We start from the raw sequence: 72,089 nt of genomic DNA on the forward strand, positions 1-72,089 counted from the left end.
GCTATACACTAGCCTTTGTAGAACATGGCTAAACAAGTACTGATAGAGAAATCTATAGGTCTAAATATTTTACCAGGAAGAAAATATAATCTTATAATTCAATTCAAGAATTTTTTTAAAAGTGAAACCAAAAAATCAAGAATAAAACAAGGGGAAAAACAAAAACAAAAACAAAACAGACAACAACAACAACAAAAATAAAAATAGAGAAGATCAACATAATCAAAAGCTCTTTATTTGAAAGAATTAGTAAGTAAATGGATACAGCAACTTTGATCAAAGAAATCAGAAAGTAATTGAAGGTGAGATGCAGAATGTATAAGGAAAAATAACTATAGACAGAACGAGAATAGACAGTAATAAAAGAGAATTATAGGCAACAATATCAATAGGGAGAGTATGGATCATTTAATAAATCATGTTAGGAAACTTGACTTACTATATGGAAAAAATAAAACTGGATCTCTCCTAATACTGTGTATTTGGACTCCATATTTTTCTAACTTCTTATAAAAGTAAAAGTGTGAAGATAATACAGTTTATATTTTTATAACCTGGGAATTAAAGAAGGACTTCTTAAACCCCAGAAGGTGATCCATAAGACAAAATCTCCAGAGATTTGGTTCTGTTAAAAAATAAGGATTTCTGTTCTAAGGAAGACACAGTGGACCATGTTAACAAATGTCAGACTTGGAGAAGATAATTGCAATGTCTAAAACTGACAAGAAACTAGTATCTGAAAAAACAATTTAGTGAATTAACAAGAAAAAACAGTAATGGAAAATGGAAAAATGGACAGTTTATAAACACACAATCATAGAAGATGTACTACACATGGCTGAAATGCTTATAAGAAGATGCTAAAACTTATTAGTATTTAGGGAAGTGAAAATGAAGTGCAGTGAGGTACTGCGTTACTTGTATCAGGTTAGCAATAACTAGAAAGTTGGATAACGTTAATCATAGATAGGAGTGTGGAACTGTAGGAACCCTTGTACACTGCTGGTGGCTGTACAAACCAGTAGAGCTATTTTTCAATGCAATCTGGCAAACATCAGCCAAGTTAAGTACATGTATCTTCTATGACCCAGCAGTGCTGTTTTTGATTAGATAACATCCTAGAGAAAATCTCACACAAATCCATTAGAGGAGGAAGATGGTCATTGCAGCATTGTTTAAAGTGGCAAGAAGTGATAGGTAACCTAGATGTCTCTCACTGGGGTAACGGGCAAGTTAAATGTGGTTGATACAGGTAGTATCTGAATGATGCACGGACTGGATATATGCTCAGAAATATGGAGAGGCCTTCTGCCTAAAATGCTCTTAACTATTATTCTCACTGCTGGCTATTACTCATGGTTAAGATTTCAGTGTAAGTATCATCTCTTCAGAGATGGCCTCCTGTGGTGGATTAAAAATGGCCACAAATTCTCTGCTTCTCCTCACATTGAGAAGGGAAGTCCAATCGCCTCCCTTTGAATCTGGACTGGCCTTAGTGGCATGCTCACTTAATGGATTGTGGTAAAAGTGGTGCTATGACAGTCCAGGTCCAGCCTTTAAGAGGACTGGCAGATTGTGCCTTGTCATCTTGGAGCCCTGAGCTACCATCTAAGAAGTCCAACTACTCTGGGACACCATGCTGTGAGGAAGCCTAAACCACATGGAGATATAGTGAAAGTGCCCCAGTCCCCCATCTCAGATGAACTCCCAGCCAGCAGCTCACAAGAACAGCTAGCCTTAGGAGTGACTACCTTCAAGTTCCAGCCTAGGCAAGTATGCGGAGGACTCCAGCCCAGCTGCTATCTGACTGTAAAAACCAAAAGACCCCAAGCAAGAAGAGCCTAGCCAAGCCCCACCAACCCCAAGAGCCATGAAATACAATAATAAATTCTTTTAAGACATTAACTTTGGGGTGGTTTGTTATGCAGCGACTTATTTCTGACTCATGCCTACAACATATTCCATGTCAGATACAGAGGGATCACCAGCTATGTGTATTTTTTATTTTTATTTTCATTTATTTATTTATTTAATATAATTTATTGTCAAATTGGCTAACATACAGTGTATACAGCGTGCTCTTGGTTTTGGGGGTAGATTCCCGTGATTCATGTCTTACGTACAACACCCAGCGCTCATCCCAACAAGTGCCCCCCTCAATGCCCATCACCCATTTTCCCCTCTCCCCCCACACCCACCCATCCATCAATCCTCAGTTTGTTCAATGTTTTCCACAGTTTGGTCACATCATTGCAGCTTTGTGTCGGGAAATCATCAGCCCTATTAACAATTTGTTACTGCCCACCTCATTCCCACTTTACCTCTTCCTGGCTTTCATTGTTCTTTTGTACCAGAAGCTGAGGAGAGGCTTCCATTGTTTTTAAGGATCCCATTCATTGTCTCTAATTACAACATTACACACAGTGGTGTTTAAAGCTGGGGGATGCAGCCACCTTAGCTGCTGACATTTGTTTAAATGAACAATTGTCAGGAATTGGTAATAATGGTTATGCTTCACAATTTGGTTAGACAAGTCCCTTATTTGAAGAGTACATTGGTGAATGGAATCCCTTGCATTAATTGGAAACCATGGAAATTTTGTTGTTTTTATCATTTGGTGACAAGCAATTTTCTCAAACTGCTGAGATAGAGGTTTTTTAGAAGACTCAGATTTTCTTTAATTTAGGCATGACACCCTGTGCCTCACTTTTGAATATTTCTTTCATGCACTATGCTTGTTTGTGCACATGCCTTTTATCTTTTACCAGATGACAGAACCTTGAGGGCAGAGTCTAGGATTCATTTCTTTTTCGTGATCCCCAGAGGATCAGCATAGTGGATACTCTACAAATATTTTTGGATTTGAAAGGCATGTCTTTAATTTTTCATCTCTTGGTGTCCTTCATAACTATGAACTGGGGTAAAGGAGTGGCGTTTTGTTTATTTTATTTTTTTTAATGCAAGTTTTGAAGACAGTCATGAAGGCATTTCTGGTATGGAAGAGAAGCTGATAAGATGGGAATGGGGAATTCCAGAAGTATCGCTCAGGACAATGCATTCTCTCCGAGTACAAAACAAACTCGGAGTAAACAAAATCCATATTGAAATTACCCATTTCTTTCAGAAAACTTTCTCTGAACCCCTCTAAGATGGGGTGAAGTTACAGTTTATAAATGTTACATAAAGTTTGCTAGAGTGGTGTGGGAAATGAATGGATTGGTTTTGAGGGGGATTTGTGGGACTATGAACTAAGTTAGGTCAGAAAGTAGTATGAAACAGTTCATTGACTTTTTGACATCCATGACAACTTTTATTTTATTTTATTTTTTAAATTTATTTATTTTGAGAGAGACAGAGATAGCATGAGTGGGGAAGAGGCAGAGAGAGAGGGAGAGAGAGAACCCCAAGCAGGCTCCGTGCTGCCTGTGAGAGCCCAATGCAGGGCTCAAACTCACAAAACTGTGAGATCATGACCTGAGCTGAAACCAAGAGTCAGAAGCTTAGTTGACTGAACCACCAGGTGCCCGCATAACAGCATTTAAAGAAAACTGCTTCTTGGTAGTGTACTAGATAGGTTGCCGGATAAAGACTTACAGGAAAGTTATTGCACCATGATTTTCCATTGCTCCTGAAAGACATTTCTCTTCTAGATAGATGAGGTATTTTATGGAACTACTGGTATAACCTTCAGGAAGTAACAGGACCTGCGCTGCTGTGGATAGCAGGAGGAGACTCTTCTCCCTTTTTTTTTGAGATAGAGAGAGCACGCAAACCCAGGCCCATGAGTGGGGGAGGGACTGAGGAGAGAGAGATCTTAAGCAGGCTCCAGGCTCAGCATGGAGCCCCAGGCAGGTCTCGATCCCCACAACCATGAGAAATGACCTGAGCCAAAATCAAGAGTCAGACACTTAACTGAGCCACACACGTGCCCCTCTTCTCCCTTTTTAACTGGCCCAGTCACATGGCATGAAGAGAATTAATCACAGAGGTAAGAGCTGAGTTTTACTCCTGTAACATAATATACATATTGTAATTAGGAAATCAGTATTTTTTGCTCTTAGATGGTTTCCTTATTTGTAGAAAGGATGAATGGCACAGGAATCCCATGAGCACCATCAAATAACATATAATGTAGGTGCCTTAATTTCTCTTTATAGGGTAATGACAGCTGTCTTGGCTATGCCACAGGTCTGGCATTGGCTATGCATAGGCCTGTCAGGCCTGACATTGTCTCTTGACTGGTTTGCCTCCTACCCTGACTGTAACTTCCTGAAGATTTTGGGCTTCTAGCCTCTGGTAAATAATAGGCATGTGATAATTATTTGATGAATGAATGAAAGATTTGCAGACCTGATATGGTAATGTATGAGAAAATTGCTTTGGGAAGTTAGATATTTTAATTAAGATACTTGTTAAACTTCTGTGAATTCTAAATTTTGTTCCAGATTGTTATAATTAAACTTTCCCACTTATAACACGATTGTGTATAACTTTCACATTCTGAAAATTTAAGGCCTGCATCAAGGCTACAACAACAAACGGGACACATTCTTGTCCTCAAGGTGACTAGGATTTGATGTTATGGGTTGGATTTTGTCCCCCTAAAATTCATATGTTGCAGTCCTAAGTATCTCTTATTTGGAAATGGTCTTTACAGAGGCAGTTAAGATAAAGTCTTTAGGGTAGGCCTAATCCATATGACTAGTGTGTTTATAGAAAGGAGAATTTGCAGCTAGACCCACAGAGGAAAGACCATGTGAAGACACAAGAAGATAGCCATTTTACCTCCAGGAGAGAGGCCTGGAACAGATCCTTCCCTTACAACCCTCAGAAGAACACTGGAGTTTGGACTTCTAGCCTCTGAACTGTGAGACAACACATTTCTGTTATTTAAGCCACTAGTTTCTGGTACTTGTTATAGGAGCCTTAGGAAATTAACATATCTGGTAAAGGTACTAGTCCTATAAAGAGAGAGTTTAAATTCTAGGAGTCAGGACTCCAGGAGTCCCAATTCAGGAAGTAGAGATGCTTGTGGATGGACACACTTAGCAACTAAAAGTAAAAATACCCTTTGTGATGAATTCATATAAGTGTAACACACATAATGTAAGGGAAACTAAGACTTTCTAAGATTTAGATGTTTGATTACCTTGGAGGAGAGAAGATTGGTTGGTAGGGAAGACTGTGTAATTACAGTTGGGTTATTTCATTTTCAGATTTCATATTTGCAAATTTGTCCACTTACTAAATTTATTTGTATCCACAAAATCAATACTCAAAGTGCTTCTTTGGTCATTTGCAAACATGCTCAGAGTGGGTAAGAAATTTGAGCTGCTCAACACACATATATGTTGCCAGCTCAAGTTGAACAAGGCAATGCTCTGCCTTGTTGTTTCAGCTCTGATATGGTAAGCAAGTGTCCTTTTCATGGTTTCTTTAGTGTCATGTTTTTGCATTTTTGTGCTTTTTTGGCGATTTAATTGTTCAAAATAAGTCCCAAGTATCTGAAATGTAGCTAGTGTTCCTAAGCTCAAGGAGGCTGAATATGCCTTATGGAGAAGAAATACGTGTGTTTTGTTCAGTTTTGTTCGGGCATGAGTTATAGTGCTATTGGCCATTGGTTCAATGTTATGAATCAACAATATATCTTAAATAAGAAGTCTTTAATAGGAACACCCATAAAACAAGGTTATGAGTTGGCTGATCAAAATGTTACCAGAGGCTTGCAGTAATATAATCCTATATTTCTTCTTGGAGCAGTGCTTCAGTGTTTGCTAATTTTGGTGCTTGATGTGACTTTATATAATGTAATTACCACAAATAAAGAGAACCAACTGTAGATGTTAAGTTATTTTCAAGTTGTGAACAGTATCACACTACTAAAAAACCCAGTTAAATAAATTGGGTCATATACGGACCAATAATGAGGGCATGTCAAAATCATACCATGATTAATCAATTGTGTGCAACTGAAAACACATAAGTAATATTTTAAAAGTAAACAAACATGAGATAATCTCATATAATTGTGAGTGCCACTAATTTTCTAAAAAGTGGACATTTGATCTGAGACTGGAATGATAAGAAGGAGTCCCCATGTGGAGACATGCATGGATAATGTCCCATGCACAGGAACAGTGAGTGCAAAGGCCCTCAGCAGATGGTGAAGTGGCATGTTGGAGGTGCAGAAGGAAGGCCAGGTGGTTGGAGTACAGTGACCAGTGGGAAAGGTGCAGATATAAGATGAGGCTGGAAAGATAAGGTCATGGTAAGGCTCTTACTAATAAATAAATGTCCAGGATATTCCTATATATATGTGACAAGTTTTGCTCTCGTGAGTGTGAATGTATTTTACGTGTATGAGAAAGTGCTTATTCTCATTTCTTTGCTTTTTTGGATTCATAGCTGTTTTTCTGTCCTTGTTTTGTTCAGATGACTTAAGACTACAGCCATGTTGAGACAGACATGTTGACTAAGCAAAGCTGTCTGGGAAAAATGTGATTATCAACTTCTGTAGAGCTGAATGAGTGGAAGGAACGTCCTCAACCAGCTGATGTACACCGGCACGTGTCAGAGTGTGCCGTGACATCATTCGGTCTGCATCACTGACTCTTCAATGTCTCTGCTGCCCTTATAACTTAATGTTCTAGGCAGCCCAGGTCCCAATTTATCAGTAAGGACGATAAATTGCTAATGACTGTTGGCCTCTCCCTATTCTTAAGTTATCTGCTAACACAAAGAGACAGATTCATTCAATTTGGAAAATGTTAATAAGATGCCAAAAATGTGTTCAGGGAGAATAAAAGGGAAAGCATTTTCAAATGGCTGTATAATTTTTTCCAAAATTGAATTCCAACTATCCCTGTTTGTGCAGGTGAATTAAAAGACTATCAAAACCTTAAATGTTTCTATTAACCTAATTAAACAGTGTCTAAATAGAGAAATGGTAAAGATGAAAGGCATTCATGCTCTATCAAATGAACCTCTGTGACAAAAGATAACGAACACTTGCTTTCCTTTCCCTCCTCCTCCCCAAAAAAGTCAGTTCTAATGCTGTTATTTGACTCTTTGGGGAGTACTGATTTTCTACGATTTTAGGAAACTGCTTTAAGTAGGTTTAGCTCATTTTTTTACTTTACAGGAATGGACTTTAGTGTTTTCAATACCTAGATTCCTGATGTTGCTGCTGGTTTTTTTCCAATTACCCTACTCTCCAGTTTGTGAACATGTAACTACTTACTGAGATCCTTCTATGAAGAGATAGGAAAATCTGGGTGATAGGACTGAAATCAGTTCAGTTTGAAAGCTGAGAGCATTTCACATTGTTGCAAAAAGGATGATGAACATAATTTCCAAACTGAAGTTTGGGGGTTATAAATATTTCAATAATCTGCTTTGTGCCCAAGTAGAAGTGAATAATTCCTATAAAGTCCCCCAGACATTGGATCCAATAAAAAGGATGTTGAAGATATTGTTTGATGGACTTTGTATGAGGACATAGAAGGTAAATATCTTTTAGAGTTTTATACAGGAAAATGTTTTCCTCTCTGAGGAACTTATTTATGTAAGATTTATTTATGTACTTATTTAATGCTTTTTTTGGGTTAGGAATGAGTCATTTGTAAGCCATCTTATTCTCCTTTGCCTTTGCTGCGAGTACCATATGTAATGCTCAACAGTGTTGTTTAGTGATACCTTATATATTTAATATATTATCTTATTCTACACAATGTTTTTTTTTGTATGTATGATTCTTATTATAACTCCTTGATGTAGTTTTGGAAGTAGATCAGATACAAGTAAAATACACACATACATACATATATACAATGTTAGTTCTATGTCCTTCAGAGAGAATTTTCTACTGGATTTTGTTTGTTTCTGATATATTTTACTATGGTAGTGATTTGTTATATTTGCTTTCTCTGAGTTCAGTTATTTGTAGCATGATTCCCTCTTAATGGTGGGAGAAACATTTACGACTGTATTTCCAAGTAGATCCTTTGATTTGGCATCAGTCATTAGGACTTAAAAAATACCCTCAATTCCTTTTGATTTAGTACTATAAATTACAGCAAAGAGTAGTAAGGACATTTTAGTAGGCATACCAGCCATCAGGTAAGGCTTTGACATGTTGAATCATGCAGTTGGGCCATAATAAAGTTTACTTCTCCTGACAGCCATGTAAATAATGATGCAATCAATGCCTTTCTGTTATAAATGGCATTAAGAACTGTTTTTCTGTACATTGATTTTTCAAATCAAGATGTCTCAGAGTATCAGATAGTTAATATAGTTCTGATTGCTCAAGTGTTTGGTGAGTCAAGTAGAAACCCCTCTCTATCAAACTACAGGAAGTGCATTTAGATTGGAGCTGAATGCATAGTGGCAGCTGCCTAACTCACTCACGAGTTAGGTGACTCATTGGCTAAACTGTGATTTTGTAATTTTGATGTTGATACCTGGTAATATAAGCTTACAACTCATGACAACCCAACCAGTGGTTGTTCGGCTGCCTCAGGGGTTTGGGTGAGCTTTAGTAGAGAATTACAATTACTTTCTTACTAAGAGATCAGATTTCTCTCTGGATGGCTCCTTGCCTCCCTCATTCTGATAAAATATATGCTAGTCTATACATCATGAGACAAAAAAAAGTTTTGGCACATCTTCTTAGCTGGAGGTTAAGTTATAGGTCTTTATGGTCCCTCTCTTTGGGTTTTTTACAGTTTACCTCCACAAACCAAAAGCATGTGTCTTTGACATTACTCTCAACCAGATATGCCTTGAAGTTTCAGTTTCTCTCTCTCTCTGTATGTATATGTGTATGTGAATATATACATATATATACATTTATAATTGGTTACATATGTATATGTGTATATGTAAGTGTGTATACCTTCCCATCATGCTTCTTCCCCCATGCCTTCTTCACATCTGTGCTCCTCCAGGTAGCTCTTTCTGGATCTTTCTCTCTAGATCTTTCTCTTTTCTCAGCAATGCAACTTATTCCTCCCTGGGCTTCTCTAAAATGTATCCCTCTATGTCCTCAGCCAAAAAAAAAAAAAAAAAAAGAAAAAGAAAGAAAAAAGAAAAAAGAGTCTTTTCTAATATCTACCTTCCTCACAAGGTGAGGAGGGATGAACGTAAACAACGAGTAATTGAATTCTTTATTTTGAATATTCTTCTTTTATTTTTTGAACATTCTGAAAGGTCGCTAGCTTCCCACCCTATATGTAAGATGAAACTTTTGAAACCATTCTTTCTTGACTCAACAAGAATTATCTGTTATTCATGAACTAATAACAGAGAAAAATGTAAAACCATGTGCTCATTCTTTTCCTCCTTTTCTCTGTCTGCCACCCCACTCTCTCCCCCAATCCCTGTCTTTCAGTAAATGTGTCTATTTTCACACTCTCTCTCCCTCTTCTTGACTCCCCTCTATTTCATCTTTCTGTCTTTTTAAGTGATGGAAATTGCAAGCCTTCCTTTCTTGACAGTTATGATTAAAGGACTGTGCACCTGCTCAGGTAGAATAAATGGGGGAAATGCTGAAGCAAGTATTTATGCTAACTAATATAGTCTTCTTTTTTGCCTTCAAAAACAAGCCTGAAATTCAGAAAAGCTGCCCTTCAAACAAGCACAGTAAAACCTTTTACATTCAAGTTCTCTCTGATGTCGACGAGGTCCTTGAGTTTCAACTTCATGAGGTTCATTGGGGGCACAGGTGCCATTTTCTCAGAGATGAATGGATGTTCAGTTTACAGGAAAAGGAGAAATTGTCTTTTCTTTGTAAGAAGGAAATAAGAAAAGCAGAGGAGAGGGCAAAGACAGGAATGTTTTAATAATAAATGGCTTAGAAACACCTTCTTTCTCCCCAAGATCTCATAAACTCCAGGGTTTCTAGGTTAGATTTAAATACACTTTAAAAAATAGAGTACCAGGGGCGCTTGGGTGGCTCAGTCAGTTAAGCATCTGACTTCGGCTTAGGTCATGATCTCACAGTTTGTGGGCTTGAGCCCTGCCTCAGGCTCTGTGCTGACAGCTCAGAGTCTGGAGCCTGCTTTGGATTCTGTGTCTTCCTCTCTCTGCCCCTCTTCTGCTCATGCTCTGTCTCTCAAAAATGAATAAACGTTAAAAGAATAAAAAAAGATAGAGTACCAAATGCTCATTAAGTTTGCATTCTCACTTTCAAAGCCTTTTCCAACTCCCCTTACACTTCTCATCTCTTTTTTTTACTCTCTGATGCAAAGAAGCAGTCGTGCTATGACAACTAGTCAATTAGTAGGTAAATCTTATTGAATAAACAGTCTTTTCTTTCAAGGACAAGTCCTTGAAAATAGGACAAAGATCCCATCTCCTCCCTCTGTTCTCCTCCCCTCTGCTTTTCTTCCCACTGCTTCCCTCCTTCTCCCTCATGGATAATCCAAAAAAAAAAAAAAAAGTTCATTATCACAGCTGATTAAGATGTCCTTTAGTTGCATAGTATTGTCATAATTTGGAATTTGCTGATTGCCTCCCTGGAGTAGGGTTTAATATGTTCCTTATTACTTGCATTTCCTGTAAACTGGTAGTTACGTCTAGAGTCTTGATCAGATTCAGCACGAGTTTTGGGAAACAAAACTACATCACAGGTAATGTTGTGTGCTTCCAATAGGAGGTATATCAGGATATCCAGTTGTCTCTGTTTTGAGGCTAGAAGTCATTGATGATCATTGCCTATTATCATGCAATAATTCTTTAGTAGTTTTCAAATGATGATATTTAATTCAATCATTTCTTCTTCATTTATTTGTTGGAGGTCTTCTATTTAAAAAAAAAAGTTTCCTTGTCCAATATTTGTTATTTCATTCTATATAGGATAGGCAGGATAAATGCTTGTTTCTTTCTCCTTCTTTGCAAATATTTATTTATTTATTTATTTATTTATTTATTTCCAATATATGAAATTTATTGTCAAATTGGTTTCTTTCTTTTTTTTTCAATATATGAAGTTTATTGTCAAATTGGTTTCCATACAACACCAGTGCTCATTCCAAAGGTGCCCTCCTCAATACCCATCACCCACCCTCCCCTCCCTCCCACCCCCCATCAACCCTCAGTTTGTTCTCAGTTTTTAAGAGTCTCTTATTCTTTGGCTCTCTTCCACTCTAACCTCTTTTTTTTTTTTTTCCTTCCCCTCCCCCCTGGGTTTCTGTTAAGTTTCTCAGGATCCACATAAGAGTGAAACCATATGGTATCTGTCTTTCTTTGTATGGCTTATTTCACTTAGCATAACACTCTCCAGTTCCATCCATGTTGCTACAAAGGGCCATATTTCATTCTTTCTCATTGCCACGTAGTACTCCATTGTGTATATAAACCACAATTTCTTTATCCATTCATCAGTTGATGGACATTTAAGCTCTTTCCATAATTTGGCTATTGTTGAGAGTGCTGCTATAAACATTGGGGTACAAGTGCCCCTATCTGTGCAAGTTTTTAAAGTAATGAGTTGTTTTCCCAGCAGCTCTGAAGGTGTCTGTCTTAGATAGGCTTCTGGAAAATCAAACCCAGATACAGGAGTTTGAAAGCACAGGAATTGCCAGCAAACAGAATAGAGAAGTAAGAAAGAGAGAGGAAGGCAACCCAAACAAGTGCAAGTGGGTGACTGCCTAGGGAAACTTGCAGGGGCTAGAGTAGAATGCTGCCCTGTTGTCCTTCTTGAGGGAGGTAGGTAGATGGATGTTTTATACTTTGGCTTTTCTGTCCTGATGCCAGCTCTGGAAGCTAGACAAAGCTTTCAGGTGAAGAAATGCATGTGCTGGCAGTTGGAAGTCAAGTCACTATGCCCTGACATAGTCAGGGTGAGAGGACGTAGACAAGGAGCTGACAGAGACTGCTACAGTTCACCCCTTCTTCCACTCAGAGCCCTATTCCTATCCCTGAAAAGCCAAAGCCCTCAAAATGAAGGTAGGACAGCCTACTTTCCTAGTGCTGTAGGGGGAAGCTGATGCTGGTGAGAGTGGAGCAGAAAAATGAATGGAGGTCCTTGATGGCACTGCTGAATCAACCAACCCTGAATTCTGCCTAACCTCTCAACTATGAGATATGTGAGACAATGAATTATTTTATGGTTTATTCAGTTTTGAGTTGAGCTTTCTATAAATTGTATTCAAAAGCATGCTATTATAGTAGTATTATTAACCCCCACTTAATGGATGAGGGAACTGAGTCAGAAGTTAAAGGAATTTGCCAAAGGTTAGTAGAGATAACAAATGACTAAGCTGGAGTCTGAGTATGTCTGCTTCTAGAAACTTAATTGCATAATTTCAGTGTTCTTTACAGCAAGATGTGAATCTCTAAGAGAAAGATAAAGCCTCTTTAAAGGAGTTTCCTCAGTTTTCCTTCTAATTTATATAAGGGCTTCAAGGACCCATGCACATATGAATAAAACCATTGGGGGATGGAGCCTGCCTTCTCAGTCAAGTTCTAGTCATGTGAAGGCAGCCATGAGTCACCTGCTAAGAATCCTGAAATTGCCTTTATTGATGGACCAGGAGTGTGCACAGCACCCTTCTTAGGCTTCTGGGTAAGACTTGCATGGAGAATGTAGCTTGGACCTAAGGCCCAAGTGTGGTTCTCTACTTTTACCTCCCAGAAGTCTGAACAGAGGGACTTGCTAGTGGCAGAGCTGACTTGGTAAAGTAGACCTTTGTCTAGCACATGGTCTCATAAACCCACTCACCAGGCACAGCCAGTGGGAGGGAAAGAGCTGACTTTCCTTCTGAGCAAAGTAATGCCAGCTCTCATTATGTGGGACAGAGCCCAACTTATGGTGTTCCTCACCACTCATTAGCCATTCATTTCTCAGGAGGAGGAATGGGAAAAAAGTGGAAGCTCTCACCCAACCCTTTTCAAAGAGATGGGCAGGGTTGGTGGGCTGAGGTAGGAATGTGGAGAGAAGGAAGTATTTTCTCTCAGGTCAGCCAATTTATTTTTTCTGTAAACACCAAATAGTACTATTTTAAGCTTTTGAGGTCACACATAGTCTATGTTGCATATTCTTATATGCAACCAGTGGGAGGGAAAGAGCTGACTTTCCTTCTGAGCAAAGTAATGCCAGCTCTCATTATGTGGGACAGAGCCCAACTTATGGTGTTCCTCACCACTCATTAGCCATTCATTTCTCAGGAGGAGGAATGGGAAAAAAGTGGAAGCTCTCACCCAACACTTTTCAAAGAGATGGGCAGGGTTGGTGGGCTGAGGTAGGAATGTGGAGAGAAGGAAGTATTTTCTCTCAGGTCAGCCAATTTATTTTTTCTGTAAACACCAAATAGTACTATTTTAAGCTTTTGAGGTCACACATAGTCTATGTTGCATATTCTTATTTATTTGTTTTTCTCCCAACCCTTTAAAACTGTAAGAAACTATTCTTAGTTGATTTGACAGTCCAAAAGAAGAACATGGACTAAATTTGGCTGGGGATGAGGGGGGTCTGCCCCCTTCATCCACTAATTGCCAAATCAGGTGCCAGTGCTTAATGCCCTCTGACATGGGTCAGGACAGGATTTGACTTAAAGCAGCTCCAAGGCTATAGTGTACCCTAGGCCAAAAATTCATTCCCTTTTCTATATCCTAAATCCACTTAGGTCCAGGCATGCAGCTCAATACAGCTCGCCAGAGATGATTAAGTAAACTTAAAAGCCAGCCTGCCTAAACTTAGCTCAAATAACACAGTGCCTGCAGTGTTCCAGTGCCTCAAATTTGAATATGCACTCTCATTTTTAAAGTCCTCAAAGACTCAAAACTAAAATTTTTGGCTTGCTAATTGCAGTTAAAAGATTAATGCCCAATTCCTGCTTTCCTGTTTGCTCTCTCTGCAGTAAGAAAGACCTCCTTCTGCAAAGCCTGGCTTACTCTGCAGTGCTGACACTCTGGGCACATGCTAGAATGTCCTATTCTCTTCAAAGTTGATGTAATCTTATGCAGTCAGTAGGATTAACAAGATTATTATGGCACCAGCCCCAAACTCATCATATTGAAGAAACACATATACACGAGCTCAAGTTTTTTTTTTTTTTTTCCTGCCAACAAGGACTTCTTCCCTTTCAAGCTGGCTCAGTTTCTGACTCATACGGGCCTCATGGAATTCTCCATTGTTTAAAGAAATCCTGCTACCTTCCCTCCCTAGGTTCAGGCTATTAATTCCACAATACACCCAGCCTGTAACTCAGTCCAGGACTCGACCTGCGAGTATCCTGCCAGGCTGTACATTACCCCATCGTCTTTTCTTCCGTACACCTACTCCCCTGCATATCTCAGGCATTTATCTCTCATGATGCAAGCTATGTCTATATTCAGGTCTTGACCTTCATTTACTAATTCCTGAAGTATTTCATACTGATTTTCCTGGTCTTCCCCTCTCAAGTCAGTGCACACGTCCTGTAAGTCTCCTGTGAGTGTTCCAATCACCTAAGGGTAGTTTGCCCATTGTTCATATCAATTTGCCACCTGAGGCTTAGAGAGGGTGGCCCTGAAGAGTTTCCCGAACCATGGTGTCCCCAGGTCATTATTCCCTTGCTCTCTGTGGTCTCCCCATTTTCCTCTGTGGGGTCACCCTTATTCCATCACCCTCTCTGATCTAGCAATAACCAAACCATCCCTGATTGCAGCTTTTTGAGAAGTTAGGTCTGAGTATAGCCTTTTTTACTTTCAAGTCTGTTTTGAGATCTCTGGCCTTTGTGGTCTCCAACTTTTCTCCTAAGGCAAGTCTTTTCTCCCTGCAGGTTAGTCAGTATGTCTTTTTATTTTATATGTATTTTTTCTTTTCCTTTCCCACAGCCAGTGTTCTGATTGAAGGACTAAAACTTGTTTCTTAAACTGATCTGATTCTCCCTTGAGTTACTGAGTAAATCTAATTTGTAGAGACAGCATGTTCCTGCTAAAGTCTTTCTAATTCCTTTCTAAGACTGGGTTTGAAATAAATTTCATGGACTTTTTTTTTCTGATTTTCATTCTAAGAAGATGACTTATTTCCTCTGTGATAAACCACTCCACCCCTCTTGTGCTAGCCTCTCAGTTCCTCTGTATTTGTTCATTCATAAAAATCTGCCACTTCTTGTATACTTTTTCTAGAACTGCAAGACCTGAAATAGGAGGACATAATTTGGGGCAGTTGGTGGTGCCTCTTATGATGCTTTGCACTAAGGGTTTAAAGATCAAGTTCACATGTTAATGTTCAGTGGCCCATGGGGAACTTAAGTACTCTTTACTGTTTACAGTAGTTCTGGCTAAGACACATTTAGAGGAAAGAAAACGTGCCCTCGTTGCAAAAATTATTCCATACACCTGTCACTAAAAAGTCTGTATGTTAAAGCTTCACCTTTTTTGGAGGTGAGGATTCCCTGGAATAAAGAGACTCCCTCCCAGGGATATACCTGCTCAGCTGAGGCCGCAGACCCAGAACCATGTCCAGCCGCTGTTCCAACAGGGATCAAAGGTTCGTGTGCACTCCAGCTGGCTGATGTGGCCCCAGCATGGGGCTTGGTAATTCAGATGCTGGGCCTTGTATTTGCTCACAAGGTTTTCTCTATACATTGGGTGCTAGGACTGTGAATCACAAACCTTCACAACCTTCACAAAACTTCTCTGAGTTTTGACCAGTTGAGATCAGACACATGGGACCAAATTAGGGACAAACTGCATCATCAGGTTTAGGCCCAGTGTGGCAGGCCCCTTCAAGTTCATAACTGATGGGACCACTGGGTGGCTCAGTCGGTTATGTATCTGACTTCAGCTCAGGTCATGATACGATGGTTCGCGGATTTGAGTCCCACATTGGGCTCTATGCTGCCATCTCAGAGCCTGGACCCTGCTTCAGATTCTGCGTCTCCCTCTGTCTCTGCCCCTCCCCCTCTCATGCTCTGTCTCTCAAAAATGAATAAACATTAAAAAAATTCATAATTAATGTGCCATTTCCTGCTTGACATGGTACAGATGCAAACCTTTTCAGCTAACCAGTGTGGAAGAGAAGAGCAGCCCCTGGTATCTGGAAGCCTGCCTGGCACTACTGATTAAGCCTTGGTGTTCTCTTGCTGAACATGATCAATATTACAGAACTTCAACATTAGGCGAGGCCACTCTGTGGTTGTGATGGAGCAAGACAAAAACAAGCCCATTTTATAACCATGATTGACTCCCCACAAAATATGATTGTGTTGCCTAAACCACAAAATAGGAACCATTTCCTCTTCTGGCTAATGTGAAAGACTGTTGTTCTTAACCAAGTATGATTTTAGCCTCGATCTAGTCTTCTCTCCTTCCAGAAAAGATTTATTAAGATACCCAAAGATAGAATTATCTTACCCCTGCTTTCTGCAGTAGCCAGTTCAGAGCAAAAGTCTGCTTTCTTCAATCCTCCCCCAAATCACCTAATATAAGCCAAAATCCTATAGCAAGTTCTTAATAACCCCCTTTTATTTTATTTATTTATTTATTTTGTTTTCAACGTTTATTTATTTTTGGGACAGAGAGAGACAGAGCATGAACGGGGGAGGGGCAGAGAGAGAGGGAGACACAGAATCTGAAACAGGCTCCAGGCTCCGAGCCATCAGCCCAGAGCCTGACGCGGGGCTCGAACTCACGGACCGCGAGATCGTGACCTGGCTGAAGTCGGACGCTTAACCGACTGCGCCACCCAGGCGCCCCTTTAATAACCCCCTTTTAATGAGATGTACCACAGTTCTCCAAAGTGTGGCTTCCTCTACTCCTGCAACCAGCAATAAACTCAACTTGTTTAACTACAAATGTTAAACAAATGTGTTCCTGGTGGTCTTTGGCTGGTGAACATTGACACCAGGAACGGTTTACCTCAGGGCAAAGACACTTTATTTTTTAGCTTTTAAGTTAAAAAGCAAAAGCCCCTTCCTCTGATGTGGTACAGTATGGATTTACTCACCAGCATGGACAGACACAGCAAGGGATTGGTACTAGATATGCACTGAGGACTAGAGGAAATGGGCTAGAGACTGGGGAGAGGAAGAGAAATTTGGATAGAAAAAATAGGGGCACCTGGGAGGCTCAGTCAGTTGAGCGTCTGACTCTTGGTTTTAGTTCAGGTCATGATGCCAGGGTCATGGGATTGAGCCCCACATTGGGCTCCATGCTGAGCTTGGGACCTGCTTGGGATTTTCTCTCTTTCTCCCTCTGCCCTTCTCCTCTGCCCTTCTCCTTTTCCCTTTTCCCCTTTTTGTGCTCTCACTCTCTGTAAGATAAAAATTAAAAAAAAGAAAAAGAAAAACAAAAAAAAAAAAACTAGGAACTGCATTCTGACCCTTCTCCCCCCAAACCTTCAGAGGTTAGCAGAAAGCAAGGGTCTGGGCTCAAAGCAAACGCAACCTCAACATTTGGGGATCCAGGAGTGAATGATCACTGGTGCCCTGCTGCCCATGGGGTCTTTACAAATGACAGCTCCATCTGTGCCATTGCACATGGGTGATGGCACAGAGAAGTAGAGATTTAGTGCATGTAGACAAGTGAGGACCCCTGGACCCTACCACATCACAAAGAGAGATCTCATAATTTCCTCTGTCTGTTGTGGGGCATGGAGATTAGCCAAGAGAGAGACATGCTGGCTCTCTCTCTCCAACCCTCCCCCCCTCTCTATCTTCCAGAACGGCAAGCTCCCAGTAGAGCTCTCTCTCCTCCCCTGGTTACCATACCCATGGGGTTCCCCTACTAGAACAAACCCCACTCCAGCTTTCTTCTCTAACACTGGACTTGTCACCTGGAGCCAGATGGAAGGCAGGAACTTCTGCCATTCCTTCAATGAAGCTGTACTACTGTGATGGCATGAATTCTCACTTCCATAGGCAAATGCACATGTGTGTGTATTAAATTTCTAGAACTGAATTTATTTAAAAAATTTTTAAAATTTATTATTTTGAGAGAGAGAAAGAGAGACAGAGTATGAATGGGGTAGGGGCAAAGAGAGGGAGACACAGAATCTAAAGCAGGCTCCAGACTCTGAGCTGTCAGCATGGAGCCCGATGCAGGGCTTGAACCCACAAACTGTGAGCCTAATTGGATGCTTAACTGACTGAGCCACCCAGGTGCCCCTGTAGAACTGAATTTAAATTCTAAGCACCCAATATCATAGTGTTTTTGCATTCTGATTTTCTCCATCTGCAGCAGCAGTGACCTTTGAAGTCACTTCATGCACATGCTTCTGTCACCATCTAATCCTTCCTTCCCATTCCCATTTCCCACCTCCTGGGTTGACTCAAATGCCCTGGGGAACTTTTTTTTTTTAAATTTTTTAAATGTTTACTTATTATTTTTGAGAGAGAGACAGAGTGCGAGCTGGGGAGGGGCAGAGAGAGAGGAAGACACAGAATCTGAAGCAGGTTCCAGGCTCTGAGCTGTCAGCACAGAGCCTGACGTGGGGCTGGAACTCATGAACTGTGAGATCATGACCTGAGCTGAAGTTGGACGCTTAACCGACTGAGCCACCCAGGCACCCCGAGGCTATATTTTTTGCAACCTGACTTTCTCTGGAGCAGTATATTATGAATATTTTCCTTAGTCATTAAATGTTTAAAAATTATTTAAAATTTTTATCCATGTATACATGTATATTTAAAATTTAAAGTGGTAACTTAAAGCTTATGAGGAAGAACGTTGGTCATCCCTGTATGTCCCCTTCCCCAAACTTTTAGCTGTTGCTTTTGGTAATTACCTTTAAAACAGTATGCTTACACTATTTCTTAATTTATCACTTTTAAACATGTCTAATGAGTTCCTGTTATAAAAGAAGAAGAAAAAGTGCCTGGGTGGCTCAGTCGGTTAAGTGTTCAACTCTTGATTTCTGCTCAGGTCATGATCTTATGGTTTGCGAGTTTGAGCCCTGTGTAGGGCTCTACACTGACAACACAGAGCCTGCTTGGGATCCTTGATCTCCCTCTCTCTCTGCTCCTCCACTGCTCGTGTGCTCTCTCTCTCTCAAAATAAATAAACATTTAACAAAGAAGAAAAATTTGGGGTGCCTGGGTGGCTCAGTAGGTTGAACTTCCAACTTTGGCTCAGGTCATGATCTCATGGTTCATGGGTTTGAGCCCCATGTTGGGCTCTGTGCTGACAGCTCAGAGCCCGGAGCCTGCTTCAGAGTCTGTGTCTCCCTCTCTCTCTGCCCTTCCCCTACTTGTGCTTTGTCTCTCAGAAATAAATAAACATTAAAAATTAAAAAGAAGAAGAATTAGAGCTCTTCTATCTCTCATGCTCCTACTTCATACATCCTATGAATATAATAGTAGTCTTTGATTAAAAACATTCAATGTTCTCCATATGATGAAAATGTATTGTCCACTGATGAACCAAGATGTATGCTATGATTACATTTCCTTTTTTGTATAATCCACCCCCCCACCTTTACTTAGCTTTCTATCACATTAACCAACAGAATTTTAAACCCTTTAAAACTTCTGTATCTGGTTAAACACATCAGGCATGGCAATCACTTGTAGACACCTCTCTCTTGGAGGCCCCCATCTAGACTAGCTGTTCTCTGTACGGGACTTTCCATCAGCTCCCCCACTGTGTTAGCTTATCTGTGTCTCAAATACCATGCCTCCTTTTTTCTTGGTTTTCTCCCTCATTTAGTGGAGTGTATCTTTCATTACACTTCCAGTTGCCTAACCAATATTCATTATCCTCTTCTTGCCACCTAATGGAATTACATTATTAGGTTCAGCAAGTAACAAAACCATATTTCCTAGACTCTTTTATGGATAGATGTGGTCAATGAAACATAAATAGTAGGATTTCTGAGTTAGCTTTTTCCCCCTCTGTGCTCTCTTCTTTCTTCTTCCTGGGATATGGATGTGATGCTGCTGCTCTGATAGCTATATAGTGTCCATGAGGATGAATGTACTAATAATAGCAATCATAAAGACAAAATATAGTATGTCCTTGATGATTTCTTGGAGTCACATGCTGGCTTGACTATCTCTAGACCTACTTTCACTAGAGAGACAAAGAAACCTTTATGTGTTTAATCTGACAGTAATTGGTTCTATACAATTGTAAGTATATAATTCATGACTGATAAAATTGCTTCCTGAGAAAGTGCATTGGGATATCTTTTTTTAAATGTTTATTTATTATTTTGTGAGAGAGAGAGAGAGAGGGAATAGGGGAGGGGCAGAGAGAGAGTGAGAGGAGAGAATCTCAAGTAGGCTCCATGCTCAGCTCAAAGCCTGACTTGGGGCTTGATTCCACGAACCTGAGTTCATGACCTGAGCCAAAACCAAGAGTTGGATGCTTAACCAACTGAGCCACCTAGGAGCCCCAAGATAACTTTTAAAAGACATTGTAGGTCTGAGGGGTGCCTGGGTGGTTCAGTCAGTTGAACAATTGACTCTTGATTTTGGCTCAGGTCACAATCCCATGGTTTGTGGGTTTGAGCCCTGTGTTGGCTCTGCTCTCCTCTGGTGGTGGGGATCCTGCTTGAGATTCTCTCTTCCCTGACTCTGCCCTCTCTTCTGTATCTCAAAATAAATAAATGAACTAAAAAAAAAGACATTGTAGGTCTGAAATGATCTTATTTCCCCATACAAACTGACTGATAGTTTAAATGGGTGTAGAGTCATAGAAATCACTCTATACGACTTCTGAAGGTGTTAGTTGATTGCCTGCAAAATTCAGTGTTTCTGTTTGGAGAATCTTTCTTTTATAACTAATTTCAGAAACTTCACAGTCATGTGTACTAAAGGGGATCTCTTTTCATTAATTGTGCTGGGCACTCAGTGGGCCCTTTTACACTGTAAATTTATGCTCTTTTGTTATTTTCTTGTATTATTTAATAGTGATTTGTTGTTTTCCCTATTTTCTCTTTCTTTAACTATGAATCAGATTTGGTCATGGGAAAAATTCTCTACTTTTCTAGTCTTCTCCCCCACCCCCATCCCAATTTCCCTTTTCTTTGTCTTTTGCTTCTACTTTCTGAGAGATTTTCTCAACTTCATCTTCCAACACATTCTTTCTAGTTTTCAAAATTTCAGGGGATTTTTTTTCTTTTTTTTTTTGGTCAGAGTTTTTCTTGTTCTTGTATATTCTCCTCTCTGCTCTTTACCCTCCCTTCCTTTATCCTTCCTTTTTCTACTTCTCTCCTTTTTCTCTTTCTTACACACACTGATCTTGTTTTGGGGATCCAATATCTTCTCTTACTGCTCTGATATTAATTATAGTTTATGTTGGTCTGTTATTCATATTTCACTTTTTGGTTATTGCCTCTCTTTCATTTGAGTTTCTTTCTTCTCTTTGTATGTTTGGTTCTTAGTGTTTCATATTAGGCTATCCCCAAATATCTGAGGATGCTTTGATGTTTTCATATTTAGGAGCAAGGTCCTAAAAAGTTAACTGAAAGCTGTGTTTATGTAAACTTTCCATTTGATAGTGTTCATATAGAATGATTGGCCATCTCTTCAGGAAACCCAAGTCCTCAGCACTTATGGATCATTTTTTTGGGTTGTATAGGGTATCAGAATAGGCCGTTCCCAAATATGACACTTTGGCATGAGGATTATCTTGGGCTGAAGGCAATTGGGAAGAAGCAGATAAAAGGAAGGCTCTCTACCCTCCCTCTATTTGCCCAAGATCTGGACATATATTTGCAAAGCTGTCTCTTTTTCCTATATCAGGAAGGGAAGAACTCTTAATCACTGGAGAGAACTCTAGACTCTTATTAACCCACAGACAGGCACCAAGAAAAATCTACCTAACAGATAATTAAATAATTCTTATCTTCCATTAGTTTCCCCCATTTATTTACCTTCCCATAGTCTGCCATCTCTAAAAGCCTAAACCTGTTTTCCTATGTCCCCTCACTTCTCCAAAATGTATTGTTGTTTGTTAAGATGCTTCATAAACCTCACGTTCTGACCACTGCTTTGAGTGATCATCACTGAGTTCTCCCACACATATGCATGATACACATATTAATAAATTCTGTTTTTGTTTTGTTGATATGTCTTCCTGTCACTTTGTTTCACAAACCCAGGCACTGAATCTAAGAGAGTAGAGGATTTTTTTCCTCCCCTACAGTCATTTTTCTGGGGCCATTTTATTTCTCTAGAGAAGAATCTACCAATGTCCTTCTGCCTGGCTACCCTCTGATTAGCTGGGAAGTTTTGAAGTTGAGTAGGGGGCTGGTGGTCTTCTGGTTCAGTAGGTAGAGTTCCAATTATCTATTTCACTGTACTTTTTAGTAGATGCCTCTGCTCTAGCTGCTGCACTGGGGCTTGGAGACACTCTAATTCAATTCCCCACTCCACCCCAGAATAAAGCTTAGTGACCTGCAATGGAAGACAGAAGGGGGGTAGGTATGTAGACTGGCTGGTGGGCAGGAGGGGGCCGAGGTTCAACGTTATGCTGATGACTTGCTTTTTTTCCTTTTATTCTTTTTTTAAAATATGTTTTTATTTTAAGTAATCTCTATATCCAACATGGGGCTCAAACTCATGACTCCAAGATCAAGAGCCAGATGCCCCACTGACTGAGCTCACCAGGTGCCCCCCTGCTGATGACTTTCAATGCCCTTCCCTTCCCCTCTGTCTTTTCAGCCTCCTGCCTTGTCCCCACCTTCTGTGGCTATTTGTCTTCAGTTTATGAGTCCTCTGAGGGTCTGCAGTGTGAGATGACTGGTTCTCACTTTCATCCCTCTCTGGTGCAATCCTCACTTGGGATGTACCTTCTCTATTAATTCCTTGATCCACATCTCAGCTTCTAAATTTTGTGGACCTCTCTTGTCTGCTCTTCCTTTATTTTCTTTGTTTCCTTTCCCATGTACTCATTTTAGTGTGCCTTTAGAATAGAATAAAGAGGATAAGTTTGTATTTATAGCTCTAAGTTAAACAGAAGACCCCTAATCTTATAAACAAACAAATAAACAAATAAACAAAAAACTGCACTCAAAATATGATTTGACTTTACTCAAAGTCACTCAGTTACTGGCAGAACTAGAACAGAACTCTAGAAATTTTGAATTAACTTCCGAGGTGAGATTTACTGATCTCAGTAAAGTGGGTTCAACTAGTCGTCTTTTATAATTGAAAAAGAGGACCTGATTCCTCCCTCTTATCTTTTAAATTTTGTTTTTAAATCTAGAATCTGCTTTGAGGACTAGTTCCATCTAAACTCCTTAGGCCTGCAGGGTCAGGAGGCCTGACCTCACTTAGGTCTCACTTAGGACTGTCTCACTTAGGACAGTTAGAGACTCCTGGTAGCACAGGAGAAAACCCTCATCTTCTAACGTTCCTAACATGCGAATGTGTCTGGACCAACTGGAAAAGGCATCCTTCCTGTCAGCCCTTCACCCCCTGTGGAATAATACAGCTTGAGACATTGTGGGCTACAGTTTTAGCAAAAGTGCTTTGGAGGGAGGGCAGACAGGAGGAAGGGGGCTGGCATGCTCCCGGAAATTAAAGAATGTCTGAACAGTGAAGTGACAAGATGGTAATCACCACTAGGCTGGCTAATTGAGACTTGGCTTACTGGGATGACAGCAAAGGAAGAGCAGCAGTCTGGTTTCAGAACCAAGATTAACAGGAGGAAAAAAAGATCTAATTGGGAGCTGCATTAACTTTTTGAAGAGGCAGATAACAGCTGAGAGGCAGGGTGACTATGTTCATATAGACCGGCTCATAATGGAAAGGAAATAGAAGATTTATCCACGGTGGATTTTCTATGCTTGGGCTGACTTAATGTCCAAAGACCTCGTCTGAGGCTGCCTTCTCTTTCCTCCCTCTCAGGGTCATTTTTAAACTGGAAGGGGAGCATGCTGAAAGAAGCCTGTGGGGCTGAAAAGGGATGATAACCCTCTGGTGCCAGAGAGATGGCTGTGTGTTACTGCCAGATGCAAAAAAAACCAAATCCTTAGAGCTGTTCAAGGCTTTCTAGGACCGTGGGGTAGACATCCCATGGGCTGTAAAGGGGCAGCTGCCTGCTAGTTGTAACTGTGCCAGGGTCAGGGTATCTAAAGCAAGTTCACAATGAGTTTGTCAAGGCTACTTTGCAGGGGCTACATGTTGAAGAGCAGGGGGTTTAAATGTGGAAGGAAGCCACAGAGACAAAAGCATTTAGAACAGAAAAGGAGCTTACTTGCAAAGAGATTCTGCACGGGATTCCAGGCTTTTAGAGACTGCTCTCCAAATAATATATATAACAATAATTTAAAAAAAATAAATTAAAGTTGCCAAGACTACTGTAGTATGTTGATGGTGGAAAAACACTTTTCTTACTTGATTATCATATACTCCAAGGGATCCTGTATCTGGGGACAGCGGGATTTCAGAAGTCATGAATAAAGTTTTGTTGTTGTTTTTAAGGAGTAGTGACCTGGTGGCTCAAGGTCTCATTTATTTTGAGAATCAGAGCTAGACAGGGCAGTCCTGGTTGTTTTCTTGTTAGTATTGTTCTCAGGTGCAAAGTGCTCAATGGCATAGTTTGCGGTAACTCATCAAAGATGCAAAGCCAGGTGGCAATTTTGCTTTCATAGACCCTCCTCAAAGCACCTTCTTCCTTAAAGGTGCTGGTTTGATCACATGTGTTTGCTTAGAACTTTTATGAAAACATAATTAATTTGATGTTTTATTTGGGTGATTTTATAGGTATACAAGGAATGTTGATTAATGCACAAATATCTCCTTTTGAAGTGATTACTAAAACTAGAGCCATAGGATACTAAGGCTTGGGAGTCAGTTTCTCTCTGAAAATTTTATGAAGGCTCCAGGGCTGAATTTTTATCCTTTTTATGTGCAAGAATGACGTTTACTCCCTTATTAGTTTGTCTTCTGAGGTACAAAGAATTGTCCAATTCTCTTTTCCCAGGTTGTACCTGTAGTACTTATAAACTCCAGGGCTTTCCTACCATTTTTCATTGTTCTCGCCAGTCAGGACACTACATTCTATAACATCAATAAAGCTAGGATCTCAGAAGCCACAAGACAGGTGCCAACCCAATAAAATGTATAGACATCATTTTCACCTATGATGTATAGTTTCTACTCCTTAATCATATGCTTATTATGATACCCAATTAAATGACATTTGTTTTTCTATGTGACATTTCTAGCATGGCAAAGGTTATAAATTTGATTTTTTCAATTATATTCTGGTAGAAAGGAGGACACATTCTTATTAAGTCTATGTAAATAACATGATCTGGGAAAGTAAAAAGATTTAGTAAAGTACTTTGCATAATATTTAATCATGGTTATCCTTTTTTTGAGTTATTTTATAAAAAAGCCAATCAATTTTTGTCACTTTTTCCAGAATCATAGATCTTAGATTTTTTCTGATTATTTATTAGCTTGTAATTTTAAGATCTTTCATAGATTTTTTTTTCTGAATTTTGAGTTTGATTGAAACAAGGTACTATTTGAAGAGTATTTTATTTTAGTTTAATATATGTATATGTACATATGTATACCCTATTAAATTGAGGTATAAAGACAGATTGAGAAGAAAGGATTTTCTCATGTTAAAATTACATCATTAATCACACCTGGGTCAGTTTCATTTGTCTCCAGGCAATTCTTGTTTTGCTGATCTTAGGTTAGTTAGCAGCCGGCTTTCATGAATTTTTCTGCTTCTGGATTAGGAGTCCTGGGATTACTGATTTACATCTTTGGTACAGACTGATAGATGTCTGTTAGTTACGACAAGGTCAGCTTACCCTGGCAAGCCTACACCCATTAGTCTATTACTTTAATATAACTAGTTAAAAGAACATAGAATTTACTGAAGCTTTTTTGATATTTCTTCCAGAAGACTCAAATTCCTGCTCTGAATTTTGTAGCAGAAACCTTTAGGCAACTTTGAGGGAAAAGCAAAAAATACCTGTCAGTGATAAGATGAAATGACTTCAGTTGATTTATTATGACAAATAATCTCACAAAGAATGGTGGACTCCTCTCTTGATGTATAATGTATTATGGAATTTATAAGGAGTTACTCAGTGATTACCCGTAGACTAAAAATATGTTGTGGACATTGACAAATTTTCAAGTCCTTTTAAGTCATACTGTATTGTGAGCTAATTAGCAAGGATATTTAAGCCTAGAAACAATTTTAATTAAAAAACTTCATTTGTTGGGAGTTATTGTGCCAGTCTTTGTACATGACTGTCAATATATTTCTATCCAAAGATACTCAATTCCAAAACATATTTATGTTAATAACATTTTACTTGTATATAATTAGCTTAGGGAGGTTGAACTTCCCTTTTGATAGTAGCTTATTCATTATTATGGGCTTTGACAAATAGTGTGGAGGTAAGTAAAATTGTGGAGACTTTCCAACATATCCAATTATTTCTAGCAATTCTTCTTTATAAGGTGGGGTGGTATGGGGTGGGAGCAAATCTCTGATATTATCCAGTTTGGGTAATCCCAAAGATTAGGTTATAAAGGGTGAATTATTTTGAATGTGGGACTCATTTGGGAAAGGCAATATCCAAAATATTTGTCAGAGGAAATAGGGTATGAGCTTAAGTCACAGGCACCTAAAGGCAAGAAATGATTAGCTTCAGATCATAGCAGCCTGTAACTAATTACTAGATGTTCTAGCTTTTTCAAAAGTGGACTTTTGTTAAAATTGATTCAAGAACAAACAAAGGAAGTACAGAGAGTTAAGAGGCTGCTGAGTATAGAGAAGGTATAGAATGATTTTTACTATTTCTTAAGAGCAAACTGTTACTCAAAGATCAATTTGTCATTTTCATAGGAAGAAAACCAAATTCTAGTTTTACTCTTTTTATATATCACCCATGTAACATTTTTCTTTAAAGAATTTACAGCCATTTTTTGTTTGTATGTTTAAGTTTTTATTAAATTCCAGTTAGTTAACATACAGTATAATATTGGTTTCAGGAGTAGAATTTAGTGATTCATCACTTACATACAACACCCAGTGGTTATCACAGCCTTTTATCTGTCTCTGGGCTCCACAACTAGGGCCATCTGGTCAAGAATGGCTACATCCATTTGTTTATTTGTTGTCTGTAACTGCTTTTGTGGCTACAAGAGAGGAATTGAATAGTTGCTGTAGCGACCTATGGCTCACAAAACTGAAGGTATTTACTATCTGGCCCTTTACAGAACCAGGTTACCAAACCCTGGATTCTACCTTATAAATTAGTTCTTCAAAGTTAAGCCAATTTTGCTAAATATTTTAATACTTGTTAGTACTTCTTTCAAACTCATTATTTACAGATATAAGACCAAGGAAAATACAATTTACTTCTCTCTGATCTTATACAACTCATTGTATATTCTCAAAATTTGTTTTTTACTATTTCTTTTCACATTCTTGCATGATCAAATTTTAAGACAAAATTCATTTTTTCCTGTATAAAGCAACAGCGAAGTCACATCCCTTATTTTATAAATGCATTTATATTCCTTTGTAATGATTATACCTACTGTAGTCTCGATCTTTTTCTCAATTGGTTTCAACCTTTAATTGAGGTAATTGACTTCCTTCCACAGGTATAGGGACTTCTGGGAAACAAACAGGTAGTTGAGAGCAGGTTGTCAACACAAGCTCCTTTCAGATCGACAGAGCTCCAGTTTGGGCTGCTGTGCCTCGTAGGCACACACGGTAGGCATTTGCCTGTGGTCACCTACATCCACTTCACCCTTCTTAAGGTAGGAAAAAGAAACATGTATGCTAATATGCCCCCAAGGTATTTGCATGACCTTGTCCACCTATTCATTGATAGCTTCTCTTTAATGTATAAAAAGAGGCATGTATATAAACTATACTTAGTGTTTTTGCATTGTCTTTATTTCTATGAATTTAAATTAAAAAATTTTTTTTAACGTTTATTTATTTTTGAGACAGAGAGAGACAGAGCATGAATGGGGGAGGGTCAGAGAGAGGGAGACACAGAATCTGAAACAGGCTCTAGGCTCTGAGCTGTCGGCACAGAGCCCGACGCGGAGCTCAAACTCACAGACCGACCTCGAGATCATGACCTGAGCTGAAGTCAGCCACTTAACCGACTGAGCCACCCAGGCGCCTCTCTATGAATTTAAATTTTTAAAGGATTGTTCAAGTAACCAAAAACTTCTCAGTTTATTATTAGTCAAAATTCTTATAATTAACTGAGGATTTTGGAAATTATTTATGCTTATGCAATACAGAAAAACACAGTTCCTTTTGGTATTATGAATTTACCAGAGAAGTGACATTTAAATTTGTTGGTATATGGGTGCCTGGGTGGCTCAGTTGGTTAAGTGTCAGACTGTTGATTTCAGCTCAGGTCATGATCTCACAGTTTGTGAGTTCTGAGCTCCATGTCAGGCTGTGTGCTGGCAGTGTGAAGTCTGCCTGGGATTCTCTCTCTCTCCCCCTCTCCTGCTCTCTCTCCCTGCCCCCTAAAATAAAATAAAAAAAAATATTTTTTTGGTACAGCTTCATAGTATTTAATACTTTTTAATAAAGGCATGGTTTATTATAATTTAATTTAGAATTTATGATTTTTATTTCCTATAATTCTAAATATTTTGCAGAAATGATGATTTACTTGACCCATAAAATTATTTTAGAGAATTTGGAGAGTTTAAAGGGTTAGACTTTTCATGGGAAAATTAAACCAAATTTATGTTAACATTTTTCATGCTGAGAAAAGTTTATTTTGTCAAGGATTCACCTTGGTTAGCAATACGTCTGAATGTCATTTTATAGTTGTATACATATTTAAAAACTCTTTTAACTTTTATTTAAAAGTACTGAAGTTCTCTTACAATTATTTTTCCCTAACAACTTATATTTCTTTGCATCTTATTTTGGAACTTAGCAACCAAGGGCAATGATTTAATTTAAAGCTAAATTCCCCTCCCCTCCCCCATCCTTTATTTTTTTTCTTGAAATACTGTTTCAGTGACTGTCTGAAGCTTTCTCAAAGGACTAGCTTATTTAAAAGCATTAGAAGTTCAAATAATTATTTTCTGGAAACTCTTATTTTACTTTATTTTTTATTTATATTCAAGTTTGTTAACATACAATGTGGTCTTGGCTTCAGGAGTAGAACACAGTGATTCATCTCTTAAATATGAGACCCAGTGCCCATCCTGAAAAGTGCCCTCCTTAATGCCCATCACCCATTTAACCCACCCTGCCACTCTCCCTCCCTTCTAGCAACCCTCAATTTGTTCTCTGTATTTAAGAGTCGTTTATGGTTTACCTTCCTCTGTTTTTATCTTATTTTTCCTTCCCTTCCCCTATGTTCATCTGTTGTGTTTCTCAAATTCCACATATGATATCTGTCTTTCTCTGACTGACTTATTTCACTTAGCATAATAAGTCAGTTCCATCCACATTGTTGCAAATGACAAGATTTCATTCTTTTTCATCACTAAGCAATATTCCATTATATATGTATACTACATCTTCTTTATCCATTCATCAGTTAATGGACATTTGGGCTCTTTCCATACTTTGGCTATTGTTGATAGTGCTCCCATAAACATTGGGGTGCATGTGCCCCTTCGAATCAGCATTTTTTTATCCTTTGGGTAAATACCTAGTAGTGAGATTTCTGGGTCCTACAGTAGTTACAGTTTTAAATTTTTGAGGAGCCTCCATACTGTTCTCCAGATTGACTGTACCGGTTTGCATTCCCACCAAGAGTGCAAAGGGGTTCCCCTTTCTCCACATCCTAGCCAACATCTGTTGTTTCCTGAATTATTAATTTTAGCCATTCTGGTTTTGATTTGTATCTCATTGTGGTTTTGATTTGTATTTCCTGATGATGAGTGATGTTAAGCATCTTTTCATATGTCTGTTTGCTATCTGGATGTCTTCTTTGGAAAAGGGTCTATTCATGTCTTCTGCCCCTTTCTTCACTGGATTATTTTTTTATTGTGTGCTAAGTTTGGTAAGTTCTTTATAGATATTGTATACTAACCTTTTATTTAATATGTCATTTGCAAATATCTTCTCTCATTCTCTTGGTTGCCTTTTAGTTTTGTTGATTGTTTCCTTTGCTGTCCAGAAGCTTCTTATCTTGATGAGGTCCCAATAGTTCATTTTTGCTTTTATTTCCCTTGCCCCTGGAGACATGTCAAGTAAGAACTTGGTTCAGCCAAGGTCAGAGAGGTTGTTGCCTGTTTTCTTCTGTAGGATTTTGATGGTTTCCTGTCTCACATGTAGATTTTTCATCCATTTTGAATTTGTGTGTATGGTATAAGAAAGTGGTCCAGTTTCATTCAGCATGTTGCTGTCCAGTTCTCCCAGAATCATTTGCTAGAGACTGTCTTTTTCCCATTGGATATTCTTTCCTGAAATTCCTCATTTCTTCTACTTTTAAACATACATATGCTTATTAGTCTTTATAAGCCAATCAAAACAGGAGAACTGATAAATTTTAGAGAATTTATAACCTAATTTATTTATTTATTTATTTTTAATTTTTTAATGTTTATTTATTTTTGAGAGGGGGGAGGGGCAGAGAGAGAGGGAGACACAGAATCCCAAGCAGGCTCCAGGCTCTGAGCTGTCAGCCAGAGCCTGGACAATGCGGGGTTCAAACTCATGAACCATGAGATCATGACCTGAGTCGAAGTCCAACGCTTAACTGACAGAGCCAGCCAGGTGCCCCTATAACCTAATTTATTAATTTGCACTGGAGGTAGACAAGATATACCAAGATATATTTCTCAGAAAATACTTCCCACTCACACAATTGAGGAATCTGATCAACTCCTGGGCAAGCTAGAGTTTATAGATGGATTTTTCTTTATTTTATTGTAAACTGTGTGGTGCTTGTTCCGTCTGACTGTGAGTGAAGTTAAGGGCTGAACTCTAAGGTTTATTTTTCTTTATATCTTGACTTGTCTCATTTGGGTACTTCTCTGTAATTATTTTCTTTTGACTGAGAAGAGAAAAAGTGGTGTACAATAGCCCCCCACCCCCCATCTGCCCTTTCACTTTCTGCAGTTTCCATTACCTGAGGGTAACCTCGGTCAAGAAGTGGATGATCTTCCTTCTGACTTATTGTCAGAAAGGAGGCCAATAGTAGTTTAATACTATGTCACAGTGCCTGCGTCATTCACCTTCCTCCATCTCATCATGTAGCCATTTTATCATTTCACATCATCACTAGAAGAAGGGTGAATACAGTACAATAAGATATTTTGAGAAACCATATTTACATAACTTTTACTATAGTATATTGTTATAATTGCTCTATTTAATTATTATTATTAATCTCTTACTATGCCTAATTCATAAATTAAATGTTATCACAGGTATGTACGTATAGGAAAAATTGTGGTATAGGTAAGGTTCAGTATTATCTGTGGTTTCAGACATCCGCTGGGAGTCTTGGAATGTATCCCCCATGGGTAACAGAGGCTACTGTATTCAGAACCTTCTGTTTTCTCTGGAGGTCATAAAATACCAGACAAGCTAGCAGTGATCCTGCTTTGTGCATTCCAACTCAAATTCTGGCTTATTCCCACAGTTGATTTCAAAATTGTACAAACTACATGAAGCTCTTTCAGAGGTCAGAGCTATGTGTTTTCAAGTCCACACAAAACCAATGTCATGAATTTAAGTCTTTGTGTGCATTTTCTTCCCCTTGATGGTACATCTGTCTGATTGAATTATATACCCTATAGTGTGTAAACATTTATTTTCTAAATTTTTGAGAGAAAGTAAGCACAACCACTATTACTGGACACAGATATAGAAAGAACTATAATTATTCATAAATCATTTAACAAGGCTAATTACTTTTGTGAAGTAGGGTAAAGACAATATTCATCTACACACACATAGTAAAAGGACTAGTGACCTCTATGTCACAACTACAGCACTGGGTTTGCAAAACTCACTGGTAGGTTGCAGCTGGGTAACAGGATGACTAAGAATATACAGTGGATCTCAAAGCCACTCAAGTTGGCTATTCTTTGATCCACAGGCTACTCTCCATTCTAGTGGGAATAACTTTATTTTCTTCTTAAGTGATTTTAACTCATAATGGTGCACAAACAAGACAAAACACAGAGAGAAAGCCAGGAGATGTCAGAATCCTCCAGACAAACAAATAAATATGAACCGACAAGATTTCTTTTCATCTTTCATTGAACAGAAACCAGATTCTCTGTCATCTTCCGGTCAAAAGAGACCAGATTCTTGGACCATATAATCAATGCCATGCTTCCAATGAAAGTCATAAAAAATGATGGGCAATGCAAACTCACCCAAAATAAGATATCAAAAAAGAAACAGAAAAAGAGAAATAGTGAGTGAGACTGAAAGTATTGTGGCACAACATATCCCCCCAGGAGCTGGAAGACTTGCCTTGACATAGGTTCTCACGTGTGGTATGCCTGTCTGGCAATGCAATTTTGTTGGTGCTCATGAATGACACCCCAGGATATCTCAGTGAAACCTCCAAATCACTTGTATACTGTATTTTCTTTTCATGATATTTTAAATTTCCCATGCATTATCCATGGCTATGCTTTCAAAATCCCAGCCTAATGTGTTTCTGCCACAGGAAACAGTTTTCAACTCACTGCTTCAAGAACATTCCCCAGAATGGTGTTTTCCAAACTGAGAACAGGATGAAGAATTATTGAAAAGGATCCATCAGCACTTACACATATTGACTGTGAACGAAGTAAATAATAGACTTCACACATGAATTAAACAATACTTTATAAGTCTTTTATGCTGCTGTGGTGAATAAAATACAAATTAACTTAGAAATGACTAAATTCATAGTCCCTTTTTTGTACATTATCTATTTGCCACTCAGATACTAAGTCCAGATACTAAAAGTTGATGCCACTTGGCAGGAGTGAAGGGGGAAAATAATGCTCTGAATATGTTCTACATGAATATCTTCATATATGCATGGAGAGAAATTTAAAAAAAAATTGTAATGTTTATTTATTTTTGAGAGAGAGAGAGAGACAGAGAGTGAGCATGAGAGGCAGAGGGGCAGAGAAAGGAGACACAGAATCTGAAGCAGACTTCAGGCTCTGAGCTATCAGCACAGAGCCCGATGTGGGGTTTGACCTCACAGAGTGAGAGATCATGACCTGAGCGAAGTCAGATGCTTAACTGACTGAACCACCCAGGCGCCCCTGCATTGAGAGAAATTATTTGGGGATGGGGGAGGCTATCATAAATTAACCTATACATTTTTTCTTGACACAGTAAAAGTAGGGACAGCTTACTGAAGGTGGTTCTCCGAAAAGATAGGGGCAGGGAAAGGAGCTTGACTTTCCTATGTGCAATTTCTTGTGAAGAGAGGTAGGATCCCAGAGAAGAAAGGTAGTCCTTCTTCTTAGTCTTTGATGTTGAAAATGGGGAAGCTAGCTTCAATTCCATGTTCCTGGGGCCTGCTCTGTCTTGGAAGGGGCTGTAAGTTGAGAGTATTTTGTCTTAAGCTTTTACTCATCCATTGGGGCTCAACACATGTGGAATGTAAAGATTTCATGATTAGGTTTGAGTGGGATTTGATTTTCTTTAAGGATCTGTGTGAAAGGCTTTCTCTACACACAGGGAATACAGTGACAATAATTATATATATTATATATTTTAATATTTTAAAATAATTATATATATTTTAAATTTTAGTTAACATACAGTGCAATATTGGTTTCAGGAGTAGAATTCATACAATATCCAGTGCTCATCACAATAAGTGTAATACCCATCACCCATCTAGCCCGTCTCCCACCCACCTCCCTCTATAAACCCTCAGTTTGTTCTCTGTTGTTCAGAGCCTCTTGTAGTTTGCTTCCCTCTCTCCTCTTATCCCCCTTTCCATATGTTCATCTGTTTTGTTTCTTAAATTCCACATGTGAGTGAAATAATATGGTATTTGTCTTTCTCTGACTGATTTAATTCACTTAGCATAATATATTCTAGTACCATCCACATTGTTGTAAATACCAATATTTCATTCTTTTTGATTGGTGAGTAATATTCTGTTGTATACCATATCTTCTTTATCCATTCATCAGTCGATGGATGTTTGGACTCTCTCCAAAGTTTGGCTATTGTTGATATTGATGCTATAAACATTGGGATGCATGTACCCCTTTGAATGTGTATTTTTGTATCCTTTGGGTAAATACCTAGTAGTGCGATTGCTGGGTCATAGGGTAGTTCTATTTTGCACTTTTGAGGAGCCTCCATACTGTTTTCCAGAGTGGCTGCACCAGTTTGCATTCTTACCAACAGTGCAAGAGGGTTCCCTTTTCTCTGCATCCTCACCAACACCTCTTGTTTCTTGTGTTGTTAATTTTAGCCATTCTGACAGGTATGAGGTCTCATTGTGATTTTGATTTGTATTTCCCTGATGATGAGTGATGTTGAACATCTTTTCATGTGTCTGTTAGCCATCTGGATGTCTTCTTTCAAAAAGTGTCTATTCACGTCTTCTGCCCATTTCTCAACTGGGTTGTTTATCTTTTGGGTATTGAGTTTGATAAGTTTTTTATAGATTTTGGATACTAACCCTTTATCTGATATGTAATTTACAAATATCTTCTCCCATCCCATAAACTGCCTTTTTAGTTTGGTTTGATTGTTTCTTTTTCTGTGCAGAAGCTTTTTATCTTGATGAAGTCCCAGTGCTTCATGTTTGCTTTTATTATAGTGAAGTGATTTGAAACCCATAATTCAAGGAAGGGGAATAGAAAACAAAGAAGAGTAGGAAAAACTCATCAGAAAATGACAGCTTGAGAAGATGAGGCAAAATTAATTGTGCTGAATAAATGAGAGCACAGACTACTAACTTAGGAAGATTTGTGCTAATGTTAATGTGAAGGAAATTAAAATACCCAGGGGATATTTGCAAATAGGAGCACTTACAGATAGTCTTATTTTCCTAATTCATTTTCATTACTCTTTTAGGGAATTCTGTATTTATGTTTATAATTCACTGAGAGCCTAAAAGGTCTTTATTCCTATTGCATTATCCTAATTTACTTCACAGTTCCAACATTTCCTGTTCTTCTCACTAGCTCTCTCGTCAGAGTCAAATACCCATTCTTGGAAGGTTCCTTGTGCTCTCAGCATGTTTTGCCTTCTGAGCTTTTTACCAGACTTTATCTATAATGCATTCTATAGATCATCAAAGTTTTCTGAATTATCCAAGTTGGAGCTGAATCCAAGCAGACACTTAACTCCTTTGATCTAAGGGAAGGAGAAAATTTTCTGAACTCTTAACTCACTGTGTGTATCCAGTGGGAGAATATGGTCTTTACGTTTAGAGAGTTTTGAAATCCAGAGAATGTATATTTGAATTGTGGACAATTGGTTCAAATTAGACTGAGAACTAGTATGCAAATTTTTAAATGTAGCCAGTATTAGAGTTAATGAAGCAGTTGTTTGCCATATAATATCTCTTTTAAAATACTATTAGAAACTTTAATTTGTCTAACAGTCTTATGTTATGCTTGGCTTTCTTCGATGATATAAATTTTAGACATTTTAATTTGGACCAGAAGATTTTATAGAGCTAATTTTCCCCAATTGTTATATTAGTAGATGTTTTCATTTAATACATAATTTAATCTAAACGGAAGTCTATAAACCAAGAAAAATAGGCCTCTATTGTTTGATATTGAAGATTTGAAGAAGTTACTTTTCAGTTTCTTTTATGTGAAAAGGAAGAGTAGGAGATACAGATAGGGGTTGGGGAGAGGGGTTGTTTTCTTTCTTTTCAAAAAACTTTATTTATTTAAATTATTTTTTAAACTTTTTATTTTTAAATAATTATTCACAAGAAAGTACAAAGAAATGTACAGGGAACTTCTGTGTACCACTAAACTAGCCTCCCCTTGGGGTGCCTGGGTGGCTCAGTCAGTTAAGCGTCTGACTTCGGCTCAGGTCACGATCTCACAGTTTGTGGGTTTGAACCCTGCATCGGGCTCTGTGCTGGCGGCTTAGAGCCTGGAGCCTGCTTCAAATTCTGTGTCTCCCTCTCTCTGCTCCTCCCTCGCTCATGCTCTGTCTCTCTCTCTCCTTCAAAAATAAATAAAAACATTAAAAAAAATAAAAAAAAATAAACTAGCCTCCCCTTGTGTTAACATATTATATAACTGTAATACAGTTATATACTGTATTATATACAATATATATGCCTGGAGACTGACATTGGTATAATCTATAGAACTTATTCTGATTTCAGCTATTATATAAGTATCATTTGTGCATGCGTGCATATTTGTGGGTGTGTATATCTGTATAATTTATCACGGCACATCTCTATATAACCACCAGTAGGATAAAGATTCTTGATTGTTGAATCTTGACTCAAGATTCTTCATTACAAGACTCTCTTGTGATACCCCTTTATAGCTACCATCATACCTCTTCCCTGAATCCCTAACCCCTGGCAACCACTCATCTGTTCTCTATCACTATAATTATGTTATTTCATGAATGTATAAATGTAATCATACAGTATGTATCCTTTTGAGATTTTTCCATTCAAAATTTCCTTGACTTTCATCCAAGTTGCTGTATCAATAGTTGGTCCTTTCAATTGCTGAGTAATATTCCATGGTATATATGTACCATGGTTTACTTAACCATTTATCTGTTGAGGAGCATTTGGGTACTTAGAAGGTTTTAGATATTATGAAAAAAGCTGTACAAGTTTCTGCATGAAATAAGTTTTGATTATGCTGGGATATATACTCAAGAGTGCAATTTCTAAGTGGTAAGATCATTTTTAGTTTTGGAAGGAAATTGCTAAACTATTTTCCAGAGTGGCTATATCATTTTATATTCCAACCAGCAATGAATGAGTAATGCAGATTCTTCACATCCTTGCCAGCATTTGATGTTATTACTATTTTTTATTTTAATCATTCTGATACATGCATAATGATGTCATTATGGTTTTAATTTGCATTCCCCTAATGCTATTGAATATCTTTTTATGTGTTTGTCATATATACATATATGTACACATATATGTATATATATATATATATATATATATATATATATCCTCTTTGAAATGTACATTTTGTTTACTTTTTCATTGGATTTTTTTTTTACTTTTGAGTTTTGAGGGTTTTTAATGCATTATAGATATTAGTCCTTTGTTGGATATGTTGTTTATAATGTTATTTTCCATTCTTTAGCTAGTCTTTTTGTCCTCTTAGCAGGGTCTTTTGCAGAGTCAAAGATTTTCATTTGCTGAAGTCCTATTTATCAATTTTTCCTTTCCTGGAATATTTATACAGGAACTTTTTAAAGAGCCTCTAGAACAGTGTTTTGGGAATTTTTAGGTATTTTTTGAACCTTTTATTTTGAAATAACCATAGATTCATAAGAAGTTACAAAGATAGTGCACAGGGGTACCCTTACCTACTTTCTACCAGTGGCTACATCTTATATAACTTTAATACAATATTATAATTAGGAAATTGACATTGTTACAATGTGTGTGTGTGTGTGTGTGTGTGTGTGTGTGTGTGTGTGTGGTCCTATGTCAGTTTATCACACTTAGATTCATGTAACCACCAACTTACTCAAGACATAGAATGATCTCATCACCACAAAACTCTCCATGGTGCTACCTCTTCATAGTCACACCCTCCTCCTACCCTCTCTCCCTCCCTAACCATTGGCAATCACTAATTTGTTTTCCATTTCTATAATTTTGTCATTTCAAGAATGTTATATAATTAGAATTATATGGTATATGAACTTTTGAGACTGGCATTTTTCACTCAGCATTAAGATCAACTAAGATCCATCCAAGTTGTTGTATGTATCAAAAATTCATTCCTTTTTATTGCTGAGTAGTATTTCATGGTATGTATCAGTTTGTTCAAATATTCATTCTTTGTCAGACCTTTTGGCTCTTTCTAGTATTTGGTTATTACAAATAAAATTGCTAGAAACAATAATTGTACAGATTTTTGTGTGGACATAAATTTTCACTCTGCAGTAAATGCCTAGGTATGTGATTGCTGGATGGTATGATAAGTATACATTTAGTTTTTAAAGAAACTGTCAATCTATCTTCCAGGAATAATTGTAGTATTTTACTTTCTCATCAGCAGTGTGTGAGAATTCCAGTTTCTCTGCATCCTTGCAAATGTTTCACATCATCACTATTTTCTCAATACCAGCTTTATTGAGATATAATTCACATATTATAAAATTTCTCCTTTTAAAGTGTACAATTCAGTCATTTTTAGTATATTCATGGAATTGTGCACCCATCACCACTATTTAATTTTAGAACATTTTCATGATTCAAAAAGAAACTCCTTACTCATTAGCAGTCACTTTCCATCCCTTATTCCTCGCCAGCCTAGGGCTACCGCTAACCTTCTTTCTGTTTGTATGAATTTTCCTATTCTGAACATTTTATGTAAATGGAACTATACAATATGGCCTTTGGGTCTGGTTTCTTGCACTTGGCTAAATGCTTTCAAGGCTCATCAATGTTGTAGCATGTATCAAAACTTCATTCCTTTTTATAGTTGGATAACATCCCTTTGTGTGGATGTACCACATTTTGTTTATCCATTCATCTGTTGGTAGACATTTGGGTCATTTCCACATTTTTTGTAATCATGCACAATGCTGCTATGAAAATTAGTGTACAAGTTCTTGTGTGGATATGTGTTTTCATGATTCTTTGGCATATACCTAGGATTGAAGTTGATGGGTCATATGGTACCTCTATGTTTAGCATTTTGAGGAAATGTTTTCCAAAACAAGCCATTTTTCAAAGTGGCTTACCCCACTTATATTTTTCCACCAGCAGTATATGAGGATTCTGGTTTTTTTTTTTTTTTTTTTTTTTTACATCCTTGCAAACATTTGTTATTGTCTATGTATTTTTTTAATTATAGCAATACCAGTGAGTGTGAAAATCATATCTCACTGTGGTTTTGATAATCTTAATGACTAATGACTAATGATACTGAACAGATTTTCCATGCACATGTTATCCATTTGTATATCTTCTTTGGGGAAATGTCAGTTGAAGTCTTCTGTGCATTTTATAAATATGTGACATCTTATATAACTTAAGTACAATATTATATCTTTTTAAAAGTTTATTTATTTTGAGAGACACAGAGAGAGAGAGAGAGTGGGGGAGAGCAAAGAGAAGGAGACAGAGAATCACAAGTAGGTTTTACACTGCCAGCACAGAGCCTGACAAAGTGCTCAAACCCATGAATCATGAGATCATGACTTGAGCCGAAATCAAGAGTCAGACGCTCAACTGACTGAGCCACACAGGCCCCTCATCATAACTTTTAAATTATTGATTTCTAAGAGTTTTTATATATTCTGAATACAAGTTCCTTATCAGATATTTATTTACATTTTCTCTCATTCTGTTGGTTACCTTCTCTCAGAATAAGCTCTATAGATTGTACCAATGTCAATGTTGATAGCATCCTTTGAAGCACAAAAGTTTTTAATTTTGATGAAGTCCAATTTGTTTTTCTTGTGTTGCTAGTGCTTTTGGTACTATATCTAAAAAACTAATGCTTACTCCTAGGTCATAAAGATTCATTTCTACTTTCTTCCAAGAGTTTTTTAGCTTTAACTATTACATTTAGGTCTATCACTCATTTTGAGTTAATTTTTAACTTATGGTGTGATGTAGGGGTCCAACTTCATTCTTTTTCATGTGGATATTTAGCAGTTCCAGAAATGACTATTCTTTCCCCAGTAATTAGTTTTTGCATTTCTTTTTTTTATTGAAATAGAAATTATTTATTTTTATTGTTTTTAATTTTATTTCCAATATTGTTGGCATACAATGTTATATTAATTCCAGGTGTACAATATAATGATTCAACAATTGTATACATTACTCAGTGTCATCAAGATAAGTGTACTTAATCCCCTTCATCCATCCCTCACCCATCTCCCCTCTGGTAACCATCAGTTTGCTCTTTATAGTTAAGAGTCTGTTTCTTGGTTTCTCTCTCTCTCTTTTCCTTTGCTTGCTTGTTTTGTTTCTTAAATTCTACATATGGGTGAGATCATATGGTATTTGTCTTTTTCTTTTTTTAAAGTTTACTCATGGCACAAAAGTATTTAACAAGCACCACACACCAGTTACAGAAATACGTATAGTCTAGAGCTTATACTTTAAAACCAGAAGAGCTGATTGGAGTCAGTATAGAGTCTTATTTCTACTTGAAAGATATAGAAGGTACACATTGAGAATTGAAATACTATGTTTTTTCTTTCTAGAGATGTGACATCCATGTTTTCTGGTCAGTAATTTCTATGAAACATTATGCTAAATAAAAGCATTGATGACCAGCAAAGCTGTTTGCTATTTCCTACTTGTGCTGAGCCAGCCCAGTGGAACATTGGGGACACTTGGTAGGGACATTTTGATAGGAGGAAGGAACTACAGAGCCTTTACCCCAACAGAAAACCTAAACTAACTGATTATACAGAAAGGATTTTAGCAAACCTGTACATGTAACATGCTGTAAGAAAGAGAGATCTTTTATACTTCTAGCATAAGCACACACTCACTGGTACCCAGTGAAATAAGAATTCCAACACAGAAAGCATTTTTGCTTTCATAGCACTAACAGCTAAAAAGCACACAACATATAATAACTTGATCTTTAAGTGGGTAGTCATGGAAGCTCCAAGATTATATCCACTAGGTTAGCCTGAGGATTCATCTATAAAAATATTTTTCTAAAAATGCTTAAAAGACAACTCTAGAAACAGACTACATCAGGACTAGCAGAAGACAGTGATGCAAGGACTAACAAGTGTAAGACAAGGAACTGATTTTCATATGTAGCTTCAGGTAAGGGATATCTCTCTCAGTTGATTCCTATAGCCAATACTAGCTGGAAAGGGAGCTGCTTCAGAAAGCTCAGCTGGCTTGAGTAACACCCTAGAGAAATGTTCCCAAACAGACAAAAACCCCTTTGTGGCTGCGGGACTGAAACTGATGCATGTAGAAAGCTGTGAGCACACAAAAGGCCTGGTGGACATGTGGAGCCTGCTGAGACAAAGAGGGCTGGAAGTGGTGGGTTCTTCCAAATGCTGTTGACCTACCAATATGTATGTTGGGGAAGGGGCCAGGGTGGAATGCTGGCTTTGGACTTGCTCCAGAGGAGCCTGACTCAGAGGCCTGAGAGGGGTCTACTTGGGGGAGGAGTGCTAGGATTACTGAAGACAAGAAGGTGCTTCAGGGTCCCAGGAGGGTTAGATGATTGTCTTCTGACCTGTCAATACTTAAAATTAATGAAGAGTTGAGGAACAGAGTCAGTATTTCCAAGATGTATTCTGTCACATTAGCCAAAGCCTCTTCCAGTCTATTGGGCTGGCAATGTCCAGAAAGATCCCATTGTCTGATGGTGGGACCTAGGGCTGCAGGTCACGCAGGGAAGGTGGCAGAGAAGGTGATTTGCACAATGAAGTCACCACTAAACCACTGCTTAAATCCAGTTCCCACTTTTCTGTTTCTGCTCTATAGTCCAGAAACATTTCTTTAAAGGCCAGAAAATCTGTAAATGTGAGCAGCATGTCAACTGTGTCACCAGCCACTTCATCTTTATGGTGCTATAGAGTTGTTGGGAAAGTCACCATGTTAAATCCAGGAATCTACTCCAGCAGCTGTTCTTCAATATACTTTTCTAGCAAAGACATACATTTGTTAAAAATAGGCACGTAAGTGAGTTTATTTTCTTCCGTGTCTTCAAACTCCTGATAGTACTTGTCCATAGACTTCCTCTGTAATAACTGGAACTCATCATCCATGATAAAGTCCTGTAAATATCCGATCACAGCATCAAATTCTGCATTGGAGGTGGAAGAGAAGGACAGCACAAAGCTCTCTTCCTCTACATCCATCCCTGTCGCTGCAATCACCTGCGGGACCCTACCCTGGGTGCAGCTGGGCCCAGCCAAGAGCCCAATATGCATCTGTGAGGCCTCCATTACCCACACTGGGGTTTCTCCCAGCCAAGCCTCACTGCTGACTTGTGCTACATACCTACTGTCCTGCCCTGGGCTCCTCTAAGGCTATTGTATAGGACATCCCCTTAGACTCACACATGTACTACCCAATTTGGCAGGTGGGTGGGTAGACAACAGGCCCTTGGAGCATCCATTGATCACTGGGAGACAGAAGCTAATGCTTTTTCCCTTCTCCCAGGTGCATGGTTCTGAGATGTATTCATGGTGCCCTTTACAAGTTCCCCTGAGGACAAAGCATCAGTTGATTGAGCTACACTTTTCTTTTGTTGACTCGACCTCCTTTCCTATTTCAATGCCTATTCCTTACTTCTGCTCTCTGGGACACAGAAACCTTTGTCTCATACTTTACCATCAGGATCCTTAGGCAGAGATACAGAGGGTTTAGGAAATTACTGGGAAAAAGCAGACAAACAAGGGAAAAGTGGAAAGAGCAATTAGAGATGATTCAATTCTTCAGGGAGAGGTGATAGAGGATAATGAGTTCCAGTTATTATAGAGGAATTTCATGAGAGTGGGAAGCATGTTTGGATATTGTGGTTGTTTTGGGGGTAGAGCCAACAGGATTTGTAAATGGATTGGATGTGGGGTATAAGAGAGCAGAGTCAAGGGAGACAGACCCCAAGTGTCTGGATGAGCCATTACAGCATGGAGTTACTGATGCCATTGACATGGGCTAGTTTGGAGAATTTGATTCAGTACAGTTAGCTTCAAGAAGCTCATTGAGCATTCAAGTGGAAATTTCTTATGTTACAGATATTGAAATGGAGACCAAGAAAGGTGAAAAAAAAATCACCTAGTTTAAGGTCATATCACTAAGAAACCAAAATAGAAGAAAAGAAGGCAAAACAAAAACCCATATCTACATCAATATATATCCTAAATGCTTCACCTCCTTTCACCTGAACTTCATCTGTTCCCAGAAATTTTCCCAAAAACGTCTTCTGAAGCAAACGTGTGCTCTGGATTTGATGTGGTCTTAGGGACATAGTGGTAGGTAAAATGAAGGCTGAATAGTTTAAGGCTATCATTTTATGTCTTCTTGAACATCCTTTGATTATGTTACCTATCTCTCAGAATAGCTGAGCGATGGTGGTTCAGGATCTTTGTTATCACCTGAGGGGGAAGAAGGGAGGCTCAGAAATGCTGAATAATTTGACTGAAACTGCATAATTAAGTCAAGTTGCTGCCTAAATGAAGATTTGTGCCATCAAGCTCCCCTGTGCTATCTCTGCCTGGATGAATGTTCCAGCGGAGCCAAAGCCATTACCTGGGCAGTTCTTCTCAGCTTGGCTTAGGAGTCTTGGAGCCTGGATCTCTTCACACTGCCTCTTTGATAGACTATCTGAGACCAAGTATGAGCCACCATGGGGCCCCAGGACTCTGGGCTCCCTTACTGAGAGGGTGGTGTCCACTGACATTTCTAAACTGTGTTTCTGTCTAACATCTTACAAAAACTTGCAACTGATGGAACAAAAGACCCTTTCATTACCTTGGCAGTAACTGAGTAAGTGAGTCACTCACTGGCTCAAGGCCAAGTTCAGGTGTCAGGTACCTGAAAGCTGTGAAGAGAAGATAATGCATTTTCCTCTCCAGGGAGAAGAGAAAACATGTTTCCTTCTTTCATCTGTATCAAGATTATCAATTTAGCAGTTATCTGAACTTATAAAACTGAACTTAAACTTCAAGGAACATTTATTGTCTTTTTAATTTTTAGTACAATAATGTATTTTTAATTTTGTTTTGTGAAGTGTTAACTGTCTTTGTTCAGTACCTTGCACATATGAGTTTCTGTCCTATATGCATTATAAAATACTTATATGATATGAAACACCTAGCATAGATTTGGTGTTGACATATGGTCAACAGATGTAAGAATGAATTCTTTTACTAGCCATTGAGAACTGAGTCCTTGAGACCATCCTGGGAAATCTTAAGAATGTGATTTGGCTTTACAGATAGTGATAAAATCCTAAGGACAAGGAATGGAAGGAACCATATGAAGTATAGAGAATGGAAGGGGCAAAAGAGTATTTTAAAATTTTCTCTATTCAAAGCATTATGAACTAAAGAGCACCTTGATAATACCCAAAGATAATACACCTTGATAATAACACAAAGAGCAAACACAGGCTTTTTATGTTCACTGAGGATGAACAGCCTGGTGCATAAAGCCTTGAGTGTTCAAAAACCACCATAATTATTGTGTCTTTGCTTGTCACTAAGTGGGACTCTGACCTTGTTCCAACACTAGTACCTTTCCATGAGGTGGGGTTTGGTTTTGCTTTATTAGTAAAATAAGGTGATCAGTATCAATTGTTGGTAGAACTTGTGAAGAGGTGGATAGACACGTGGATACTTTTGTAAATGTCTTCGAACAATACATAATTCATATATGGATGATTATGATGGTTTGAAATATGGTATCCTTGCTTCTAATCTGGGTGTAGTGACCAATCAGAATGGCTAAAATTAACAACTCAGGAAACAACAAATGTTGGCCAGAATGTGGAGAAATGGGAACGCTCTTACACTGTTGGTGGAAATAAAAACTGGTGCAGTCACTCTGGAAAACAGAGTGTAGGTTCCTCAAAAAATTAAAAATAGAATTACCCTATGACCCAGGAATAGCACTGCTAGGAATTTATCCTAAGGATACAGGAGTGCTGATTCATAGGCACAGATGTACCCCAATGTTTACAGCAGCACTTTCAACAATAGCCAAATTATGGAAAAAGCCTAATATCCATCACCTGATGAATGGATAAAGTAGATGTGGTATGTATGTGTGTGTGTGTGTGTGTGTGTATACAAATGTACACACACACACACACACACACACACACAATGGAATACTACTTGGCAACGAAAAAGAATGAAATCTTGCCATTTGCAACAACGTGGATGAAACGGGAGGGTATTATGCTAAGTGAGATAAATCAGTCAGAGAAAGACATATCATGTTTTCACTCCTATGTGGATTTTGAGAAACTGAACAGAAGACCTTGGAGGAAGGGAAAGAAAAAAATAGTTACAAATAGAGAGGAAGGCAAACCATGAGAGACTCTTAAATACAGAAAAACTGAGGGTTGATGAGGGTGTGAGTGTGGGGAATATGGGTGATTGGCATTGAGGAGGGCACTTGTGGGGATGAACACTGGGTGTTGAATGTAAGTGATGAATCGTGGGAATCTATTCCCAAAGCCAAGAGCACACTGCATACCTTGTATGTTAGCTAACTTGACAATTATCTATCTATATCTATATCTATATCTATATCTATATCTATATCTATATCTATCTTATCTATCTACATCTGGGTGTAGTGAGAAGCCAAGTTTTGTCTGTCTGTGGACTGAGCACAGGATCAGCTTCTCTTTAGTTTCACAATGGCCACTCTGCTGGGTCCACAGTTAGAGAACTTTTCACCAGTTCAGGGAATTCTCAGAGAATTGAAGCAAAACAGAAAATAAAGGTAAATAAAGCTAAAAGTAGAAGAGGGGAATTCAGCATGGAATACAGATGTAAAAAAGGAGTTGTTATTACCCTCAGAGCTGATGTTCAAGTTGTCCAACCTATTTCTTTGTCAGAGTTTTGGGATTTCCTGGTAGGTTTGAGAGCTCAGAAGAGAAGTGAATATGGAGAACCAGAGATCCAGGCTGCATCTTATATATGAACCAGCCACCCAGCCTGCTCTCACCTCAGCAGACCTAGTCCCTAACCAGCAAGGATAGAACTCTTTTATCTGCCACACCAGAGGGCTTCAAATCTCTGAGACAGATTCATGTTATGAATCCTACAAAAAGAAGATCATAGCTATTAGAATAGCTATCCAAATAAAATATAGGATGTCTAGTTCTATGTACATGTCAGGCCATGTAACGTTTGGGACATACTTGTACTAAAAATTATTTATCTAAATTTCAAATTTAACTGGGCATCTTGTTTTTTATTTGGTATATCTGACAACTCTGCATCTGACTGACCCATTACAAATGATGGTAAGGGAGTTCGGCTCCCTTGTACCTGCCACTATGTCCAGCCTGGTCCAGCCAGCATGTCTACATACTTAAGCTCCCAGGTCTTCAGCTCCAGTTCCATCACTTTATTGGGGTGGGCCACCCAGGTGCACCTGAGCTCCTTAGCCCCAGAAACTTCAGCAACAGCCACTTTTATGGTCTGGGTGCCTCCTGGCCATGCATAGCCCTGTTCTCAGCCTACAGGTGTCCAGTTGGCACTGAGATCTGTGAGGTCACCATCAATCAGAGTCTGCTTGGCTCTGCTGCAGGTGGACATCGGCCCTTCTATCCAGCAGATGTACCAGGAGGAGCACAAGCAGATCAAGACCCTCAACAACAAGTTTGTCTCCTTCATTGATGAGGTGTGGTTTCTGGAGCAACAGAACAAGCTGCTGGAGACCAAGCAGGCCCTGCTGTAGGAGCAGAAGTCAGCCTAGAGCAGCCATCTCCATGACACCTTTGAGGCCCACATTGCTGGCCTGTGGAGGCAGCTTGAGTTGCTGCAGCTGGACGGGGGCCACCTGGAGGCAGATCTTTGAAACATGCAGGATGTTGTGGAAGACTTTAAGACAAGTAGGAGGTTGAAATTAACTGTTGAATGGCTATTGAGAATGAGTTCGTGCTGCTGAAAAGGATGTGAATTCCTTCTGCATGAACAAGGTGGAGGTGGAGGCCAAGGTGGATGCCCTGAATGGTGAGATCAACTTCTTCAAGACCTTGTCTGAGCCAGAGTAGGCACTCCCAGATCTTGGACACATCTGTGGTGCTGTCCATGGACCTGGATGGCATCATAACGGAGATAAAGGCCAAGTATGCACCCAGGCTGAGGCTGAGGCCTGGTACCAGACCGAGTTTGAGACCCTCCAGGCCCAGGCCAGGAAGCACGAGGATGACCTCTGGAAAACCCCAATGGAGACTCTGGAGATGAACTGTGAGATTCAGAGGCTGTAGACTGATATCAACAATATAAAGAACCAATGTGCTATGTTGGAGGCTGCCGTTGCTAAGGAGGAAGAATGGGGGGGGGGGAGGCGCTGGCACTCAAGGATGCACATGCTAAGCAGGAGGAGCTAGAGGCTGCCCTGCAGCAAGCCAAGCAGGACGTGGCACTGCAGCTGTGTGAGTACCAGGAGCTCATGAACGTCAAGTTGGCCCTGGACATTGAGATCACCACCTACTGCAAGCTGCTGGAGGGCAAGGAGAGCCACTTGGCCAGACATGGTGTGTGAGGTGTGAATATCTCTGTGGTGAACTCCACTGGCAGAGGTGGCAGTGGGCTGGTCATGTTGGCCTTTGGGGGAGCCATGCAGGGCAATGCCCTGAGCTTTTCCCGCGGTGGAGGGCCTGGGACCATCAAGTCCTGTTCCATCAAGTCCTGAGCTGCCATTCACAGGAGCCATAGGAAAATGAGCCCTGGTGTGTGGAGACCCCCCCCCCCCATGGTCATAAGAGGACTCCCATCCCTGGGCCCAAGACTGGCACGGAGTCTGAAAAATGATGTCAGAATAGTTTCCAATAAAGCAGCCTTTCTGGAAAACAAAACAAAACACCCCCCAAAACAAAAACAAAAACAAAAAACAAATGATGGTAATAAACTTTACCTGCTTAGGAATAATAAAATCAAATGTCTAGAGATGTTATATATTGGTGGGAATGCCACTAAGTATTATGTGTCTGTGGGAAAAATCAAGTACTAGTTCACCTTTTTATCAGTGAATGGATAGTAAACATTATTAAAAATAATACAAACTCCTTTAAAAAATATATTTCATTAGAGGCATCTGGGTGGCTCAGTTAGTTGCATGTCTGACTTCGGCTGAGGTCATGATCTTGCAGTTCATGTGTTTGAGTTCTATATCGGACTTGTTGCTGTCCGTGCAGAGCCTGCTTTGGATCCTCTGTCCCCCTCTCTCTCTGCCCCTGCCCCGCTTGCACTCTCTGTCTCTCAAAAAGAAATAAACATTAAAAAAATTTAAATATGTATGTATGTATGTATGTATGTATATATATTTTTCAATAATCTTCATTTTATCCTAAATTCTGGTATCCCAGAAATCATTGGTTTGGGATTTCTGCAGCTAAATATGGATTTGAAGTAGCCTGGCTTTCTTTGAAATGAACCCAGCTAGTGTACATTTTCAGGGATGCTGTGTCTGTACAAGGTCCCATCAGTAAGTGAAGTGGGCAGGAAAAGTCTCTGACAGGGGTGGGATTCAAGTCATGCCTTGTCTGATAGGCAGAGCCTGGTAGGGTTTGCACTGGCCAGCCAGACTCTATCCTCCCCTCATTCGTGTTCTTCACTGTCCAAGTCATCCTTTTATTTAGAAATCTTGCTGGGTATTTTCTCATAGCAGATTAGATGCTTAGTTATAAACTAAGTGTTGATAATTTTAATCAATGCTGATAATTTTTCTATTTCCTATCTTGTCACCCTCCTTTCCTCACCACCAGGTAAGGAGGGAAGTATTGCTTTCCATATTTTATAGATGGAGGATTTAAAATGAACACCCTTGTGGCTGATCTTCCTGTGTGTACTCCTCAGATGTTGGTTCTTTCTCAGATAGAATCTACCACTGATCCATTTCTCTTCTTACATTATATTCTTTTCCTGAGTGATCACAAGTCCTCTCATAGTTTCTGTTGATGACTCCCAAATTTTCAGTCATCGAATGCACACTTATTAAGTACCTACTAACAGTTGAGGTGCTGAGGACTTAAATGTGAGTAAGACACAGTCTCCCTCCAGTTGCCAAGGTGCCAGCTGCCTATTTGACATCTCTCCTTAGATGTCTAGTGGGCGTGTGAAAGTCACGTTCTCCCAAACGAGTCCATCATCCTCTGCAATTCCTTTTTCTTTATTATCAACTCAGTTATCCAAGACTAGACATAACCCTTGACTTCTCCCTCTATCAAAACTCCACAACCAATTTGGTAATTCCTTCCATTAATCTCCTAGGAGCACAGGATGATGGTTAGAACTTTGGAGAAGATTGCCCAAGTTGGAATTCTGGCTCTGTGTGCTTGCTGTCTGTGTGACCCTGCCTCATTTTCCCCATCTGATAATTTGGAATAATAAAGAAACCTGACAGAAAGAGCTTAGATGAACTTTAAATGACTTAACCCATAAAAAGGCCTTGGAACAGTGTCTGACATATAGGAAACAAAAATATTACCTATTATAATTATTATTATGCACCCTCTCTTTGCCATCACCACTGACTTAGTTTGGAGCACTATCACCTCTTACCTGGATTACTAAAATTGCTTCCTATCTGTTTTCCTACTACAGGTCTTTCTGCTTCCTACTCATTTCCCACACTAACACCAGATTTCATTTTTAAAATTAAATCTATTTCACTTCTTAACATCCTTTGGTGACTTCCTAGTAGCTTCAGAATAAAGTCTGAAGTTCTCAGTATGATCTGCAAGGCTCTTTATGACCTGACTTCCATTTTCACTTCCTACTTTGCATGCTCTAAAGTTACTGTTTTGAATCTCCCTCATTTTCATCTCTCCAACCCACCTGGAAACTTTCAACTCTTTCTTCCAGACTGGTTTTAGGCATCATGCTTTCTAAGATCCTTCTGCAACCCTCCATGTTGGGATTGCGAGTGCTTCTATTATGCTGGTGAAGCTGTACATGCATTAGTAGTGTCCAATGCAATGCCTAGTGAATTATCACCTGACATGTCATTGGGAGACCAAATGTAGTATTTCTGGTTCCTGAGATTGTACCATGGGCACCATGTTACTTGCTTTTCCTTTTTAAAGTTTGTTTATTTTGAGAGTGAGATAGAGGGATGGGCAGAGAGAGAGAGGAAGAGAGAGAATGACAAGCAGGCTCTGTGCTTTCAGCACAAAGCCCAATGTGGGGTTTGATCTCATGAACTATGAGATCATGACCTGAGCTGAAGCCAAGAGTCACTTACTTAACTGACTGAGCCACCTAGATACCTCTGCTTTGTCTTTTTTGTAACCAATATGTCTTTTTAGATCCCCATGGACAGGAAGGGGCCAGAAGAGCTTCAGAAGAGTTTGGGGCACATGTACTAGATAATCTTTTTTTAAATTTTTTATTTTTTAAGATTTACATCCAAGTTAGTTAGCGTATAGTGCAACAATGATTTCAGGAGTAGATTCCTTAATGCCCCTGACCCATTTAGCCTATCCCCCCTCCCACAATCCCTCCCAGTAGCCCTCTGTTTGTTCTCCATATTTAAGAGTCTCTTGGGGCGCCTGGGTGGCGCAGTCGGTTAAGCGTCCGACTTCAGCCAGGTCACGATCTCGCGGTCCGTGAGTTCGAGCCCCGCATCGGGCTCTGGGCTGATGGCTCAGAGCCTGGAGCCTGTTTCCGATTCTGTGTCTCCCTCTCTCTCTGCCCCTCCCCTGTTCATGCTCTGTCTCTCTCTGTCCCAAAAATAAATAAACGTTGGAAAAAAAAATTAAAAAAAAAAAAAAAGAGTCTCTTACGTTTTGTCCCCCTCTCTATTTTTATATATTTTGCTTCCCTTTCCTTGTGTTCATCTCTTCTGTGTCTTAAAGTACTCATATGAGTGAAGTCATATGATATTTGTCTTTCTGTGACTAATTTTGCCTAGCATAATACCCTCTAGTTCCATCCACATAGTTGCAAATAGCAAGATTTCATTTTTTATTGCTGAGTAATACTCCATTGTGTGTGTATATATATTGCCGAGTAATACTCCATTTTGTGTGTGTGTGTGTGTATATCTCTATCTCTATCTCTATCTCTATATCTATCTATCTATCTATCTATCTATCTATCTATCTATCTATACATCTTCTTTACCCATTCATCCATTGATGGACATTTGGGCTCTTTCCATACATTGCCTATTCTTGATAGTGCTGCTATAAACATGGGGGTGCATGTGCCCCTTCAAAACAGCACACCTGTATCCCCTGCATAAATGCCTAGTAGTACAATTGCTAGGTCGTAGGGTAGTTCTATTTTAAATTTTTTGAGGAACCTCCATACTGTTTTCCAGAGTAGCTGCACCAGCTTGCGTTCCTACCAACAGTGCAAAAGAGATCCTCTTTCTCCGCATCCTCGCCAACATCTGTTGTTGCCTGAGTTGTTAATGCTAGCCATTCTGACAGGTGTGAGGTGGTATCTCATGGCGGTTTTGGTTTGTATTTCCCTGATGATAAGTGATGTTGAGCATTTTTTTCATGTGTTGGTTGGCCATTTGGATGTCTTCCTTGGAGAACTGTTTATTCATGTCTTTTGCCCACTTCTTCACTGGATTATTTGTTTTTTGGGTATTGAGTTTGATAAGTTCTTTATAGATTTTGGATACTAACCCTTTATCTGATATGTCGTTTGCAAATATCTTCTTTCATTCTGTCAGTTGCCTTTTAGTTTTGCTGATTGTTTCCTTCGTTGTGCAGAAGCTTTTCATTTTGAGGAGGTCCCAATAGTTCATTTTTGCTTTTGTTTCCCTTGCCTCCAGAGATGTGTTGAGTAAGAAGTTGCTGTGGCCAAAATGAAAGAGGTTTTTGCCTGCTTTCTCTTCAAGGATTTTGATGGCTTCCTGCCTTACATTGAGGTCTTCCATCCATTTTGAGTTTATTTTTGTGTATGGTGTAAGAAAGAGGTCCAGGTTCTTTTTTCTGCATGTCGCTGTCCAGTTTTCCCAGCACCATTTGCTGAAGAGACTGTCTTTATTCCATTGAATATTCTTTTCTGCTTTGTCAAAGATGAGTTGGCCATACGTTTGTGGGTCCATTTCTGGGTCCTCTATTCTGTTCCATTGATCTGAGTCTCTGTTCTTGTGCCAGTACCATACCGTCTTGATGATTACAGCTGTGTAGTATAGCTTGAAGTCTGGGATTGTGATGCCTCCTGCTTTGGTTTTCTTTTTCAAGATTGCTTTGGCTATTTGGGGTCTTTTCTGGTTCCATACACATTTTAGGATTGTTTGTTCTTGCTCTGTGAAGAATGCTGGTGTTATTTTGATAGGGATTGCATTGAATATGTAGATTGCTTTGGGTTGTGTTGACATTTTAACAATATTTGTTCTCACTATCAAGGAGCATGGAATCTTTTCCCATTGTTTTTGTGCCTTCTCCAATTCCTGTCATAAGCTTTCTATAATTTTCAGTGTGTAGATTTTTTCACCTCTTTGGTTAGATTTATTCCTAAGTATTTTATGGTTTTTGGTGCAACTGTAAATGGGATCGATTCCTTGATTTCTCTGTCACTTCATTGTTGGTGTATAGGAATGCAACCTATTTCTGTGCATTGATTTTATATCCTGCAACTTTGCTGAATTCATGAATCAGTTCTAGCAGTTTTTTGGTGGAATCTTTTATGTTTTCCATATAGAGTATCATGTCATCTGCGAAGAGTGGAAGTTTGACCTTCTCCGGACTGAATTGGATGCTTTTATTTCTTTGTGTTGTCTGACTGCAGAGGCTAAGGCTTCCAATACTATGTTGAATAACAGTGGCAAGAGTGGACATCCCTGTCTTGTTCCTGACCTTAGGGGGAAAGCTCTCAGTTTTTCCCCATTGAGGATAATATTAGCATTGGGTCGTTCATATATGGCTTTTATGATCTCTAGGTATGCTCCTTCTATCCCTACTTTCTTGAGGGCTTTTAGCAAGAAAGGATGATGTATTTTGTCACATGCTTTCTCTGCATCTATTGAGAGGATCATAAAGTTCTTGTCCTTTCTTTTATTGTTGTGATGAATCACATTGGTCTTTTATGGATATGGAGCCAGCCCTGCATCCAGGTATAAATCCCACTTGGTCATGGTGAATAATTTTTTTAATGTATTGTTGGATCCGGTTGGCTAATATCTTGTTGGGGACTTTTGCATCCATGTTCATCAGGGAAATTGGTCAATATTCTGCTTTTTGGTGGGGTCTTTGGTTTTGCAATCAAGGTAATGCTGGCTTCACAGAAAGAGTTTGGAAGTTTTCCTTCCATTTCTGGTTTTTTGGAACAGCTTCAAGAGAATAGGTGTTAACTCTACCTTAAATGTTTGGAAAGATTCCCCTGGAATGCCATCTGGCTGCAGACTCTTGTTTTTTGGAAGATTTTTGATTACTAATTCGATTTCCTTACTGGTTATGGGTCTGTTCAAATTTTCTCTTTCTTCCTGTTTCAGTTTTGGTAGTGTATATGTTTCTAGGAATTTGTCCATTTCTTCCAGATTGCCCATTTTATTGGCATATAATGGCTCATAATATTCTCTTATTATGGTTTTTATTTCTGCTGTGTTGGTTGTGATCTCTCCTCTTTCATTCTTGATTTTATTTATTTGGGTCCTTTCCTTTTTCTTCTTGATCAAACTGGCTAGTGGTTTATCAATTTTGTTAATTCTTTCAAAGAACCAGCTTCTGGTTTCATTGATCTGTTCTATTGTTTTTTTGTTTGTTTGTTTCAATAGCATTAATTTCTGCTCTAATATTTATTAGTTCCTGTCTTCTGCCGATTTTTGGTTTTATTTGCTTTTATTTTCCAGCTCCTTAAGGTGTAAGGTTATGTTGTGTATTTGAGATCTTTCTTCCTTCTTTAGTAAGGCCTGGATTGCTATATACTTTCCTCTTATGACTGCCTTTGTTGCGTCCCAGAGGTTTTCAGTTGTGGTGTTATCATTTTCATTGGCTTCCATGTACTTTTTAATTTAATCTTTAACTTCTTGGTTAGCCCATTCATTCTTTAGTAGGATGGTCTTTAGTCTCCAAGTATTTGTTACCTTTCCAAATTTTTTCTTGTGGTTGATTTTGAGTTTCGTAGCATTATGTTCTGAAAATATGCATGGTATGATCTCGATCTTTTTGTGCTTGCTGAGGGATTATTTGTGTCCCAGTGTGTGGTCTGTTCTGGAGAATGTGTACACTGGAGAAGAATGTATATACCATTGCTTTAGGATGAAATGTTTTGACAATATCTGGGAAGTCTATCTGGTCCAGTGTGTCCTTCAAAGCCATTGTTTCCTTATTGATTTTTTGATTAGATGATCTGTCCATTGCTGTGAGTGGGGTGTTGAAGATTCCTACTATTATGGTATTACTATCGATGAGTTTCTTTATGTTTGTGATTAACTGATTTATATATTTGGTTGCCTTCACATTTAGCCTATAAATGTTTACAGTTGTTAGGTCCTCTTCGTGGATAGACCCCTTCATTATGATATAATGCCCTTCTTCATCTCTTGATATAGTCTTTATTTTAAAGTCTAGATTGTCTGATTTAAGTGGCTACTCTGGCTTTCTTTGGTTGACCATTAGCATCATAGATGGTTCTCCATCCCTTACTTTCAATCTGAAGGTGTCTTTATGTCTAAAGTGGGTATCTTGTAAACAGCATATAAATGGATCTTGTTTTCTTATCCTTTCTGTTACCCTATGTCTTTTGATTGGAGCATTGAGTCCATTGACATTTAGAGTGAGTACTGAAAGATATGACTTTACTGCCATTATGTTGCTTGTAGAGTTGGAATTTCTGGTGGTGTTCTCTAGTCCTTTCTAATATTTGTTGCTTTTGGTATTCATTCATTCATTCATTCATTCTTTCATTCATCTTTTCTCCCCTTAGAGAGTCACCATTAAAATTTCTTGCAGGACTGGTTTAGTGGTCACAAACTCCTTTAATTTTTGTTTGTCTGGGAAACTTTTTAATCTCTCCTTCTATTTTGAATGACAGCCTTGCTGGATAAAGAATTCCTCGGCTGCATATTTTTCTGATTCAGCACGTTGAATATATCCTGCCATTCCTTTCTGGCCCGCCAAGTTTCTGTGGATAGGTCTGCTGCAAACCTGATCTGTCTTCCCTTGTATGTTAGGGACTTTTTTTTCCCTTGGTGCTTTCATGATTCTCTCCTTACCTGAGTGTTTTGTGACTTTGACTATGATATGCCTTGTTGATGGTTGGTTTTTGTTGAATCTAATGGGAGTCCTCTGTGCTTCCTGGATTTTGATGTATGTGTCTCTCCCCAGGTTAGGAAAGTTTTCCTCTATGATTTGCTCACATAACCCTTCTGTCCCTATTTCTCTCTCTTCCTCTTCTGGGACCCCTATGATTCTGATGTTATTCCTTTTTAATGAGCCACTGATTTCTCTAATTCTTAAATTGTGCTCTTTTGCCTTAGTCTCCCTCTTTTTTTCTGCTTCATTATCCTCCAGAAGTTTGTCCTCTATATCACTGATTCTCTGTTCTGCCTAATGCATCCTTGCTGCTGCGGCATCCATTTGAGATTGCAGCTCAGTTATAGCATTTTTTATTTCATCCTGACTAGATTTTACTTCTTTTATCTCCACAGAAAAGGATTCTAATGTATTTTCGGCTCCAGCTAGTATTCTTATTACTGTGATTCTAAATTCTGGTTCAGACATCTTGCTTGTATCTGTGTTGGTTAGGTCCCTGGCTGTCATTTCTTCCTGCTTTTTCTTTTGGAGTGAATTCCTTCATTTCATCATTTTGAAGGGAGAAAAGGAATTAATGAGGTAAAAAAATAAAAAAAATAAAAATTAAAAAATGTTAAAGTTAAAAAATTAAAAACACACATGCACACAAAATCAAATAAATGATTCTATTTCCTAGGTGTGTTTTGGTCTGGGTGTTGAAAGGGGCTTGATAGATAGAGAAAAAAGGGGAAAGAAAAGAAAAAGGAAATCATTTAAAATTTGAAAAAATGAATACACTGAAGCAGAATAAAATGAAATGATAGAAGAAAAATAGAATTTGAAAAATTTACACAAAAGTAAAAAATATAGTTGAGAAAAATTAAAGAAAAATATTTTAGTAAAAATTGAAGATAAAAATAAGTTTTCTCTCTTTCTGTATTTAAGAAAAAGAAAACCAATGAAAAAGAGATAAAAGAAAAAAAAGAAATTAAATAGATGGACTGGCAAACAGACTGAAATACGACTGAAATTACTTCATTTCCCCTAGAAATCAAACTATGAACTGCTTTATAGTCCATAAACTAAGCAGGTGGAGAGACTCTTGTTCCTGAAGAATGAGGTTGGCCCAGTTGTGCAGGGGTTAGTGTAACAGCTCTGTTCTCCAGTAGATGGCGCTGCTTAGCTTACTGGGGTGGATTGTTGTGGTGCTTGTAGGTGTGTATGTGCATGCACAGGAACTATGATAATGGCGTCACCCAGCTAGCCAGACTGTAGTATCGGAACTCTGTTCTCCCTGATCAGCAATCAAGCACCTGTCCTTTGTCTTCGGCTTCCATTCACTCTCTGCTTTTACACAGTCCATGTCCAAGACCCATGCAGCGCCTCCCTCCTGAGTTTTATCTCAGATGCGGCTGTTTTTTCTGACCCCTTATTTTTGAGGAACTGTGGATTTGACCTGTTCTGCCCCTCTGTGGGAGAGTCTTAATGAGCAATGGCCAGGTATGGCCACACCCAGGAACGTTTGCAGGACCGTGCTGCTGCCAATGCCCAGAGTCTGTGGCCGGGTGCCAGCCTGCATGCCCCAGAAAAATTTCACACGATCATGTAGCAGCAGTGTTTCTGGGATTGTGGCCTATCACAACATCTGGCACCCAGGCTTCATCCCCAGCGACTTTGTTCCAGCACCAGTGAATATGATTGTTCTTCCAGATCATCTGGGTCTCTGCCTGTAGCCAGGGATGGGGGTGACACACCACCTCTACCAGGTGTCCTCCCAGCAGGGGAACTGCCTCTCTTGTGTGGCCCAAAGACCCCTGGACTTCACTCTGCTCCTGGGATTCACCCTTCCCACCAAAACACCACCAGGTATTGAGCTATGGTGTTTCAGACTCTGAGCTCCCCCTGTTTATAGAGTCTTAATGGAATTTAAACCCTCTCCTTTCTCCTTTCTCCCTTTTTAGTTCAGTCCCTGCAGCTGTTTCCACTTTCCACTTTCTCTCCAGCTGCATTTGGGTTGGGGGGTGTTTTTCCCATATTCTCCCCCCATCTCCATTCTCTCTTCACACACAAAAATGGCTCCCTGCCCTCCACAGCTTCTCTCTCCCCCAGTTCACCTCTCTGCACGAGGTACCTGCTGAGTTCTGTGGTTCAGGTTGTGCATATTGTTGTGTTAATCCTCCAATCAGTTTTCTAGGTGTGCAGTATGGTTTAGTGTTGGTCTGGCTGTATTTCATGGATGTGAGACACAAAAAAACTTCCATGCTGTTCTGCCATCTTGGCTCCTCTAGATAGTCTTAATGAAGGCAAGGATAACCTATTGAGCACTCGAATGCTAAAGATGGTGCATTGTGTACACTCTCATGTTTCATGGCAGCAAGTAGGTACTGTTGTTATATACATTTTACAGTAGAGGGAACTGAGGCCTAAAATCACACTGTTCATGGTTGGCAAAGTGGGAGTTTGGACTCAAAACCTGCCTGCAGGAAAGCCTGTGCTTTTGATTTGAGCTTTGTTTAAGATTCTTTCCCTGTCTCCCTTTCAGTGGCACTCCCAGGCTGTTTGGATTATTTCCTTAGCACCAGTCTAAGAGAGCACTAGGATGCTTTGAGAGACCCCCGACAATTGTATCTAGGGCCCAGTGGGCTGCCGGTTGGGAATGGGTGCATGATGGAAATGCTCACAAAACTCACTAAACATGTGTCCCTGTGTTGTTAAGTTATCTGTGTAAGGAAAGTGTTTAACACTTATTGTTAAAGCTATGTAGTGGTGGAGGTGAGGTTGGGAGGTTGACATTAGCTAAAATGTGAACTGAAGAAAGTATACATCCGTTGTGATAAGAATGGTGTTACTCTGAAGCTTTGAATGTGTAATCTATTTTCATATTTCTCTCTCAGCCCCTTCCTTTTTCCTTCCCCTATTCAAGCAATGGGCTAGTGCTGTGCTTATTGAATCAGGGGAAGCAGGTGGTAGGGCAGAAGACAGAAATCCTGACTTTTGCCTTTAAAAGCCTAAGCCCAAAGAGAGGAGAAGATTCAGGGCATGGATAATGTGTCTTGATCAGAAACAGGAAGGAGAAGGATTTCCTCCCTTTTGAAGACTGTAATTCCTGTTTAGAGTGGATGAGAGCAGAGGAGTCTGTGAATCCTGAAGAAGGAACCTGGCCCTCTCTTCCTGGAAGTGTGCTGAGAAAGCAATGCCTCTGTGGTTTATCCAAGGAGGCCTATAAAAAGATCCAAGGTCTGAGGAACAGCCTTGAAGAAGCAGCAAGGAGGCTCACTCAGATCTGAAGAGGCCATGCTATGAAGTATGACTTGATGACCAGAAGGTCCTCTAGTGCCTTGGTGACCCAGAAATAGCCTTCTCTGTAGACACAGAGATGAAGGATGCCAAAACAGACTGAAATTAGGTTTCCTGCCAGCCCTGGAATGAGTGCTCAAATAGAAATTAAGCAAACACTCAGATCATGTCAGCAGTTCTGGCAGGCAATCTCTACCTTGTGCCTAGCTGGAAGAACCCCAGATATCCTTTATGCCAGCTGCTCATCCATTCCAGGTGGACTGCTTTGTGAGGTGTCTTACTCCAGTAGAGGTACTGATAGCCTGCAGAGGCAGAGGCTTCTTGGCATTAGGCTCAGAAGTTGCTGATCAGCCTTGATGCTGTTCGGGTCTTTGAATAAACCATTGAGGCTATGGGACCAAGACATCTGTATTTCTTATACCCGCAATAGTCTTGGGAAGTGACACACAAAGGACAGGAGTCAATAAGAAGTAGTAAATGAAGGAGGGAGTAGTAGGTGAGTTTGGAAAAGAGGGAAAAGAACTGGAGAGCAAAGAGGGCAGGAAAGCAAAGTCGTTTTGGGACTTGAAATCAGTTTGGGCTTCCAAAAGCTTGTTGGTGGCTCTGGTGCTCTGAGTTGTCCCTGTCAGTGAGTATTATCTAAGTAGGGCTGATCACCCTGCATCTCTCTGCAAAGACTCAGAGCAGGGGAGGGAAATGAAATTTAAGAAAATGTTTGGCCTAACAGGCTGTCAACTCAAGTTCATTCTGCTGAAACATTTCCTTCAGAAGGAATGAAAATGGGAAGGCAAACATCTGTAGCTTTCTCTTAAAAGGAGCATCTTTAAACAGATGTGCTGAAAAAACTTGAGGATTCCACCCTGTCTCAGGCTCAAGTGGATTGAAGAATCTTCAAGGTGGATGAAACTTTGAATGTCATCTGTCTTTCCCTCACTTAATAGTAAACTGAGGCTCATGGAGAAGTGGTTTGTTTTGGCACTTGCAGCTTGTTAGGGGCAGCTTGTTAGGGGCAGTGTCTGATGATTCAACTGAAGGGACTTTCATGAGGTCATTTTTATAGAGGTGTGGGTAAACTTAAGGAAACCCACATGGCAGGCACCTAGAAACTAGTGACAGCAGGAAGCTATTGTCTCCCTGAGGCCTTAAATCCTCTGAGAGCCACAGCCTGGGGGAGATGTTACCTGACACCTGTTGTAAAGGGACACAGCTACTGCCCCAAATGTGGCACCAATGCAGGAAGGAAAGGAGGGAGAAATTCCCCAATTTCTTGCTTTCCTTATTCCCATCTCCTGTCAGTGCCTCCCATTGGGCAAACCCAACTGGATGCCTGGGTAAAATAATCCAGAGAGTCCAGCCTCTCAGAACTTGGAGTAGGGCAGAGAATAAATCTGGGGTGGGAGCAAATGGAGAATAATCACAAGCCCAGATCTCCTGATTTCCCATTGAATATTCTTCCCAACACATTTTTCCCTTAGACTCTGGAAATTTGGTAAAGTGGGTTGAGTGTAATGTTCTCCCCTAAAGGGGAGGAAGCACTGAACCCTCTCTCTTAAGAGTAAAGATTTTCTAGTCTTCCTTTCTGCATTGTGGATTCTTTTCCACTCACCAATGGATGAATGCATAGTTAACTGCTAAGGATTTTAAATCCACATATTAAAATTCCATTTTCTCTGAGTACTCTGAGTAGTTTCTTGGAGCTAAAGTATATTAGCATCGTTCTCAGTTTTTCTTTTTTTCATCACTAACATGTGGTCAAAGAATTACTTAGACATTCTTCAGGGGTATCTAGATGTAGGGTTTGAACTTCTCCATGTGATAGAAACTTGAGAACTGTATGGGACAGAACCTCTGGGCTCTTGTCTTCCTGCTTATGGAAATTTGTTCACAGTTCCTAAGCTTCATACCAGAATAAGCCATACAAAGATGGTACAGGGATGCCTGGCTGGCTCAATAGTCAGAGCATGAAACTCTTGATATCAAGGTTGTAAGTTTGAGCCCCATGTTGGGTGTAGAAATTACTTAAAAATAAAATCTTAAAAAAAATAAAGACAGAACAGAAGTTAGAGGTAAATTGGGGTTAAGGGAAGAGTCCTTATTATTTTTTTAAATTTATTTTTCTTTAAAAAATTTTACCTAGATTTTTAGTGAAAAGACAATCCATTGACTAATAAATGTGCTTTGATTTATTCATTTTAATTGCTATATTATATTCTAGCATATGAATTTAGTTTATGTCTGTATCTACTCACTGATAGACAAATTAGGTGGTTGTTAGTTTTTCACAGTTGTAAGTAAAGTTGCAGTGAACATCCTTGTGCATGGCTCCTTGTGCAGTATGGGGTGCTCAAGAGATGGTGAGGATGAATGGGCAATGAGGAGCATTTTTCAGTAGAGTGTGCAGCTAGCAATGCATATTTTTTCTTACAGATTCAGCAACATTTATTGAGCATGCTTAATGAATATACACCTTTTTGAAGGGGATATTATCACAAAATAAATGGAATTCAGCATAAGTTTAGATTATGACTGCTATAATGTACATATAACTGTGAGAGTATGAAAGGGAATGACTAACTCTGTTGGGGAAAATCTGGGAAGACCTCCAAAGGCAGCGACTGCCTGGCCTGGGCTAGGGGAGACTGTGCTAAAGAGAAGGTAGAGCAGATGGTATGCAGGCAGAGGCAACAGCGTGGATAGTCATGTACCATGAAAATGCAAGACACACGCAGAGAACTAAGCTGAAGGAATAGAGATTGAATGGAAATAACCTTAGTAATGCTGTGAATTTTGCAGCTAATCAGTCTTTTTGATGGCCTAAGCTTCCACCTGCTAAAAGTCACTTATCAAAGCAGTGCCAGCTTCTTCTTAGACCCATTTATACCCTTACCTTTGTTTTTAAAAAGTTTTTATGTAGGTCTAATTTGTTACCTTCTGTATTTATGTATCCTTATTGTGTTTTCATCATTACTTTTTGGAATAAGATGGGTTAATAATAGCAACAATAATTAGATACTTAAATAATAGAGAATAAGACCTTCACCCTTTGCATTTGCCCTGAATTGGACTAGTTTTTTACCTTTTGTTCCTTTGCAGTTGTTGTCATAGTAGGTAATGTTCTAGCAATAATTGTAGTTGGTCGTTTTCATTATACCTATCAAATGAGGCTCTTAAGACTCAATGCCGTCCAGCCTTCTCTATGTTATTCTTGCTTTTCTACAACTGTACTACTCAAGTGAATTTGTGAGTAGTTCTCTTCAGTCCTATAGAGTGAATTTCATGTAGAGTTAAATGACAAATATTAAAAGCTGATTGGTTTAGAATTGATTTGCCAGTAAACACATATTTAAAGAGTAGGTAAAGATTTAGGTTTATGGTTTATGAAACTTGGTTTGGCTTTACCTGAAAACCTAGCTTGACAGAAACTGTTCCTACCCCCCAGTATTTCTTACTCTCTGCTGTCTTTTAGTATTACAACTCCCTCTATGGGTTTTATCAGTGCTCATCGTGCCCCAGGAGAGATGGTGTAATTGAGCGGAAGTGATTTGTATAACTTTTGGGACATGTTCTTAAAATCAATCTACTCCCCCTCTTTCTTTTGCCTCTTGAGAAGTGGTGACAACTGGAACAGACACTTTGACACACAGATGTAAGCATGTGTGTAGGATGGCTGAACTGCTCTACCACCTTGGACACCAGAGAGAGCTCATGGAGCAGAGCTGCCCAGTGACGTGGACTACCTACTTCTGGTCTCTTAGAGAAATAAAGTTCTGTCTTATTTAACCCACTGAATTTTCAGGGTTTTTTTTGGTTACAGTAGCTTAACCTAGAGCCTAACTAAAATACCTAGTTGAAAAAGAAAAAAAAAACTGGGTGGATCAAATATATCTTTTTAAGAATATAGATTAATGTGGCAGGATGGCAGTTCAGCAGATTTTATATTTTAGGGACTTCTAGCAATTTTATTTTTCAATTTGAATACCTTTTGGTGAAACATGTTTTCCTTTCCCCACAATTCCCACCAAGCCCTATTTTCTTATATCTACTAGATTCACACATTTATATTATCCTCCAGGTTCCTGTTGACATTTGAGTTTGTTACTCCTGGAAACAATCTATTTTCTTTTCATGTTGAAAACTCCTATAACATCCTATGATAATAAGCAGGGTTTCTTTAATGTTCTACAGGCTGGACATGATAATGTATATCTGATCACATCACTTACTGACATTCACTGAGGCCTGAAAATAACTCTTAGGAGTGCCATTCTGCTGGGACCATCTTGATATTGTATAAACAGGCTAGATCTAACTTACTTGTGTTCCTGGGGGAACTAGAAAAGAAAACAAATTTAGTGGGATTCATCAAGAGAGGATAACGATAAAACATGCCACATCCCAGGAAGCAGCAGAGCCTTGGGATACCTCTTCACTTGACATGACATTTAATGGGATAGTGGTTAATGAAGCTAGAGAACTCAGATATTTCAGCCCCTTAAACCAACATCAAGTGAAACAAAAATGTCAGTTTTATAACTAAAAAAGAGGTGAATTTTTCTTCAAAGCTTGCATTCATTATGCTTCTTACCACACAGCATTTTAGGAAGGACTGTGGATGTGAGGAAAAACTCATGTAGAAGAGACCTTTGGGAGCCTTGGGCAGAGAGTGGCTTTCAAGGTCCAGGAAGTCCTGTGGTTTTATTATGGAAAATTACATGGGTGGAGATAGAGCTGAGAGTCTCAGATAGCTGATTTAGAATTGGGATTAGAAACCATAAAGTATGGGAATTAAAAATCAAAATGAGAATGAGTTGACACAGGACATAAAATCACATAAAATTCTAAAGTAGAGTTCAACAAAACAATTGAGGCCTCAAAGTCTCTGTGGAAATCCAACTAAGAAAGTGGCAATCTGCATCAAAATGCCGAAGCAGCAAAGCAGAACTGTAGGGGATGTCTGCCTTGTTTTATAGAGGCTGATTAGCTAGAGAGGACTAGCCAAGACTGGAATGGATGAGGAATGTAGTGAAAGTTTAAAATGGTCTGGAACAGTGTTTCGCAAAATTTGTCCCAGAATCACAAGGGATGTTTGTTCAAAATGCAGATCTTTGGGCCACAATGTCAAATGAATGAATTAAAATATCCTAAGCCTAATAGGATATTTTATTTTTTAATATTTAAAATGAGTTTTTATTGACTTCCCTGGTATTGAGAGTCAGTAACACGTAGTTGAGAGAAGTTTGACCAGAGAGCACCAATTGGCTCTGATGCCCTAGGGTATTGTCAACATAAAGGTCTTATAATATGTTCCAGGCACTGTGCTAGGTATTGGGGATACAGTGATGAACATGAACATTATAGCGAGAAGACCAGAGATATAACCAAAGAATTCATTACAATATGGTAAGGGTCTCTATGGTAGAGATAGGCAGAAGAGGCTATGGGGCTCTGCATAGGGATGAAGGGAAAGTTTCATAGAGCAGGTAACATTTGAGCAGGTTATGAAAAGATAAGCAGCCAAATCAAGAAGAGCCATTCTCAGTATATACTTGGTGGAGGAGGAAGAGGTAAGGTGTATATCTGAAAGGGAGCAGCTGGGGACAGTGAGCCCAGGAGAGCCAGATCTTGAAAATCGTTTCAACAATAACATGTGGAAGAACGGATGTGCTTTTATTGTCTCAGGCTAATTTGAAGAGTTGTGCCTAGGTCAATCATTTGTCAGACCTCTGGTAGCAAAGGTTCTTTGTGGCCATGCTTGCTTTTTCCTTGGGATGGGATATAATGGTGACGAAGGTATTTGAGCCCTGTCATCTCAATTTTCAGTCTAGTGCAGGGAGACAGAAAGTAAAGAAATATATAGGCTTTTTAGGAAGAGGTAAGGGCTATGAAGAGAATAAGGCAGGAATTTCTTTTTATGGAAATAGGGTCATCTAGATTATTTGGACAAACTCTCCCATTGAAAACAAATCTTGAAAATATGGAAGAACTGACAAGAGGGTAAACCAAGGGAAAGCAGGAACCCATAGAGGCAAGTGGAAAAATGGAACTACTGATTCTGCCAAACCTAAACTTGGGGAGGCCAAGGATGTTCAAGGCTTTCCAGGTGGAGATTCTAAGAGGAGGCTCCAAAGAGCTCTGGCCTCAGGATAGGGTTGAACCAGATTTCTCAGTGCTGCCTTATGCTTTTCTTCTCTGAAGCTGTGTTTTTATTCAAGGCTTCCTTATGCTTATCCAGTCTCCTGCCAGTAAATACATTTCTTTATTTTTCAAGTTGGTCACCATCAGTTTCTTTGCGTTCAGCCAATGATCCCCAACCAGCATATTCTATTTCACATTTCCCCTTTTTAGTTTGAAATCTTTTTGAACTTACAGAAATCTTGCAAAAACATTTTTTCCCCTGAATTATTTGTAAGGTGAGTACCTAGTACCATTACCCTGGAATACACTAGCATATAGTTGCTACCTATTAGAACATTCTCTCACATAGCTATAATAGAACCATCAAAATCAGGAAATTAACATTTATTCATTACTATTATCTAACCATTGGACCCTCTTCAGGTTTTACCAATTATCCTAATGTTATCCTACTTACGAAAGAATTCAGTCTGAGATCTTGTCTTGTATTTACTGTCATGTCTTTTTAACCACTTTCAGTCTGGGACAGTTTCCTAGTCTTTCCTTGACCAGCATGACTTGACACTTGGGAAGATTACAGAACAATTGTTTTTCAGAATGGCCTTTAAATTAGGTTTGTCTGATATCTCCTCCTGATTAGATTCAGATTATACATTTGGCAGGGAGTGTTATGTGTGAGCAGGAATATCACAGAAATGATGCTGTGTTCTCATTGCATCCCACCAGGTGGTACATGATTTTGATTTAACCCATTACTAGCAATATTATCTTTGGTCACTTGCTGTTGTTTGCCAGGCTTCTCCAAAAATAAAGTTACTATTTTTTCTCCTTGTAATTAATAAGAATTTTGTGAGTAGGCACTTTGATATTATGAAATATTCTATTTCTCACCAAAATGTTATCCACTACTTTAAGCATCCCTTGATGCTTCTTTGCTTAGTTAATTATTACTATAATAATTGTTATATGGTGATTTTTCTAATTCTATCATTGCTTCTACATTTATCAGTTGGCATTGTATTAGGAGGAATAACTTTTTCTTCTCCCGGCTTTTTTGTTTGTTTGTTTATATCATGGGTTTCTGTTGTAGTCAATGGATTATAATATACTAATATAATTATTTATTTTGATTCTGAAATGGTCCGAGATTTAACCAGTGAGATACCCTTAAAGCTGGATCCTGTTTCCCTTTGACATGTATCCATTATTCTTTGAACTCATCCTTACTTTCAAGCCTAATATGATTTTTCAGACCAATTTGTACTTGCCCTGCTTCAACTCTGGAATCCAACATTTCTCTAAGGAGCACTGGTTCCTTTTAAGGACAATGACATTTAAAAACCAAGATCTGGGGCGCCTGGGTGGCGCAGTCGGTTAAGCGTCCAACTTCAGCCAGGTCACGATCTCGTGGTCCGTGAGTTCGAGCCCGCATCAGGCTCTGGGCTGATGGCTCAGAGCCTGGAGCCTGTTTCCGATTCTGTGTCTCCCTCTCTCTCTGCCCCTCCCCCGTTCATGCTCTGTCTCTCTCTGTCCCAAAAATAAATAAACGTTGAAAAAAAAAAATTAAAAAAAAAAAACCAAGATCTGATAACCAGGTTTTCTGGAATATCTGTATTCCTACATCTCTATACTGAGACCTATGAGTTCAATATTCGTGAACTAATAAATGAACTTAATACTTTCAGTTTCAGTCCAACACATTTGTAATTCCTTTATCCAACAGCAAGAAACTTAGTTCCAATCATCCTTAACACATTTAGTAATTAGATTAACTCTCCCTGTGTGTAATCAGTCTCCAATAGCCATCACTTTCTCCCACTCCTGTCCCAAGCAGCTGCTGTACTTCTCTGGCTCTTATACTCAACTTTGGGCTGCCATAGCCCTCTTCCCACCGCTCATTCCTTACCTCACTCAGCTCCAGTGATGCACATTAGGCTATATCATTACTCCCCAAACTGTTTAGGAGCTCTTGCCATCCCACTGAAGCTCCAACCCCTGCAGTTGACCCTGACAGCACCCTACCCTCAACACAGATGCCTGGCTTGCTTGGCCCACATAATGGCTTTCAGACTATATAATTTAGAAATGCAGGAACACAGCCAGGAAAATCAGGAATGTAGGAAGATAGGCAGGAAGTAAATAAGGTCTTGTTGGGGATACTTAGAAAATGAGTAAACTAGGGAACGGTCATACAAAGTTGATAATAGTAGATGGTAGAGAAGTAGATATTTGTTTCATAAGGCTCCGGAAGAACTTAAGGATGATTCAGGCAGACCTCAGAACTGAACAGGGCACATCAGAGGAGAGAAGAGCTGAATGGTGTGTCAGGGAAGGGGGAGGAGAATCGCAGTTGATGTTTTGGCAAAAGGTTATTTATTATGGATAGAGCTAAATCTACATTGTTGAAGAGGGAACTGAGAGATATGCAACAAATAGGTTGAACAGCGTTATCCAAAACGTCTTATAGCCAGGTTATTCTGGGCCTTTTGAAATGAGGCAATTTCCCAGAAGCAGGATGTAGGAACTCTGAGTCATAATCCACATTATTGTGCAAATTTCTACAACAAAACAAAATGAATTTATAAACATCACACTGAATCTCCAAGAAAAGTAAGCAAAAAAGTTTTCAGTGAGGAATAGTACCTGGAAATTGGTAATACAGTACTTACTGTTGCTAATTTAAGGTTTGGATAGTATTATTCATATTTTTTTTATTTTAGGAGATTTAAAACAATAGACTGTATTTTAGAGTATTTTTAGGTTCACAGCAAAACTGAACAGAAGATACAGAGATTTCCTATATACTCCCTGTACTCACACATGAATAGCCTCCCCTATACCAACCCCATTCCCCAAGTAAAACATTTTTTTACAGTTGATGAACTTACATTGTCCATAGTTTACCAACCAAAGTACACACTTTGCATTAGTGTTCCTTCTTGATGTTGTACATTCTATGGGTTTGGACACATAAATAGTAACATATGTTCACCACTTATAGTACCATATAGAGTTGTCTCACTGCTCTGAAAATCCTCTATGCTCTGCCCATCTTAATACCTTCTTTCAAGAATAGAAGGACTATTCATAAAACTTTCACTGTGTCACTTCCAACCTATTGCTCTATTTCTATTTTGTTATAAATTTCTCAAACATGAATTCTCTTGCTAAGAGATTTCTCAGGAATTGAACCTCATTGCTGGGAAACAAATACAGTGATAACAAAGAGACCAATTCCATCTGTCATTGAAGTCCACAACCCACAATCAGACAAGTTAAAACCTTTACACCATTTGATCTTTCTGTGGTTCATGTATAAATCTCTACTTTATCAGTTTCCTCAAGGTTGCCTTGATGTCTCAAGTGGGTCCCTAAGTCTTAAGCTATTTCTTTAAGGAGTCAATCACTAATAGTTCTAAGAAATGTAAACTATACAGAGCGGCCAGCTCTAGAAACTTCTATACTGCAGTAAAATCCTATAGGAACATCTAATAGAGATATGACTGGTGAATAATTGGCTCTTCTTCCACAAAAGTTAACATTAAAAAAATAATTTCATCACTTACATTTTAATATGTTTGTTGCTATTTCATTTTGTTTTCTATTTTATTTATTTATTTTTTAATATGAAATTTATTGTCAAATTGGTTTCCATACAACACCCAGTGCTCATCCCAACAGGTGCCCTCCTCAATGCCCATCACCCACCCTCCCCTCCCTTCCACCCCCCATCAACCCTCAGTTTATTCTCAAATTTTAAGAGTCTCTTATGGTCTGGCTCCCTCCCTCTCTTTTTTTTTCCTTCCCCTCCCCCTTGGTCTTCTGTTAAGTTTCTCAGGATTCACATAAGAGTGAAAACATATGGTATCTGTCTTTCTCTGGATGACTTATTTCATTTAGCATAACACTCTCCAGTTCCATCCACGTTGCTACAAAAGGCCATATTTCATTCTTTCTCCTTGCCACGCAGTACTCCATTGTGTATATAAACCACAATTTCTTTATCCATTCATTAGTTGGTGAACATTTAGCCTCTTTCCATAATTTGGCTATTGTTGAAAGTGCTGCTATCAACATTGGGGTACAAGTGTCCCTATACCTCAGCACTCCTGTATCCCTTGGATAAATTCCTAGCAATGCTATTGCTAGATCATAGGGTAGATCTATTTTTAATTTTTTGAGGAACCTCCACACTGTTTTCCAGAGCATCTGCACCAGTTTGCATTCCTACCAACAGTGCAAGAGGGTTCCTGTTTCTCCACATTCTCACCAGTATCTATAGTCTCCTGATTTGTTCATTTTAGCCACTTTGACTGGCGTGAGATGGTATCTCAGTGTGGTTTTGATTTGTATTTCCCTGATGAGCGATGTTGAGCATCTTTTCATGTGCCTGTTGGCCATCTGGATGTCTTCTTTAGAGAAGTGTCTATTCATGTTTTCTGCTCATTTCTTCACTGGGTTATTTGTTTTTCGGGTGTGGAGTTTGGTGAGTTCTTTATAGATTTTGGATACTATTTCTTTGATATGTCATTTGCAAATATCTTTTCCCATTCCATTGGTTGCCTTTTAGTTTTGTTGATTGTTTCCTTTGCATTGCAGAAGCTTTTTATCTTTATGAGGTCCCAATAGTTCGTTTTTGCTTTTAATTCCCTTGCCTTTGGAGATGTGTCAAGTAAGAAATTGCTGTGGCTGAGGTCAGAGAGGTTTTTTCCTGCTTTCTCCTCTAGGGTTTTGATGGTTTCCTGTCTCACATTCAGTCCTTTATCCATTTTGAGTTTATTTTTGTGTCTGGTGTAAGAAAGTGGTCTAGTTTCATTCTTCTGCATGTTGCTGTCCAGCTCTCCCAGCACCATTTTGTTAAAGAGACTGTCTTTTTTCCATTGGATATTCTTTCCTGCTTTGTCAAAGATTAGTTGGCCATACTTTTGTGGGTCCATTCTGGAGTCTCTATTCTATTCCATTGGTCTATGTGTCTGTTTTTGTCCCAATACCATGCTGTCTTGATGATTACAGCTTTGTAGTAGAGGCTAAAGTCTGGGATTGTGATGCCTCCCACTTTGGTCTTCAAAATTCCTTTGGCTATTCAGGGTCTTTTGTGATGCCATACAAATTTTAGGATTGCTTGTTCTAGCTTTGAGAAGAATGCTGGTGCAATTTTGATTGGGATTGCATTGAATGTGTGGATAGCTTTGGGTAGTATTGACATTTTAACAATATTTATTCTTCCAATCCATGAGCATGGAATGTTTTTCCATTTCTTTATATCTTCTTCAATTTCCTTCATAAGCTTTCTATAGTTTTCAGCATACAGATCTTTATGCTATTTGTTGCTATATCAAATGTGACATTAAATTTATAAATGATGAAAATTCTAACAGCTTAGCTATATACTATTTTTTTCTGTCTCACAAATGAGAACAATGATGTTTTAGAAAGAAGAAGCAGAAGCAGAAGGAGAAAAAGAAGAAACAGATTAGCTACTTAACTATGCCCAGAGGCTAGCTAAGAATCAAGATGCTTTATCCCCATTCTTTTTCTTTTTCTTTTTCTTTTTCTTTTTCTTTTTCTTTTTCTTTTTCTTTTTCTTTTTCTTTTTCTTTTTCTTTTTCTTTTTCTTTTTCTTGTCTTAAGTTTCATTTATTTATTTTGAGAGAGAGAGAGGGAGCACACACATAGGTAGGCAAGCAGGAGACAGGTAGGGGTGGGGTGGGTGCGGGGGAGACAGGGAATCCAAAGCAAGCTCTCTGTTGCCAGTGCAGAACCTGAGGCAGGGATCCAACTCACAAACCATGAGATCAAGACCTGAGCCAAAGTCAAGAGTCAGACGCTTACCTGACTGAGCCACCCAGGTGCCCCTATCCATTATTTTTCTACTAAAAGAAAATGTAGGAATATTTTAGTCTTTACAAAGTAACTATTTTAACCAAAATTATGAATATTTTGTGTTTTACACAGGTTTTTAAAAAACCCCTCTTTTTTGTTTTTATATGTCTCAAAGCGCTTCAGAGTCTATAAATCTGAAACTGATTCTTTTTTCTAAATGTTTATTGTATTTCTGAGTGAGAGAGAAAGGGAGAGACAAAGCATGAATGGAAGAGGCACAGTGAGAGACAGAGAGAGAGAGAGAGAGAGAGAGACAGACAGACAGAATCCATAACAGTCTCCAGACTCCGAGCTGTCAGCAGAGAGACTGATATGGGGCTTGAACTCGTGAACTGTGAGATCATGACCTAAGCTGAAGTCGGTGCTTAACTGATTGAGCCACTCAGGTGCCCCTGAAACTGTTCTTAAAGTAAGGTTTATTTTTAAAAATGCTTCAGAGGACTTGAAGAAAAATGAGAATATAATGGCCAAAGAAAAATGGCATTTCAATAGTTTGGGGAAGAAATTGAGACAATCAATAAAAGAATCACCCCAGGAATTGAGAAAAAGGCAAATGGTGGGAAATAAGGTTTAGAGAAATTATGCTTCCTCAACTGTGTGTCAACCATTTAACAGACCACACTCCCCACCTCACTAAGAAGAATACAATTGAAGGAAAGGACTGAGAAATCTTGTAGCTCAACTCTACCATATGAAACCTGAGGAATCTGAAGTTCAGAGAGAGTGAGGAACTTGTCTGAGGTAAGGAACCTTTAGGGCTGAGTTGGTTCTTGAGCCTGGAATGTGGCTTCTGGGGTAGTCATCTTTCCTCATACCTCTCTACCTTTTTAGTGAGTCTCTGCAGTTCTTACCTCAAATCGTTCATGGTGTTTTCTTTCTAGACTCAAAAAAGTATCACTACTTCATAGACATCAAGGCCTAATAATCCCTACAAATTTTGAACTAATCTTGCTTAATTATAAGTCAGTAGCAGAAATGACTAGTGAGAGGAGGGGTGTGGTGGGCCACTGGCCAAGGAGTGAGGGGAGATGGGAGAGGGATGTGTGTGCATGTGGCTGGGAAAGAATGTGTGATGGAGGATGTGTTGTTGCAACCACTGATTACCCCCTCTTTTTTTTTTAATTAGTTGGCTTTTACTTAATAAAACAATTCTAGCTTTGGTACGTTAAATAATAATGATTGTAATCATAATAGCCAGCAATCAGCTTTATGTACATTGCATACCAATTAAAATGCCTGTACAGACATTTTCCTTTTAGACCCTTCTTATCTTTTCCCCCTAAAATACTTGAGGTGGGGAAAGCAGTTTTATCACAGAAGCTGGGGAAGATCAAAAGCTAAGCAGGATATAGTATCTCTGAATACCCTTCTGACCTTTATGTGGCAGCAAACACTGTGTACATGTTTTAGATTTTGCATTTTTCTCTTTTCCGTACTTTATATCAGGTTCCCACATTGGGACATAGTCCATATTAATGCTACTCTAATAGATGCCCAGTGCAGTTATACCATAATTCTATCAACTGGCACTTGGATTGATCCAGTTTTTTATAATCCCTAAATAGCTTAGTTACGAACTTCTTTATATAACTCATCCTTGGCTTTCTAATGAGATTAATTCCTTAGGATGTACCCCTCAAAGTGAAATTGTAAAGTATCATGTAGGAACATATTCTAGTTCTTTTTCTCATCTTGCCAGATTGCTCTCCAGGCTGAAGCAACTTATAATGTCAACAGTAATAATTGCATTTTCCCACAGAATCATAAATATGTGGGTTTATTATTTTTATTTATTTTAATATATGATGTCACCTCCAGACTTTTAAAATCTCCATTTCTTGAATTGTTACTGAAGCAGTGGATTTTTTTACA

At 38.9% G+C, this 72,089-nt stretch overlaps 2 pseudogenes; one reads left to right on the forward strand and one right to left on the reverse strand.

The window, feature by feature from the left end:
• Nucleotides 1–41,391: 41,391 nt before the first annotated feature.
• Nucleotides 41,392–41,880, reverse strand: LOC115500538 (annotated as a pseudogene).
• A 3,634-nt stretch (nucleotides 41,881–45,514) lies between these two features.
• LOC115501708 lies at nucleotides 45,515–47,401 on the forward strand (annotated as a pseudogene).
• Nucleotides 47,402–72,089: the final 24,688 nt, after the last annotated feature.

Source organism: Lynx canadensis, chromosome A2 (assembly GCF_007474595.2).
Source record: "Lynx canadensis isolate LIC74 chromosome A2, mLynCan4.pri.v2, whole genome shotgun sequence".
Taxonomy (NCBI): Eukaryota; Metazoa; Chordata; class Mammalia; order Carnivora; family Felidae; genus Lynx; species Lynx canadensis.